The 70,421-nt window shown below is 33.5% G+C and overlaps 4 protein-coding genes across 5 annotated transcripts; all 4 read left to right on the forward strand.

Annotated features, from left to right (window-relative positions):
- Positions 1–11,943: 11,943 nt before the first annotated feature.
- LOC141483918 (uncharacterized) lies at positions 11,944–40,740 on the forward strand. Its single transcript, XM_074178984.1, has 3 exons — positions 11,944–13,112; positions 39,193–40,206; positions 40,485–40,740. The coding sequence occupies exons 2-3, from the start codon at positions 39,281–39,283 to the stop codon at positions 40,738–40,740; spliced, it is 1,182 nt and encodes a 393-aa protein (XP_074035085.1). The 5' UTR covers positions 11,944–13,112; positions 39,193–39,280.
- On the forward strand, positions 21,816–24,943 carry LOC141483914 (uncharacterized). The gene is made up of 2 exons (XM_074178962.1): positions 21,816–23,516; positions 23,944–24,943. Exons 1-2 carry the CDS (start codon positions 22,654–22,656, stop codon positions 24,941–24,943), a joined length of 1,863 nt encoding a protein of 620 aa, XP_074035063.1. The 5' UTR covers positions 21,816–22,653.
- Positions 24,963–28,509, forward strand: LOC141483920 (uncharacterized). 2 transcript variants are annotated; one of them, XM_074178994.1, is made up of 3 exons: positions 24,963–25,725; positions 26,122–26,331; positions 27,456–28,509. In XM_074178994.1, the coding sequence occupies exons 1-3, from the start codon at positions 25,083–25,085 to the stop codon at positions 27,662–27,664; spliced, it is 1,062 nt and encodes a 353-aa protein (XP_074035095.1). In that variant the 5' UTR covers positions 24,963–25,082; the 3' UTR covers positions 27,665–28,509. The 2 variants fall into 2 exon arrangements, with proteins under 2 accessions (XP_074035095.1, XP_074035102.1); XM_074179001.1 differs by lacking the exon at positions 26,122–26,331.
- Positions 40,741–42,023: 1,283 nt separating the features above from the next.
- LOC141483935 (uncharacterized) lies at positions 42,024–45,026 on the forward strand. The gene is made up of 3 exons (XM_074179028.1): positions 42,024–42,250; positions 42,646–42,855; positions 43,966–45,026. Exons 1-3 carry the CDS (start codon positions 42,028–42,030, stop codon positions 44,172–44,174), a joined length of 642 nt encoding a protein of 213 aa, XP_074035129.1. The 5' UTR covers positions 42,024–42,027; the 3' UTR covers positions 44,175–45,026.
- Positions 45,027–70,421: the final 25,395 nt, after the last annotated feature.

Here is a 70,421-nt window from a genome sequence, read left to right on the forward strand (position 1 = left end):
TGATAACTTACTCAAAATTGGCTTGTTTTAGACTGTAGAAGACTGCTGTAGTAGACTGCTGTTGTAGTAGACTGCTGTAGCTGGACTGCACTCGATGAGAAGACTTGTCGTACTGAATGCCGATAAGTGCGCTCCTCGGGGTGTAGGCAGAAGTGGGAGTGAGGTGGGGGCGCGCATGCGCAATGGTGGGGTGAGGCGAAGCTAAAAGTGGAGGAGAGTGGGCGGGGACTACAGTGTGTTGTTAATTTTTTTTTTAATGAAACATAAAATTAAAAATTTTTATTCATAGAACCGGCATTGGTCATTTATAGTTATAGAACCGGCATGGGTCATCTACTTAAATGGTGACTGGAGAAAAAAAATCTTTATTTTTTGTAAATCTATATTATTAAAATCAATAATGGGGGTATTTAATAATCAGTGTGTATTTAGAATCGATATTTTTTGAGAAAAGAGTGGTGGAATCTCATTATTATAATATTGAATTTATTACACTTATTTTCAATTTTACACAAAAAATAGTAATGACAAAAGTTGTAGAGAATTCAATTTCCAACAAATTTGATCTCTATTAATTTTTTGGTAGGATTGATATTTTTCGTATAGACATGTAAAAAAAATAGTTTTTTGAAATTAAATTTTTTTTTCAAATTTACAATTTTTTTTTGTCAAATTTAAATTTTTTTTTTCAAATTTCAGCATTTGGGAAAATTTCAAGTCAGAATTCAAGTAGATCACTAATGCCGGTTCTGGGACATTGAAATATATATATATATATATATATATATATATATATATATATATATATATATATATATATAATAATAGTTGTTGATAAGTTTCATTTTTAATTTTTCAAATACACATTTTTTTTTACCTAACCTAACCTAATCAGGCCCTGCCCAGGCAGGCTATTCCACTTCACAATTCACCATGTAGGTTCAATCAATACGTCATCTGTTGGTTTTGGTTCTAATACTCTGACATTTGGGTTTATGTCCATTCCTGGATACCACAGTAACGGACCATGTGCACTACTTGAACTACCTGAATTAATTTTATGTTTTTTCTCCAGAACTACAAGCCTCTGCTCCAAATGATCATATTTTTTCACTGTAGATGCCGTAGATGTTGTTATATCGGAAATTTTCATTTCTACATCACTTTTAAGACTATCGTATTTACGGCTCAAAGTTACCCGAGCCTCTGCAATTTTGTCGTCGAATGCTTGACGTGCATCGCGAGCAACATTACCTATTGTGGATTGTATTGCAGCTTGTAGGGCCTGAAGTATGACTTCCTTTGTTGCATTAATTTCTCCCTCAAGATATGATACAGTTACACAATCACACTTTTCAATTGGTTCGCTTGTATTTTTCAATATTTTTTTTGCATGTCATAATGACCATCTTTTGTTAATTTGAATCCATTACCGGGTGGGCCTCGAATGACATTACCTCCCCATTTTCTTTTTCTGACAAATTTATCAATTGTTTTAGACATTGTGCACCCACGATGATTCTTTTCAAACTGATATTTCTTTCATTTACATTATACTATATACGTTAGTTGATTAGGAAAATAGAAATAAAACAAATAAAATTTTCATCATTTTATATTCATTAAAGAAATACATATACAATAATAATACAATAATATCACATTACATAAACATCAATATTGAATTTTCCGGTTTTGAAGATATTGAATTTTTCCGATTTTAATGATATTGAATGGTATTTCAGTCATTGATATCGGCAGACAATAAATTAATCAATTGATCCAGTGGACTCTCCTGAGATTGTGATTGTTGAATAATATTACTTATCCAACGAATGTTCTCATTTGGATCGTTTTCATAAAATTCAATATCATTATGACCCCAAGGAAGAGTCTGGGTAGTATTCGGAATGATAAATCGTTTATCGTCGAGGTATGATAATGCAACTTTATTTTTCAATTCAGTATACATATCATGCAACACGCTTCTAAATGAATTCATCTTTCTGAATATCATACCACCTTGTTCGACGATTTTTTGATAATCTTCGCATGTCAATTCATTCTTTATTACCGATCGTTTAACCCCTTTGGCTTTCTTAAATTCACCATCAACAGATTTCACATAATATGCTTTAGCACCTGTACCATAAAAACTAATGATTGGATCATTTGGAAATTCATCTTTGAAGTTACCCAAGACTGAACTTGTTACTGGAATATTAAATTGGTTAACTATACTGTAATTGGATGTATCAAATCTACTTATGTTAGTTTTCATGAATTCATAAAAATTTTCTGTGTTTACTTTAAGAATGAGCGAGTCGGTATCTGTGTAAAGTAAAGAGACATTTTCATCAAAGTGTTGTTTGATGCATCCATAGAAAAAGTCATACATGACTGTTTTAGATAATTCTAATATGGAAAATCCCAAATATAATGGTTTATCGTAATGAACCTTAACTCTACCCAATTGAATGGCAACGAAATTATCAGTGAAAATTGAACAATTTTTGAAATTTGGTTTGGCTATGAGAGTGCTGGCACCCATATTTTTCTTTATATTTTCCCAATGTGTAACGAGTCTAACATCAATTCGATTATCTACATTCTCCATTGTCTTTCCATATACCGCATTATTCATTAGTTTATAGAAATCTTTAACAGATTTGTTGTTAGACCTATTACGCATTTCAGTATTAAGATCTATATAGGGTTTCATCCAGCATGATTGTTTGAATTTCAATACTCTATGTGTATTCATTACAATCAATCCATTTTTGACAGCTTGCTGTAGATTCCTAAAATGAACAATATATTTTCTTTTATCATTCAAATTTGGAATTAATTTGGGAATTTTCGATTGTGTACGAGGTGGTATTATTTTTTCGACTAAAATTAGAAGATCAGAGTGTTTATCATGCAACTCTTGTGGATAATGAATGTCCACTTCAAACACATACCCATACGGACTATCAGTACTCACATCCATCACATCAAGATTAAGAATTTCATTTGGTGTCAACCATGTAAATTCACTTCTTGGTAGAGGTTGTGACATACTGTGACCGTATAGATTTGTTGCATCTAAATATGTAATGAATGTGGAAGGTTCATTGGGATTATAATTCGGTAAAAATCTATTATTTGCTATGTTTCCTCTCGCTACATTGACTAATTCCACCTCGTATACCTTTTTGAAAAAAGTGAATCATATCAATGTCAGTTAGTAATTCCAATTCAACATTAGTGAACTTCAACATGGCATCCCATGATAATCCAGGTGCAGTGTAATATTGGGCCGGATCTAAGTTATATATCTTTAAACTTGTGGTGCGGAAGTTTTCAAAAATATCACATAGTAGCAATACATCCGACTTCAAATACAAATCAGAGTATTCCCCCAAATTCTGACACTCGAATAAATTCCAAACATTTCTAGCCCTATCATAATCAGTTTCCGATATATGTTCACAATTGAGTGTGTCATAAAACTGATTTTTTGTCGGAAGTAATGGATAATTGAATTTGTCGATGTCATCAACAAAACTATATGGAAATACACCTTTCTGTCTCATCAAATTGAATTTCTCAATTTGTGGGAAATGTTTGTGCATCTCCAAACATTGATCGGAGGTCAAGTTTGCACCCAACTTCTCCAACTAATTAGTCATAAATTTATAACTATCGATAAATCTCATTTTGAGATAATTCTTCCTAACCACACCATCTTTATCGGTATAGCTGTGTGTAAAAAGATGTTTCGTGAAAGATATATATTTCTCTTTAGTTTGCGGGATAACATCAACTTTCTCTTTATTCCTATACAATTCTTTTATGAATAAATGACAATCATAACCACTTGAATTATGAAAAATGATAGGTATGAAGTTTGGTATTTTGAAATTTAAATTACATTTCGAGTGAGCGGCATGTGATCTTTTCTTTCCTGTGACATGACAATGATCCCAACTTTGACTTCACCATCAATAAATGCCTTATTACATATACCACAAGTTCTGGCTGCAGCAAACTGTTCTTCTTCTTCGACAGTTTGTGTATCCATTGGTTTAGGGTATCTGAGATGATTTTCATGTATCTCTTTCAAATCATCTTCAATGCTACTCACAAATTTCTGAGCAGCATCTACACCCCTATATGTAACAAATTTTGACAAATCATCATTTAATGAACACTTTATCAAATAAGCAAATGAATATGGGGCATGTTTGAATGTTTTAATCGTGTATGAACTTTCAGGATTTGGCTCATTCACATGAATCGGTTTAAGCACTGATTCAAAATCAGCATACACTACAAATGGCACCCTCATTTGTCTCTCAAAGTTTTCAAACATTAGTTTATTTTCCGCAACCATTCTACCCTATTTATTGATCTTTAAATTAGTAGTTGGTGTTGAGGTACTAATGTGATTACAATCATACATATTATGACGTAAAAGCAATCTCTCATCAGAAAAATATATCAAACATCCGTCACAAAAATATTTGTTCAGTTCTATGAGCTGATAGTTGATTAGAAACTAATCTTGAAAGATCTTTGATCCAACAATAGTGACCATTACCGGAGTCATCAGTTATAAGCAACAAATTGACATGTCTCCGGAGTCTTCTCTGTGAGTATCGCAATGAACCAATCACTTCATACTTCATTTTACCCTTCTCAAATGTACTCTCTAAACCGTAAACATTAATTGAAATATCATTCCTATCTTCGAATCTTTCAATACTCTTATTATTTACTTTAACCGGAAAATCCATACCTGTGACATCTAAAACAGTGGAAAAATGTGGATATGACGTAAGTTCGGACACTCTCGACTATCTGCAGGATATAATGCTGATGTTATAGCCCAAGCAAAACAATATTGATCTTCATTACGAACATTCACAACAGCTTTCTTCCATTGAATACATTCAGGCAGCTTCACATATGAACGTCCTTCCAGTGGACTGTATTTATTAATGTTGACCTCGGGAAACAATATTTTTTCACAAGTCCAACCTGAATTATAAAAAAAAATATTACTATTCATTCTTATTGAAATTTTTAAAAAATAAATACCTGAGTCACGTTCCTGGAATTCAGTCGTTTGAGCCACAATTACATCACGGAATCCATCAAAAACGTCATTCAAATCGGAAGATTGGTCCACTATTTTATTTTGGGAATTAAATGACTTCGTGTCCCTCATATCTTGAGTCTGAAGAATATAATTCCCAAAAACTTCCATATTCACCTTGATGCTTTTATGGATCCTGATGGCCGATTCCAGTAATTCAACGACCTTCTGTCTAATCTCATTGAAAAATGATATGTAGTCAGTGGCTACAATCGAACTCTTCACCATGTATGTAGCAATGCGGCAATTGAATGCATTCATTATAATTTGAACACCGTCAGACAATTGAACACATGCATTATTTTTATGACTCATGGTTCTTCGATGAGAATTCACTTGGGTCATAGGAATTGTCACATTACAACAATTGCACGTATACATAGGTGTTGCATTATCCACTCTCACCCGTCTCACTGGAAGCTCTCCTTGGCAACTCTGGAGCTGATGTCGACGAAGATTATCACTACGAGTGAATGATTTATCACAATCACAGGAATACATTTTCTATGATACGTTCTCACTAACTCACTTGATGTAAACTAACATAACCTACACTGGTCCGCTTCTTAAATACACTCTGATCGTATCCGTCAAGACGACATAGCCATCCCCACCTCTCAGTTACATGCACCAACTCAATCTCTTAGTTGGACACATTAACGGATGCCGATACGAACAGACAGCGTTGCGTACAGGACAGATGTCGACTTAGTCCTCACAGCCTGCATGTCAACATCGACAGCGAGGGTAGAGCGATTACGTCCCAGCCGTCGCCGCATCGAGACAGAGGTGAGGACATACCGATGAATACGCATTACTCAGCCGTACGCCGTGGAGTGCACATCTCGCTCTCCTACTGCTGAACGGTTGCAGCTGTCACACCACTAACTTGGTGGGCTCACACCGATGGAACATTCATTACTTGGAGGATTTTTGAAGTATGCAGACGTATGTTTGTATACAGACATGCACATGATAAACCCTGTACCTTGCCTGCTGTGACGTCACACCGCTTGGTGGACTCACACCGATGGAACATTCATTACCTGGATGATCTTTGAAATATGCCCCAACAACCAAATACAATTACGTCATTACGTCACACACACACAAAATCTCGAAAAAATTCTGAATGTCCATGCACCAGACACTTCAAGATCACATCACCTTGATTTCACTAAACCAACAAAAATAAGCAATTAATACGTCATAGTGGTGGGGGGAGGCCAGAATCAGCTGTAAACATCTACTTTAGTAGTACTTATGAAGTATTCATAATGCTGATGCTAATTATGCAATATTACTGTCTTCTATCCAACTATTACGTTTATTATCGTATCCTAACCATTTAACGAAAACTTTACCATTTTTCTTTTGAGTACCTTTTCTACAAGATACACATCAGGATATTAAACTTTTTGTAATTGGTCTTTGTAAAAACCTCCTGAAATATCCCGTTCTTCATCATCCTTCAGTAAATAATAATAATAATAAATCGTCTTTATTCATCTTTGAACACATATGTAAAGTGTCACCCGTGTGTGTTTTCCAACTTAACCATGGAAATACAATATTAATTTACAAATTTTCTTAATTATCTTAGCTATAGGATGAGTATAATTATATTACATTGTAGAATATTTTTGTGTCTGAGATCTGTCAAATCTCATTGATTTGACAGATACCTTAAATTCATAAAGTGATTGAGTGGTCATTATCCGTTTGTTAATCATATATATATATATATATATATATATATATATAATAAGTATATAATAAGTATTTTATATTTTCACTATTTTTCCGCATTCCTGCTTTTTCTACTTATCAAAATTTAAGCACACCTGTACTAAATCATTTATTTTAACTAAACTCGTCACCGAATTTCTTTTTTTGTAATATAATAATATTTTAAGAGCCTCTTTGATGTTAAAAACAAATTTTGAAAAATAAAAGTTGTCAAACTTGATGCAAAGTTCATCTAGTTTCAACGGGGCTTTCCAAACTATACAGTACTTGAGTTTTTTAATGAGCAAATGGCCTCACAATATGAATTAGAACAAAACGGAACATTAGGAAACAATATCTTAGAGTGTTTATTGTTTTTTTAACGAAAAATACAGTGGAATTTAATCTTAATTAAAAGGAACTGAAAATAAACATGTACCTATACCTACTAGCAAAAAAACAGATAGCGCCCTGGGTTATATTTTGGATATTAACGTGAAACGTTCAATGATCATTTGGAAAGTATTTTTTCCTGTCGAGTGGGATCATTGTGAATAACAATTTTAAACATATTCAAGAAATGAGAATTTTGATAAATACCGATTGAAAAGAAGTAATATCGAAATTAGGATATATAGAAGTGAGAAAATAAAACTGAAAGATTGCCTTTTGTGGGACTGTTGGTAAAAGTGAGAGGAATGTTAGGAATTATGAACACTTTTTTCATAAATCCGCTGAAATCATGTTTTTCTTGAAATTATTTGAAGGTAATACCATCATGCATCCAATTTTTCAAGATACAACTTTAATCTCTGATAGAACAATATTACAAATGTATATTACAAACTTATCGAAGAAAATACATTTTTTACAAAATTGTTATTGCCTCTGTTTGGGACAAGTGATACGGAAAAAACCTTTCGAGGTCAGTTTTAACGAAGAATCAATGAACACATTTTCACAGATGTAGGAATTCTTCAAAATTGATTTCTTCATCTTCCATTGAACACCATACTTCAGAACCTAAATGAAACCGTAAATATGAATATGATTCATTTTCGTTTTCATGATTTCCATGCACAAATGTGAGTACGGTTTTACTTTCGTTGCATCAGTAGGTCGTATTGCGTCACAGTCGTATTGAGTGTTGCATAATGCTGGGAAAGTTGCGGTAACCTATATCAGAACATCGATAATTTCGATTGAAGTCTTTGGAATTCGAACGCTGTGGAGTCCAGTAAATGATCACCTACCTATAGGTATACATAATGGATTGATTTCATTTCTTCTTGTTCTTGTCATGACTATATAGAAAAATGTATGCAATGGGACACAATCAACATCTTGATATTATTAAATGATTTGGTTGAAATGAGAAATTATAGAATACTGTTTTTGGGGATATCGCTGGAGGTTTTATTTTTAAATGGAAATTGCTTAATACAGTTCATTGAATGGTTCGGAAACAATATATGTAGGTACCTTATTCTCATTTCGGGTTATGCAAATGCCATTGGTTTCGTTTCAAATGATGGATTATTCCATTAACGAACTGATGAGGATGAAAGTCTAGAATGAAAAATGTTACTGTCGTGGCATTGAGAGTTGCATATTAAGTACAGGTATGAGTAAAGTGAAGCAAATCATATCGTAACGTCGAACGATCAAGGTCATTCCGAATCTTGGAAAAATAAACACTGCAGGGGCATGTCAAATATTTCAATATTCCACCATAATCACCCTAACTGTTCATAAACTGGATTGATTGCCAATAATCTATCGCACCTTTCTATTATTATTTTCTTTAGAACTAATCGGTGAGCTTTGGAAATAATATAATAGTACCTAACTACAGAAAGTCAAATAAAAAAACTTTCCTGGAGAATACATTTGAAATTCAGGTTTGCCTAAGCTCTTCTGTTAGAAAGAGAATAATTACCAAGAACTTGCAGGTAGTTAATTACCGAGAAATTCCATATTGGACTTCAGGTATACAACCTCAGGTAACAAATTTTAGTAAATAAGGACTAACCAGACTAGACTAGGTATCAGTTTTCTTCTCCTGAGGATGCTAGATTTGTTGGCGAAACGCGCGTCGAGTGCAAAAATATTAGTTTGGTGGGCAATTGATCTCGAAAAAAGTTCATCATCCATCAAGGTGTTTTAACTTCTAAATATTTGTAATATAAATTTATTGAAAGAAGTAACGCCTTGTTCAAAGCACAAATATGTGGCTTCAAAAATTATAATATTTTCTATTTGATAGTCAGAAGAACTGTAGTGGCCGAGAACAGGCATTCTTAAAACTGGTTATCTGTCGCATGGATCTTCAAAAAATATGTGCTAGTCGTCATCTGGCTCACAATAAAATTATTCTCGGCCATATAATAAACAAGCTATTATAATTTTTCAATATACATTTATAGTACTGTAATGAATCTGAAGCCGGCCCTGACCGACGCATGACGGAATACCGCGAAAGAGCGGGAAGGATGCGGATGAGTCCCGAAATCCGCAGAGGGATCCGGAACGTTCGTTGACAATATAAAAACGTCGCTCTCCGTCCCGAAGAGTAGTCTGTACCAAGAAAGCGAATCGAGCGGTTAACAAACGGTGAAGATAAATTAAGCGTTAGTTACTGAGTGGTGTAAATAAATTAGTTGTGATAGTGAAGTATTGTTAAAATAAATTTGTTTAAGACAGTCAATTCTTTAATTCGTTACAGTACCTTCAAAAAGAACAGAACGAGGAGTATTCACATTATTCGATTTTGGAGATGAAGTATCACGAATAGACAGGTTATTATTTCAGTTCTCGGCCATCATGGCCGACAAATGAAAATTTGTTGTTAGTGATATTGAAGGATAATAAATTGGCATCACACCACACGACTCCTTGATATTACATTGTGTAAAACATTTGAGTTTTGTTGTTCTACAGTATCGTCGTATCATCATCAAAAAGAGTGATTTTTCCAGATGTGTCCTAAAACTGATCCTTGTGGCACAGTTCCAAACAATTTACATCAAAAAGAAGTCTTATAATAAAACGTAGTTTTATTAGAATGTAATAATGTTTCAGAATGTAAACCATTTTGCCTGAAAACAGAAATTTTTTACAGCAGAAGTTGCAAAAAAGGACAGCTATCTGTACACTTTTTACGATAAGAATTAAAAATTGAGCATTTACCAAACATAACTTTACTACCATCTACGCTTTACTATCAGACTACTTTTTGATGTAAATTGTATGGAGCTAATGCCTTTTTTTACCCCTAATAGAGAATTGGAACGGTACCACCTAATATTCTTATCAGTTCTGGTCAAACCATGCCATCTCATAATAGGCGTTCTAATAATTAATTCTGTTCGTTTATTTTGGAATCAGAATTGAACGCCAATCAAAATGATGTGTCACTTGACTCCCCTTCCCATTTAAAATTCTAAGGGTAACATCTACCCCTACTAGGGGGTTGAACCATGAGGGCTACAGATAGTTCTTGAAAGTGTCCCTCTTGACAATAAAATAAAACCATTTTTTCGATTCCTCATATCGTTTACTGAAAGGAAGATATTAAGGGTGAGAAGTTTTCAAATTGATACCCTGTATGTTATTTCGTCGGAAAGCATGGAAAATAATTGAAACAGCACATTCCAGTCAATACCTATCCGGAAATTAGGAAGGTACCTAATTACCAACCTACTTGTGTATTGAAATGAAATTTCATAATCAGTAGGTAATCGTAATCCGCCGAAAATCAAAAGAGAAACAAATTTACTGATTTCTTAGAAAAGATTTCTGCAGCTGCATTGCTTCGCCTTATTTAAGTCGTAAAATACTAATCGGGTGATCCGTAACCATAGTAACCCGCTTTTTTAGTTTCGACTGAAATTCTTGCAGTTTCGAGGTCTGACACGGTTGCCAATTTTCCGACTCATAAAGCATATGAGTTCTGTTAAGTATTGAATGTTTGGAAGTTTGTTGTAGAGGAATCGATAAATATATATATGGAGGATGAGACAGATATGAAGACATACATTTGTACTTTTTTATTCTCCAATACCTATCTACCTAGGTGGGTACCTATTGGTATCTAAATTTTTAGCTCTGTAGAAAGTTGAAAATTCAATACAAAAAAAAACATTGACAAATACCTATTGTGTTAGAACTGATACCTACAGCGCTAGCCGTAGGTATCAGTTCTAACTGATGTAGTCGGAGCCTCTGATGCGAATAGTTTTTCTGCTTCTTCCTGATTTTTCGAAGTCTTAATACACCATCAACCAGTACTTGATGTGCTCTAAACTCAAGTACTACTGTTTTTCTGCCAGTGTCATAAAATTCATTGAATCATATTTTTCAAATCGAACACAGAGAGTAGTGATCGATGGGAGTGTATCAACCTCCAGAAATATTATGTCCGGTGTACCGCAAGGGTCTATCTTAGAGTCATTTCTCTTCATAATGTACGCTGTCGATTTACTGAATAGAATAGAACATGCTTCTGTATGAATCTTTGCTGATGATACTCAACTGATGCATTGTTTTCCACCATACGAATACAAGATTGATTCATATCTGAAAACAATATGATCATTGTCTGACAAAAAGAATCTGGTGTTAAATGCTATGAAGTCTATATTTACACTTCTTCGTTATAAAAAGTCTAGACAACTTCACGGTCAATTCTTGTACATTCTTTCTTCATTTACATCTATATTTAGAAAGGGTTTTTCGTTTCGCGTGGTAGATTTATACGGTTCTTCATAAGCTAAACATTTATTTAATTTCACTAGTTCGGACTTCCATTGTCTACCATATAAAATGATTTGAAATCCCTGAAACAACTAAAAAAGAAGAATTGAAAATGATTAGCTGAAAATAACAATTATATTAACCAAAATAAACCTGAAATGAAATAATAGTGAAATAAAATACAAGTAAAAATAGAACAATTGAATAAATAAAAATAAAGAAATGAAAAAAGAAAATGAAAATGAAAAGTGGAGAGATTCCAAGTCACGTTAGTTCACGACGTTTCGATTGTTAGTATCTACAATCGTATCGAGTCATCACCCGAAGACGATTGTAGATACTAACAATCGAAACGTCGTGAACTAACGTGACTTGGAATCTCTCCACTTTTTATTTTTATTTTCTTTTTTCATTTCTTTATTTTTATTTGTTCAATTGTTCTATTTTTACTTGTATTTTATTTCACTATTATTTCATTTCAGGTTTATTTTGGTTAATATAATTGTTATTTTCAGCTAATCATTTTCAATTCTTCTTTTTTAGTTGTTTCAGGGATTTCAAATCATGTTTATATAGTAGACAATGGAAGTCCGAACTAGTGAAATTCATCATGAAACATTGTCAATCACCTTCAAACAAACTAAACATTTATTGATTGAACTAGGGTATGATCGTGATGCACTCTTCGGTCAACAGCAGCCAAGAATGCTCAGGGCCTTCTTTACCCGGGAGTTCAAGGAGTGCAGCAGTACCCGGGCGTGGGGTCCTAGGGGGCGCGGCGTCAAGAACTAGAAATTGGAAATTCTATTCAGGTACCTTTAGTCTCATTCAATGCCAACGTCATTGCATGCACATAAACAAAATGTGTTCCATTAATCTTTCTCTTGAAAATGATCACTTGGTGATCGTTGGGATAAAACTCTAGTAATATTCATTACTGCAGCAAAGGCTCCAAACAATGCATCACAAATAGCAAATATGCTGAACTTCACCTCCATCTACTTATATTTGTCATATCATTTCATATAGATGCATAAAGACGAATATTATTATTATAAATTCAATGTGCCTGAGGTGCAGTAGTTATTTTCTAACCGATATTTGACTCATTGAACAAAAAAATGCTTATCTCTGAATAACAAATATTTTCAAACTATCATTCAATTTTAATAAACACCTACAGTTTTGTTGTCGAAAGGACGTCTTGGTATTCAATTAATACATCGAGAAAGTAAGCTGGCAACAGCGCTTAAAACTCTTCATAGTTTCGGTAGCGATGGTGAAACGGCTTATATTATTAGGGGGGGGGGAGGTGGAGGGCATTGTTAGGTTTTGTCGTGAAGATGTTCATTTCACTTCGAAAGACGGTTGGAGTGTTACTTTTGTGAGTCTGTTATATGTAGTAGATTTTCCGATTTAGTTTTTGAGGTGTGCGTTGTAATCCAATTAGAAAACGATATCACATCAAGTGCTTGTTTGGGAATAGGTAAGATTTGTTATATCTCAATGTTGAGAAATCATTGACCAAACGAAAACAGTATCATTCAAAATAGCAACCTACAATAAGATGGGAATTTATTTCTAATATTTAAATAATGATGCATTATCAATTTTCAAAATAGCTGGAATATTTTACTGCATTGGTCATGGATTTATCAAATAATTTCTATCGATGAATCGATTGTGAGTGAATCGTTACACAAATTGGCGGTGCCATCCTACATAACCTCATTCATTGTCACAGCAAAACAAGTTGTTAAATTCGGTAGTGTGTTCATAACAAATATTGAAAAGATGAAATATGATTTGAGTATTCAAAAAATTCAGTAGTATACTTTGAATAATTCAAATATCGATTATTATCTTGTATACTATATAGAATCACCAATGTGAAATTGGCTGCCAAAATTTCCGATATTCCTGATCAACAAGTGGCGTTTCTCCCCCTTTTTGGGTTATTGGATTGAAGTAAGCAGTCAGCTGCCACGGCAACGCGATACGCAATGATATTATATCATGAAGACGAAATATTCGACAAAAATTTTTCTCGAATCCTGGAAAAACAATATTTTCCCTCTATTAGGATCGAATGGATATCTTTCGTTGATATGATGATTTCTTGTGCTATCGCGTAGCCGTGGCTACTTGCCACGCTTACTTCAATCCAATAACTCAAAAAGGAGGAAACATGCCCGCCAATGGTCAGGAATGTTCAAAAATTTTGGCAGCCAGCTCTGGACGGCCAGCAATCTTGTGTTTTTTTGTGAAGATTCGATCTTTTTTTTAGAACACAACATTGAAAGTATGGCAAGGTCAGATGATAATAAAGGCGAGATTTGGAAAGAAGGAGACCTCGATGCTGAAGATTGGTATTGTACAGCATATGGCAAAAAATTGTAATGTTTTGATTTAATTTTCTTTAACCCTACAATGCTCAATCTTCTGAATTTATATGAAAAAAATACGGGATTGCTCAGAAAATTCTCAAGAATTCCCTAACAATACTCAAAAAAAACCTATATACAGTGTGGTACCTTTAACTGGAATAAATTCAGTAGAATTGTAGCAGAATGTTTCTTGCAAAATTCCTGAGACAGGTCGATTTTGTTTTCAAGAGAGATACATTTCTACATTCTAATGAACCAAATTACATGCATCCCTTACATAGGGTAGCTACCCCCTAAATTTTTTTAAATAACAATAAGGTTTGATTTTTATTAAATTTTAAAGACATATTATTCCTCTAAACAGCAGTGCTCGATTTTTAAAATTTCGTCGATTAGTTTCCGAGATACTATCAATTTAATAATTTGCATAAAAAATTAGCATTTTTCAAATTATCCTCATGTCTTATGAAAAATGCGCAGCTTTGAAGAAAATGTTTAAACAGGTCGATTTTGCCTTCAAGGGAGAAACATTTTAACAATGTAATAAATCAAATTACGTACACTCCTAAGCAGGGTAGCTACCCCTAGAAAATTATTAAATAGCAATAAAGGTTGGGTTGTAATGTGATTTAGAAACAATTTATTTCCCTTAACAACAGTAATCGATTTTTAAAATTTGATGAAGGAGATTATAGTGAACTATCTAGTTTTACAATAAACATAAGGGTAACGGTTAAAAAAAAAAGGTTCAAATAAGATTTAATTTAATAGATGTGTTCACCAAGTACATGCTGGCATAGTCCAAGCCGATGGTAAAATTAATTTCTTACATTTTTCAAAATGTCTGGAGATATTTGACGGATTTCATGCCTAATGCGTTCTTGGAGTTCATGTATGGTTTCTGGTTTCGTTACATAAATTTTGGTTATGAGGTATCCCCATAAGAAAAAGTCTAGCGGTGTAAGGTCAGGAGAGCGTGCCGGCCACTCAATTGCACCTCTTCTGCCAATCCATCTACAGCATGTACATGGTGAACACTTTGAGCATCTATTAAATTAAATCTTATTTGTACCATTTTTTTCAACCGTTACCCTTATGTTTATTGTAAAACTAGATAGTTCACTATAATCTCCTTGATCAAATTTTAAAAATCGATTACTGTTGTTAAGGGAAATAAATTGTTTCTAAAGCACGTTACAACCCAACCTTTATTGCTATTCAATAATTTTCTAGGGGTAGCTACCCTGCTTAGGAGTGAACGTAATTTGATTTATTACATTATTAAACTGTTTCTCCCTTGAAGGCAAAATCGACCTGTTTAAACATTTTCTTCAAAGCTGCGCATTTTTCATAAGACATGAGGATAATTTGAAAAATGCTAATTTTTTATGCAAATTATTAAATTGATAGTATCTCGGAAACTAATCGACGAAATTTTAAAAATCGAGCACTGCTGTTTAGAGGAATAATATGTCTTTAAAATTTAATAAAAATCAACCCTTATTGTTATTTGAAAAAATTTAGGGGGTAGCTACCCTATGTACGGGATGCATGTAATTTGGTTCATTAGAATGTAGAAATGTATCTCTCTTGAAAACAAAATCGACCTGTCTCAGGAATTTTGCAAGAAACATTCTGCTACAATTCTACTGAATTTATTCCAGTTAAAGGTACCACACTGTATTTATATATATATTTCAAATTTGAATAAAAATATGTTGTCTTGAATTTGAGACAAAATGCGTTTATTAGGTGAAAACATTATGTGAAATCAACTGGTATGAAACTGCATAAAACAATTGTTGTTCTTGTTCAAACACAAGTAAACCCCGCATTTGCTACACTTTATTTGGGAACAACATTTACAGGTGGGAAACTTGCACCTTTGTCTAGTGTCGGTATAAAGGGGCCAATGGGACAGACCATCCATTCTCACGTCCTTTGGTGGAATATAGGAGGTGGTCGCAGAGCGTTTTTTCTTCTGCTCAATCTTTGCCTCTACGTCAGATGGTTTTCCCCTTTTTGCTATTCGCTCAGTTCCAATTCTGCAGAGGCAGTCAGCAATTTCTGCTCTGAACTCTGCCAATTTCAAAATTTTTGTTTCATTTTTTTGAGCCGCACATCTCTTATAGAGAAGCCAAGAATTTACTAGAGCCATATCTACTAAATGGTAAAATAGTCTCATGTACCATTTCTTACTTCTCATTATTATTTTATAACGGCCAATCAAGCTATCTAGGAGATCCACACCTCCCATGTGTCTGTTATATTCGAGCACAAGATTTGGGCATTGGAGTTTGACTGTTCCTTTCGGCAATTCTCCCATTTTTTAATTTTTTCTCTGAAGGCAACTTGCAATTATTGGGAACCCGATTTCTTCTCACACTTCCTAGAGCAAATATACCTCTACTAGCCAGAAATGACATGAGCGGAAGTGATGTATAATAATTATCAAAGTAGACCACATGATTCAAATTTGTTGGAACCACTCTGGATAAACGTATGACAGTATTTGAAGCTGCCCCCAAATCTGGTTCATCTGGTAGTCTGAATTTTGGCTGATTTTCGGCACCACTATAAATTTCGAAATTATAGGAGAAGCCACTAGCTCCACAAAGAACGAACAGCTTATAACCCCACTTATGAGGTTTTGCTGGCATATATTGTTTCAAATGATGCCTTGCCTTCGTGGCACATAACTGTTCGTCCACTGATAGGCTTTTTTCCAATGGGACACTCTGAAATTTCAACGACAGGGCCTTTTTAATCGGTCTCAATTTATGAAGCCTATCATGAGTTTCGTCTTCTCTGGGTAGCATGTTCACATTATCATTGAAATGAATAACTCTTCTTATAGCTTCAAATCGATTTTGACTCATAGTCTCTTTTACCTGTCTCAATCCTAATCTACTACTCCAAAATGATCTGACATTGGGCATATGAACGATGGACATATATATATATATATATATATATATATATATATATATATATATATATATATATATATATATATATATATATATATATACATATACATATGCCTAAATATTTTTGTAAATCAGCAACGGTTATTGTCGTTGTCTTATTTGGATCTTTTTGAACCATGTAGAGATTTGATTCATCAACTATATTCTGCAATAGTTCATTGTCAAAAAAATATTTGAAAAAAGCAAATGGTGTTTCCAATTCCATGAATCTATTACCAAGTGTTTCACTACCTTTGAAAGTTTTGGGATCTTCGTCTAAAACTAAATTTCTTTTTCTCCATGTGACTTCAGGTTTTTTCTTTTTATATTTATTGGTTTCCATCTGAGTTTTAGTAGTTTCAGCACCATCCTGAATATCAGTTTCGACATTCTCATCCATCTCATTATTCTGCCCAATTTCATTCACCTCAGATTCCTCATTGGACTCTAATAAATATCCATCATCGAATTCAATTGGCAGGTTTTGTATTTCGAATTCCTCTAAAGCCTCATTTATCGTAATTTCCTCTTCATCTCTCTCGCCAGCAGAACAATCGAAATCATCTTCACTATCCGATAAATGTGCAATACATTCCTCTAACTCTGCATCTGTAAGGTATTTTTTCGCCCAAGCCATCCTGAATGAAAAGCACTATGTCTCAAATTCGATACATCCAAATATATAGACGAGTCTGTGATGGAAAAAGGAAAAGTAATGAATGATTTTCATCTTATAACATCGACCTTACCTTTATAATAATTTGGAATAATTGTTAACAGAAAAATCACACAAATTTGATAAATTGTTTATAACGTGTTTGCTTCAAGCATATAGCGACCGATAGCGGGCTTTTGAAAACTCATAAACAGTAACTGACCACGCGCATCGGAAATTGGATCTTAACTAACGCATTCATAAAGCTGTTCTAAATATGCGACAAAACGTTTTGGGCACCTACTCGAGATTTATTAGCTTTCAAATGAGGAATATAATTTGATGTCCTGAATTTAATACATTGAGCACTGTAGGGTTAAGGTGTCTAGACTATCAATTAGAAAGTTGTTTGGTGGATAACTGTCCTAAAATTCATTTCTATGAATACTGCAAGGAGTATATGAATACTTTGATCTCTAAACACTACGATGATATCGTCAATTATTTTATCCATAAGTTCAATGAGTGGAACAGAGAAATTTTTTGTGGTAGGTCAATAAATTCTCCCTCGCACTCATTGAGCTCATGGACACAATAATTGGCGATATCTATGTAGTCTTTGGAGATAACAGCCTCAAACCTGGTAGGTTTCGCTGGATTCCTTGTGATCATCCCTAACCGAACATGTGCATGATGATATACAGATAGATAGATTATTTTTTATTCATCCATGAAGCTTTACACAGTACAGCATAGTATTAAAACTTATCAGACCAGTCGATTACATATAACAACAGGGTGTCTCATTTAAAAATGGAATGTTGGTATTACTTCCGGCGAAACCAGAAGAGAAAAAAATAATTTTTAGGTTAAAAAGTGCCAATTTTATTATGTATATGGGATATCCCAAATGTCAATCAACTACCTTTAAAAATAAAGAAGATATAATTTATCAAGTTTAGATAAGGCAATCTGTGAATGAAGTTGAGGTAAACTGAAAAATTGTTTTTCAGTGTCAAACACTTGTCATAAATAATTCTAGTAGAAATCAACTTATCTTAGTATCATGAGAGTTACATTGTATTTGCTGTTTCACCATTTGGAGCCACACTTCGAAATTATCAGTGTAATTCTGATAAACACGTTGACATTCACAAATTAACCGGGTGTATGTTATTTTATTGCTGAAATTATTGGTCAATTCTGCGAGATGATTCTGTACAATTGATTGCAAATTTCCAACCGAATAAATAAACATCATTTATACATTATTTTTATAAAATTCCTGTTTTGTGATCAATCCTTGATATGTGTGTCAACTTTTAGATTATTCGGACTACTGGAAGTGGGCTAAAATCATATTCAAATTCAGATCATTATTATCATTTTTGCATTTCTTCATTTCATATATTTTTTATATTTGTGGCAAATTTCGAATTTTTTGTTAGAACGGAAACAGAAGGCTACATTTGCATTAGTGCTTTATTCAGAATTCATGACCCTTAGATGCACTGTCTGGAGGTGAAAATTGCACCGCGGCCAAATTGATCATGCGCATTGGTTTTTATCCTTCACCCTCCCGCCCCAGTTCCATCATAGAATTCAGTAATTCAGTATCGTTTGAAGATCATTTGTAAACAGTGCTCAGTGCTTGTTACACGTGTTCCATGAAACCCTCAGTTTGTCCGATTCGGAGGACTGTGATAAAAAATTGCGGTAAGCCATTGAAATGGTGAAAGTCTAGTAAACATAGTTTTCAGAATGTTATGAATCGTTTGATTTGGAAATGCTTTCAAACATTTTTGTATGATATTTTGTAAATCTCTCCATATATTTTAATCAGAGAAAATGATAATAAAACTGAAATCCAATAATTTGAATAATTCCGGTAATAATTTCATTTTTTTATCATTCATATCTAGTAAAGTCAAAAATTGTTTTATACAGGGTAAGTCTAAGTATGGTACCGTCCATATTTAGGTACCGATTATGAATTTCGAGCTGAAAAAATCGAAAGAAAGTCGATGGTTTACTCTGCATATTATTGTAAATTTAAAAGTTAGTGTATACAGGGTGAGTCTGAATATGGTACCGCCCATATTGTTCAGGTACCCATTATGAATTTTGAGGTGAAAGGTTCGGAAGAAAGTCGATGGTTTACTCTGCATATTATTGTAAATTTAAAAAATAGTGTATACAGGGTGAGTCTGAATATGGTACCGCCCATATCCTTCAGGTACCCAATATGAATTTCGAGATGAAAGGTTCGGAAGGAAGTCGATGGTTTACTCTGCATATTATTGTAAATTTAAAAGTTAGTGTATACAGGGTGAGTCTGAATATGGTACCGCCCATATTGTTCAGGTACCCATTATGAATTTTGAGGTGAAAGGTTCGGAAGAAAGTCGATGATTTACTCTGCATATTATTGTAAATTTAAAAGTTAGTGTATACAGGGTAAGTCTGAATATGGTACCGCCCATATCCTTCAGGTACCCAATATGAATTTCGAGATGAAAGGTTCGGAAGGAAGTCGATGGTTTACTCTGCATATTATTGTAAATTTAAAAGTTAGTGTATACAGGGTGAGTCTGAATATGGTACCGCCCATATTGTTCAGGTACCCATTATGAATTTTGAGGTGAAAGGTTCGGAAGAAAGTCGATGGTTTACTCTGCATATTATTATAAATTTAAAAGTTAGTGTATACAGGGTGAGTCTGAATATGGTACCGCCCATATCCTTCAGGTACCCAATATGAATTTCGAGATGAAAGGTTCGGAAGGAAGTCGATGGTTTACTCTGCATATTATTGTAAATTTAAAAGTTAGTGTATACAGGGTGAGTCTGAATATGGTACCGCCCATATTGTTCAGGTACCCATTATGAATTTTGAGGTGAAAGGTTCGGAAGAAAGTCGATGGTTTACTCTGCATATTATTGTAAATTTAAAAAATAGTGTATACAGGGTGAGTCTGAATATGGTACCGCCCATATCCTTCAGGTACCCAATATGAATTTCGAGATGAAAGGTTCGGAAGGAAGTCGATGGTTTACTCTGCATATTATTGTAAATTTAAAAGTTAGTGTATACAGGGTGAGTCTGAATATGGTTACCGCCCATATTGTTCAGGTACCCATTATGAATTTTGAGGTGAAAGGTTCGGAAGAAAGTCGATGGTTTACTCTGCATATTATTGTAAATTTAAAAGTTAGTGTATACAGGGTAAGTCTGAATATGGTACCGCCCATATCCTTCAGGTACCCAATATGAATTTCGAGATGAAAGGTTCGGAAGGAAGCCGATGGTTTACTCTGCATATTATTGTAAATTTAAAAGTTAGTGTATACAGAGTGAGTCTGAATATGGTACCGCCCATATTGTTCAGGTACCCATTATGAATTTTGAGGTGAAAGGTTCGGAAGAAAGTCGATGGTTTACTCTGCATATTATTGTAAATTTAAAAGTTAGTGTATACAGGGTAAGTCTGAATATGGTACCGCCCATATCCTTCAGGTACCCAATATGAATTTCGAGATGAAAGGTTCGGAAGGAAGCCGATGGTTTACTCTGCATATTATTGTAAATTTAAAAGTTAGTGTATACAGGGTGAGTCTGAATATGGTACCGCCCATATTGTTCAGGTACCCATTATGAATTTTGAGGTGAAAGGTTCGGAAGAAAGTCGATGGTTTACTCTGCATATTATTGTAAATTTAAAAGTTAGTGTATACAGGGTGAGTCTGAATATGGTACCGCCCATATCCTTCAGGTACCCAATATGAATTTCGAGATGAAAGGTTCGGAAGGAAGTCGATGGTTTACTCTGCATATTATTGTAAATTTAAAAGTTAGTGTATACAGGGTGAGTCTGAATATGGTACCGCCCATATTGTTCAGGTACCCATTATGAATTTTGAGGTGAAAGGTTCGGAAGAAAGTCGATGGTTTACTCTGCATATTATTGTAAATTTAAAAGTTAGTGTATACAGGGTAAGTCTGAATATGGTACCGCCCATATCCTTCAGGTACCCAATATGAATTTCGAGATGAAAGGTTCGGAAGGAAGCCGATGGTTTACTCTGCATATTATTGTAAATTTAAAAGTTAGTGTATACAGAGTGAGTCTGAATATGGTACCGCCCATATTGTTCAGGTACCCAATATGAATTTTGAGATGAAAGGTTCGGAAGGAAGTCGATGGTTTACTCTGCATATTATTGTAAATTTAAAAGTTAATGTATACAGGGTGAGTCTGAATATGGTACCGCCCATATTGTTCAGGTACCCAATATGAATTTCGAGATGAAAGGTTCGGAAGGAAGTTGATGGTTTACTCTGCATATATTTGTGAATTCAAATATTCTTTAATTTGGCCATTGGTAGAGATTGAAGTGAAATTATCCACGATTTTTTCGCCATGAAAGAGTTGCATGTTGGTCAATTGAATTAATTGCTTTGATAGTAACTCAATTATCTTATAGTATATATAGATTCATCCTCAGCTAAATATTTGAAATTCTACAATCAAAGTATGAAAATTAAAATAGTTAATGCCTTAAACAATGAAATACCTACATGGAGAAAACAATTTTTGCAAATGGCCGAAGTCACATGTTAGCTTGAAAATTGTCAAATTGTCAATTATGTTATTTTAGACGAATTAAATATTGAAAAATATTTTCCATTTTTCGCATCACTTGCTATTTTTTTATGTTTTTGAACATACATACAATACATCTCCCTGCTTTGTGTAATTTTTAAAGATAAAAATTAATAGATTTAAAGTTGCTAGGGTAGAAAAAAATAAATAAATCACTGTCTATTGAACGTTGTGAAAAATAGTCATTTTTTCTTTTTTTTTCAGGGTTCAGGAGTATACTTTTGGGTTGTTTTTGGCTTCGTCGTTTATTTTTTGCGTCGTTGTTTTTTTTACGTCGTTTTTTTCCATCGTTTGTTTTTGACTAAATGTTGTCATTGTTGTATTCACTTATACATCAAGAGTGATCCGCGTCATGGCAGCTTTTGCACTTGTAACTACTGACAATGGCATGCAGACGGTCATTCCCAGGTCAGAAATAATATCACAGGATAATAAGGTGGAGTGTTTCATATTGGGGAAACGTTACAAAATCGTCATAAATGGATTCAACGAAGATTTTCTTTCCTTATATAATTTTGCTGTGGGACATAACACACGCAGACTTAAGGTTGTCTTGGAGAAAAATTTGAACATTGACAACCCAAATAAAGCAAAGTTGGAAACTCCAAAGGGTAGAAAAAAAACAAAACGGATTACTGATTCGTTAGAGGGCAGGTCTGTACAGAAGAAAATGAAACCCAGACGTATTTTTCAAAATGTACCTATTGAGGTGGAATGCGTAGAGGGGATCAGTCGTATTCATCATTCCAGTTTCATTTCAAGTACTGTTTCACCAATTCTTTTCAAGTCCAATGATTTGCCCTCCGTGTGCAATTGCTTGTCTGCAGTATGTAACTGTTTGTCTTCTGCATCTGACAGTCTGTCTCCTATGCATGAAAGTCTGCCTCCTATGCCTGACAGTCTGCCTCCCACAATCGAGAGCCTGGCTCCCTCAATCGACTGTTCTCTTCCCAAAGTTGACTGTTCTCTTCCCTCAGTTGACTGCCCGCCTCCCACAAATGACAGATCACCTCCCACAATTGACAGCCTGCCTGCTACAAATAACATTTTTCTTTCAACGTCCTTCAACAGTCTGCCATCCAAAGCCATGGGTCTGCCTTCTTCATCAAGCAGTCAGTCATCTATATCCATCCTTTCAACAATTGCTGAAGAATCCGTATCAGAAATGATTGATGATAATCCCACTTTAGTGAATGAAGCTGCTTATAAGCGAAGGTGAGTAACGACAAAAATCGAATCTATTACTTTTCACACAATTGAACAATGTCCTCATGGAAGTTTACAGTACTAAAGCAATATTCCTTACCACAACAGTGCATCACGAGTTCATTTATGTTCAATGGAAACCCTTATTATTTTATAAAAGCAGAACTTTGTTTTATGAGGAAATAATCTGTTGGTTGTCAAAAATTTTATTTGGTTTGTTTTCTAGACGAGTTATTAAGGAATTAGTGAAGTATTCAATATATAAATTTTGTTCATTTTCTCTAGTATTTTTATCATTTTGTTCCTGATACTTTTTTATGGTTAATTCGATATATGCTTATAAGCCTTTAATAGATACCTTGTAAAATTCAACAAAGAAATAGCAACAGTGTTAATATGAATTTGAGACCCTGAATGTAGATATATTTTGTTACAGAATCTGCAACAAACCTAATATCTGCAAATTCTGCAAGCAGTCCAAGACCAATGTTAAACGACACATCTTGTCCATGCACAGAAATGAACCTGAGGTTAAGGAGTACATTGCAATGGCTGATGAAAACCCTAACAAAAAAGAAAAACTTTCACAAATCAGAAGAGACGGTAATTTCTCTGCTTTCAAAGAAGGTGAAAATATTGTCCCTGCTAGAGTCTCTAAATATTTTGATAAACCTGATAAATCTCAGTACATAGCATGTACTTGCTGCAAAATAATCGTCAAAAAAGATTCATTAAGGAAACATTTACAAAAAAATTGTAGGAAAAACCCTTCCAACTCGAGCAAAGGCATGTTGTTCAAATCTAGAGCTAATTCAGAAAATATTCATAGAAGGGCCAACGAAGTTGTTAAATATTTCTTATTCCCTGCTTTTAGAGATGGTCCTATTAAAGAGATCATACGATTTGACAACCTCATTATTCTTTATGGTAATGAAATGGCTTGTAAGTACAGATCACAGCATCATTATCCTATGATACGAAATCGTATGATAAGAATGGCAAGGGTTTTGTCAATGATTAAAGAAAAAAATTCTTCTGTGCGTCATTTCGAAGATATTTTGAAGCCCCAGATGTTTGACTATATTATTGAAGTTATTAACACCTTGGGAGATTATGATGAAAACACAGGGAATTATAATAAACCCTCTTTACCAACCGAAGTTGGTACATCTCTAAAATATATGATCCAATTACATATTTCGGAATGTATCAAAAATGGGGACATGGAAGGAAAGAAGGATTCCAAAAATTTGTTACATCTGTTGAAAACAGCGCTTCCGGCACACGTCAATAAAACTGCATCTGAGAGTTTGTTAAAACATAAGAGGAAAAAATTATCTATTTTGCCCTCAATGGGGGATATCAAGAAGTTGAACTCTTATGTAATGACAAAGAGAAATCATTACTATGAGGCTTTGATGAAAAGTTCAATGTAAATACTTGGAGGAACTTGGCTAATTTTACTTTGATTAACATATTGATTTTTAATCGAAGCCGGCGACCTGGAGAACTCTAACGAAGTATCATTTCTGATTTAGATTGGCAAAAGGAGTTCTGGTTCTCTTACATAATTCAATGCATGAATGTGTTAAATTATTATTGAAATACCGAAAAGAGGCCGGAATTGATGATAAAAATCCTTACATATTTGCCTTGCCTCACCGTAGTGTTTCAAATGGAAAAGTTGTCTACATACATGTATCTGCTACATCATTGATGAGGCAGTATTCAGAGGAATGCGGAGCAACCAGTTCAAAGTCACTTCGAGCTACCATACTTCGAAAACATGTTGCCACTAAGTCCATGTCACTCAAGTTGGACAATGAAGACTTACACCTTCTGCAAGGATACTTGGGTCATGCGGAAAAGATCCACAGAGAATATTATAGGCAACCTGTTTTAGAACGTGATATAATCAGCGTTAGCAAAGTTTTATTAGCCGCTCAATGTTCTCCTACTTCTGGTAATGATTCAGATGGCTGTCGCAGCACTCCTATGTCATTACCTACAGCTCCTGTCCCAGGTACTTCTACAATATCGAGCACTCCAACTACACCGCTGTACTACTCTCCTACCTCTGGACCATCCAAAATGACCAGAATAACCACTATGGAAAAGGAAAGTGGGCCTGAATGTAACTCAAGCTGTGATGGTAGTAACTTCAGTGATGATTCAGATTCAGGAAAGGTACCAGATGGCAAACGACGAAGATTAATAGGTATAGTGATTACTGAAGTCCACTCTATTCATAATATTATATTCATTTTCTTCACACAAGCTATCACCATTACAGTTTATAATACAAAATAATTTTCATTAATAATATAGCTTTGTTAATAAGTTCAGAAAACTGACAAAATCGATTCTGTACTCGATTTGTTCCCAATAAAAATTTGGTGAACTTCTGTTTCATATTTACGTTTCAACATAGTATCTGAACCTGATGTAAAAAGTTGAATGAAATACCCTAGAAACAATAATATATTCGTAATTAATAGCTCTTTTTTTATTTATAGATAATAGTAACTGTACTTTCATTACAATTAGCTTATTTTCAACCATTTAAATTTTTATTGTTTCAAATTTATGTTTTATTTTTGACAATTTGTTGCAGCCTTCTCCCCTGGTCAAGCTGCTGTTAAGAGAACGTGGAATACACCAGAGAGACAAGCTGCAAGGAAACATTTCTCTCGTCATTTATTAGAAGGGACACTGCCATCAAATTATGAGATTTTAGCTGGTGTCAGTAAATGTGAAGATTTGAGGAAGCGAACTGTGCCACAGATCAAAATGTGGATCTCCAACAACATGAAGACGAAAACTAGTATGTACAAGTGATTTCAACATTTTACCATTGAACATTGAAATCGAAATAAAATTGTGAAAAATCTTGGAAAAAAAAAAGGAAATTTACACTACAATTTATTTCTATATTCTCATTTTCTTTTTATCTTATTAATAGTTATTCAGGTTACCACTTTATATCACTAGAGCACAGAGTAAAATAAAATTAGATTTCAAATTTCTTAATCATTGTTATGTAGTCTGTCTTAAATTCTGTTCTGTCAGGGTAACGAATGTCAATAATTTCAAGAAGGAAAAAGCATATGACGTAAATTTCTGGCTCATATAAGAAAGTATATTCAACCAAATCTGTCACATACTTGTGCAATGATTCTCAAACACATGCCAGGATGTTATAATTTAGATGATCTTTTGCTTGACCTGGATGAAGTGACCACCTGTCAGACTAGTTTTGAGGTGCTTTCCTCTCATGAGTGACAATATAGGCCTGACAGCTTTGCACCCGTAAGTCACGACCATCTCAACTTCAAAGGCTTATGATGCAGTGTTTGGAATCTTTGGTGTAGAAATAAATATTACTGGAGTTTTTTCCCAACACCCAACCATTATTTTTAACTCCCGGACATGTCTTTCAATAACCAAGTGATCATCTTCAAAAGGAAGGGATTAAAAGTTCTTCCTCTTGAAGATGATCACTTGGTAATTGAAACACGTGTCGAGGTGTTAAAAGAACGGTTTGGTGTTGGGAAAGAACTCCACTTATATTCAAAGGCTTAACTTAAACTCTAAATAGTGACTGAGCTCCAAAGCTAGTTTGCCTAACACTTCTGATGAGACCAAAGAATCCCCAAACAATTCTGCCAGGTAATCATCCAACCAGGTCGAGAAATTGGGCGACATTATGGCATGAGCTTGAGGGACGTTGCACAGGTTTTAAACAGGTGTTTTTTTTCTGTCTGTATTTCGACTTTGTCGAAGTCTTCTCTCTGATAGACTTTTGAGAGTGATAAATAGTTTACTCACTTCTCTCAATGGCGAATGATACTTTTTCGATGAAAATATCTGCTTGATTGGAATGTGGAAAAAATCCACTTCTGAAAGGGAAAAAATAGTATATACATTTCTTCAATTTATTTTTTACAGAGAGAACTTGGTATACACCAACCAGGCATTTAGTTAGGACGCTTTTCAAAGAATTCATTCAAGGTGAAACTTCTATCTATCCGTCTCAGACATATATACAAGAAGTTATCAACACTAATGAAGACCTGAGACATTTGACCCCCAGGAGAGTTCGAAGTCAGATTCAACAGCAGAAGAAGAAATACTATTTATCAAGAAACAATAAGTAGTTGGAGTACTTACAATCAGTTTTTTATATTGTCCTCATTCAATTTGGTAGTAGTCATTTCATCAATGCCTTGTAGTTTTTTTGTTGTTGTAGATTTCACTTTGTTGTAGTCAATTTATCCAGATTATAAGCCTTAATTTTCTCTCCACTGATGAAATATGTATTTACCTTTCATGGTTTCTCAAAAATCACTGCTAGTTCTGTTTTATTGATGCACATTGTGTTTTCTGTTTTCTTGTAATTTCAATAAGTTTTTGCCCTCGAAAAGGAAATAGCTTATTTCTGGAATATAAAATTAGAATTTTCCAGAACCCGAACCTAACACTTTCACTATAAAATTTTTTATCTTTCATGTTTTCCTTTCAAAAATGAATGCACATCTTTTTTTATTGTAGATATTTGTGAGACACGCTCGAACAGGTGTTTTTCACAAATATCTCACAATAAAGAAAGATGTGCTCGATTGTCCATTCATTCTTGAAGGCGAAAATTTTTCAAAGCGAAAAGAAAATGAAGGGTTCATATTGTGGAAAAATTCCAACTCTTATTGGCTAGTAAGTGCATTTTTTCCCATAATCGAGTTGAAATGGTATTATATTGGATTTACTCACAGATATTCAGAAAACCAATATTGGCATGCTCCAGTATTTATAGCAATTATGTTAAATAAAGATGCATGGGGTGGTGCATAATTTATATTTATCATTAGTCCAAAACTTTTCTTATTGAGTATCCAAAATTACCAGGTACTTTTTATTACATATTTATTTATTGTTGTGCATGTAGTTACACTGCTTATCTTAAGACATGTGAATCTTTGGTAAAATAAAGTATATTTGATTTAAACGAGTTTTTCATTTCATAAATTATTTTTGTGGGTATTTGATTTTGACTTATTTTTATAAAATCTCTGTAGAAAAATTTTTTTGTTCCAAAAAACGAATTTCCGTTGCTTTTTATTATAAAACAATTTTTACAAGTCTTCCATTATGAATGAAAATGATGCTCCCGTCTATGAAAAAGATTTTTTTTCAGCATCGACTAATGTTTTAAAAAGTAAGATAATTTATGTATGTCATCAATTATATCTAATATCAAAAACTAATTTCAAACCAATACAAAATTCAAGCATGATCAATGCATGTAGGCCATTATACCAAATGCCGGTCAGAAAAATACTACTCTTGGCTAATACCGCGGCGGGCATTGAATTATCTAATAGATACTTGTGTAATCATCATTGCAGAGGATACAATTGCAAGTGCTTCCTCAAACTAAATAGCAGCCGCTCCACCTGGCGGGCAGAACAAGTAGCACTCAAATCCTCTTGTTGAGATATTTAGTATCATATCTGGACAGCTCGAGAGTTCTTTTGAGATATCGTTGATAACAACATATTCCTGTAAGAAAATAGCTATTTCCTGGCTAATACTGTGACGGGTTTTGAATCTTCCAACATATACTTGTGGAATGTTCCTCATTGCATTTGTTAGTGCTTCCTGTAACACGTCTGCAATGAGGACCATTGCAAGTATCTGATGTATTGAGTACGAATGCTGCGACTATTGTTGTTAACGGTCTCTCAAAACAACTCTTTGTGTTTTGATATCTGAATTCTAGAATAATTCACTGAAACAGCGATCAAAACGTCTTGGGCTATCGTTACATTTTAAAACAATTGTTTGATTTTTTTCTGTTCACCAACTTTTGTGCCCCTACGAAAATCCTCAGAAGTAGAGAACTGACGTCTTATCTTTTAACGTGCGATTCCTAAAATGTGTTGCATACATATAAGTAACTGTCAAGCAGGATTCTATGGTTTATTTCCTAAAGAAGCTAAGAAAGGCAATTTCTTCGGAGAATTAACTCTGTCATTAGGGAAATGATAAATATTTTTTCTCGAAAATTTCAGCAACAATGTTTCTCAAACTTGGATGTTACCCATTTACAGAATCCATTCAACTAGAGACAGCCATGCATTTCCATGTGTCTGGAGACATAAGCAATTTTCAATGAGGACATAATCTCTAAATTTGAAAAGTACACTTTTTGAACATTTCAGCAGACCGTGCCAAAATAGTAGTCAACTTTTCAAATAGTACCCTGTTTTCATAGTCTGTTGATATACCTTCAATATTTTCGAAATGATCGAACTCAACGACATTCGGTTACTGGTTAATGACATACATTTTCAAGTAACCCACAGAATCAAGCATCTGTATGAAAAGGTCAAATTTGGGTTTTAAAACGAATGGAAAATTGATTTCTGTGAGTGTATACACATTTGAAAAATATGTGGTGAGTTTTTCAATAACATATTTCTGTTGAACTGATGGAGGTATTGTTCCATTCAATTCAAATGAATAATTATAAATTTTATCATGAAAAAATTGAATTGTTGTCTTGACAGGTGCTTTTGTTTGGTCAATGTATCGATATAATATAATGTCTGTTTTTGAAATAATTTTAATGCTATTAGACACAGAAAAATAACGTTCAAACTCTGATAGAAATTCAAATTAAATTCAAATCGTTAAATTTAAAAAACACCAGTTTTCCTTAGATTTTCTGAAGCAAATTCTTGATCATCAATCTCAATATTATTTCTGAACATCGATAGGTAAATGATGGGAATTATGTTTTTATAGAAGAAATATATTCAAATCCAATAGTGAGTAGGTACCTACACAATTATTGTTAACATTTGGAAAAATAAATCAATTCGTTCTGAGTCACTCTTTTTTTCACCATCGCATAGCTGGATAAAATGTCTCCCCAGAACAGCAATATTTTCATGTTCTATCACTGTTCAAGTAGGCAATGAAAATTTGATATCCTATCACCTTCGACTATCGGATCATAATAAGCAGCTGGAAAAAAATATAATCAATCTTCTGACCAACTAGTATTCTGAAGCTGTTTCTTCACCTATGAAGTTGGGTTGGCTATGAAAACTTTATTACATATCAGCATCAACTTGCCATTTACATTCTAACCATAAAAAACGTCCTGGAAAATGTAAATCACTCCAACAAAATTTGGAACTGAAAGCTCATATGTTGATAATAATAACGCATTACTTTGTCAGTAATGAAAAGAGCAGAATGTTGATAGTTAACTTTTTGTAATGTACGTGGCTCTAAATGGCAACATATCTACAAAACCCTGAAGAGCATATCTTTTACCTAGAATGTCGTCACGTAATGTTGTTATCACTATGTTCTCAAAGTACCCAAATTCAATATTTTGGCGTGTAACTTTTTAATTCAGAAGTTTACCCTGGGATTACGTATTCGAACACCATCAGCCAGTCATCACTCGAAGACGATTATGGATACTAACAATCGAAACGTTGTGAAGTAACCTGGCTTGAAATCTTTATTTTCATTCATTTCTTTTTAGTTTGATTCATTTATTTTATAGCTTACCTTTATATTCATACATTTTCTTTATATTTTACTGTGTGGTCATATTCAATTTCCTTTTTAGATTTTATAAGGTCTTTATCGTATTATCATTTCACGCTTTATTGTTTTATGTAATTAATATTTTAACTATTATATATATTTAAACCAATATTGATTCAATTTCATTTTTCATGATACAATAATTTTGTTCATTCTTACAATATAAGTAATTCTCATAATTTTTTGTAAAACTTGTTTCGCTCTAAGTCATTTGTTTATTTCATAGATTTCAAATCAGTTATCAACATATTAGACAATGGAAGTCCAAACCACCAACATTCATAAATAAATCATAGTCGAAACTGAATACGTGCGCCATCTCACAGCGAATACCCCGTACTATCAATGAGCAAGTGAACACACCATTTTAGTTGAATACAGAACCACAGTAGCTGAGAACAGATCCAGCTAGAGCGTGCAAGTAAAAGACAAGTATTATGTACTTACGTTTTTCCGAAGACACACGAGCACTCGTGCAAGCAATGATCTACACTAATGTATATATATATATATATATATATATATATATATATATATATATATATATATATATATATACATATGCCTAAATATTTTTGTAAATCAGCAACGGTTATTGTCGTTGTCTTATTTGGATCTTTTTGAACCATGTAGAGATTTGATTCATCAACTATATATTCTGCAATAGTTCATCGTCAAAAAAATATTTGAAAAAAGCAAATGGTGTTTCCAATTCCATGAATCTATTACCAAGTGTTTCACTTCCTTTGAAAGTTTTGGGATCTTCGTCTAAAACTAAATTTCTTTTTCTCCATGTGATTTCAGGTTTTTTCTTTTTATATTTATTGGTTTCCATCTGAGTTTTAGTAGTTTCAGCGCCATCCTGAATATCAGTTTCGACATTCTCATCCATCTCGTTATTCTGCCCAATTTCATTCACCTCAGATTCCTCATTGGACTCTAATAAATATCCATCATCGAATTCAATTGGCAGGTTTTGTATTTTGAATTCCTCTAAAGCCTCATTTATCGGAATTTCCTCTTCATCTCTCTCGCCATCAGAACAATCGAAATCATCTTCACTATCCGATAAATGTGCAATACATTCCTCTAATCGGCATCTGTAAGGTATTTTTTCGCCCAAGCCATCCTGAATGAAAAGCGCTATGTCTCAAATTCGATACATCCAAATATATAGACGAGCCTGTGATGGAAAAAGGAAAAGAATGAATGATTTTCATCTTATAACATCGACCTTACCTTTATGAACAAGATACATTTGGAATAATTGTTCACAGAAAAATCACACAAATTTGATAAATCGCTTATCACGTGTTTGCTGCAAGCATATAGCGACCGATAGCGGGCTTTTGAAAACTCATAAACAGTAACTGACCATTCATAAAGCTGTTCTAAATATGCGACAAAACGTTTTGGGCACCTACTCGAGATTTATTAGCTTTCAAATGAGGAATATAATGTGATGTCCTGAATGTAATACATTGAGCACTGTAGGGTTAAGGTGTCTAGACCAGGGGTCGGCAACCTTTTGAGACGGAAGAGCCAAAAGTTACAAATTACAAAATTTCCCAGTTTTCAAAGAGCCACTAACATTTTTGTTTCAATATTATGGTATTTGATTAGGATTAGGTAGATAAATTTGATTTTTTATTTAAAATAAATAGCTTTAAATATGAAATAATATTTATTCACATAAAAACATACAAATGAATCGCACAAAACATTTATATAACTATTGTACATAACTATAACCATTGTATAACATTTACAAGTTTTTCATCAATGGGAGCATTGGCCTTGCATGCCTTTTGAAAGTTTTGGTAAATCTGGCTCATAGCTTGTTGTTTTTAGTTTCAAGCACGCCTCTAAATTTTTATTTGTTAGCTGGCTTCTTGTTTTACTTTTTATTATATTCATGCAAGAGAACGCTTGCTCGCACGAATATGTTGACCCGAAGATTATCAGCACGCCAAATGCCAACTTCTTCACCTCACTGAAGCATTCTGGGAGACTATTCCATGCATCAAATACGAGTGCCTCAACTCGCGGCATTTCTTTTAGAGCTGTCCACTTGTGCTGCGTAATGTGCATGCTTTTCTGGACCTCCAACTCTTCTAATTTGCTCTTGAGTTCTGTGAACTTTCCACTCCACAAATGTTTGGTTTTCAAATCCAACAATTGCATTTGAAACGAACCAGCATCAATCCCAAATGGCTCAATATTGATCTCCTTTAAATTTGTCGTGAGAGGATTTACTATGAACGCCAGAGTAATTGCGTTGGTTTTAAATTGCTCAAATCTCTCAGCGAATCCATCCTTCATTTTATTTATAGTAATGCTGAAGTAATTTGTGTCAATAGTTGCATTGTTTTCATCGCGATATTGCTTCAGATTTTCGAAATGAAGTAATTTTCCACTCTCCATGTCTTCGATGAAAAGAAGTAATTTATTTTCAAAGCAAACCACTTCTTCAAGCAAGGCATAGGCTGGGTTTCCCTTTCCTTGCAGTTTGACATTTAGCTCGTTTAGTTTCATTGTGATATCCACCATGAAGTAGAATTTTTGCAGCCATTTGTCTTCTTTCAATTCGGGATGGACAATGCCTTTTTCATCGAAGAAAATTTTTATTTCAGTCAAGCAAGAAGCAAAACGTTTCAATACGTTACCCTTGGAAAGCCATCGCACTTTATTGTGCAGAAGTAGATCAGAATACTGGCTTTCTATTTCTTCAAGAAATTCCTGAAACTGGCGATGGTAGAGTGCTTTTGCCAAAATGCTGTTAACGATCTTAATAACCAAGTTCATGACCTCAACCATTTCAGTCGGGAATGTTTGGGCACAAAGCGCCTCTTGATGAATTATGCAGTGAAACGTTAAAATTTCGTGCTTTATTTTTTGCCGAAGAATCGTTGTTACCCCTCTATGTATTCCTGTCATACTTCTGGCTCCGTCAGTTGCTATGGAAACGATTTTATTTATATCGATTTCATAGTCTTCCAGGCATTTTTGCACAGCATTTGCTATATCTTCTCCACGAGTTTGCCGTGAGAGCGGCAGCAATCCTAGCAGTTCTTCTTTTGGACCTTGGGACGACATATACCTGACGAAAAGGGTAACTTGTGCCGTGTCTTTTATGTTGCAAGACTCATCAATAGCAATTGATAAAGCAGAAGCCAGTTGAATGTCTTCCACTTGCATGTGTGATATATTTGAAGACATTTTTGAAGTTCTATCTTGTACTGTTTTAGCAGATAATAGCATATCTTTAATTTTCTTCATGATTTCGGTTTTGTTTTTGAAATCACGAAACAGTTCTTCAGCTCCACGTATGAAACAATCTTTGACGTACTCACCATCTGTGAATGGTTTCCCTCTTTTTGCAATTTGTAGTGATATTGCGAAGCTTGCCAGGTTTACATTATTTGAAGATTGCGCCCAGTTACTTAGCATAGAACTCGACTGCTGTTTTTGTTTTTGAAGCTCTTTAACAGCTTTTTTTCGTGTGTCACCGGATGGATATTTGGCAGCGAATTGGGTATGTTTTGTAGTGAAGTGTCTCTCCAAATTTGACTTCTTATTGTGTGCAAGTTTTTCTTGGCAAATCAGACAAGTCGGAAGGCCATCTGTGTTGCATATGAACGCAAACTGCTCTGTCCAATCCTGATTAAAGGCTCTATTTTCTTCTTCAGTTCGTCTCTTCTTTTTATCAGATGCCATTCTGATGGCGGAGCTGAAATAAAGATTTTAAAATTTTTTCAGCTATCTAAAATGGGGTTAATAAACCTTTAATTAAATAGTTAATTTCGTTAATTGCTAATGTGTAAAGAAGTGAACTTTGTTAAACGTTAAAGCGTATGCACAAGTAGTGTACCTCCAGACAAATTCATTTTTTTAAATTAACCATAGAAGTATATTTGCTTCCTCGGTACCGAAAGCTCAACACATATAAATCATATTCATATACAGTAAAGCGTCTTTATAACGCTTCTCTTGGCGAATAGAGAACACGCGTTTTAACCGTGAAAGTGTTATAAACGGGAAATTTTATATTTGACAATATACATCATCGATAAACACGTTGCATAGTGCACAAATTGTGAATCTGATATTCACAGAAATAATTCTCAAGCCACAGAACAAAAATCACGGTGATTTGTGTGTTAAAAATGAATGGTTTGAAACAGATAAAATTATTCTGTTTGAACAAAAGTAATTAACATCATTTTACAAAATGGACAATTTATAAAAGATTTAAAAAATAAATCATTTTCAATGATTGGCGCAAAATCATTTTAATTTAAAATCATGCTATTGTAATCGTAGATGATTTTCATTTTTTCTTTAACTGTATGATTTTCGCGTTGTTGAAGCCACCGCGAAAACAGGTTCAAAATTTAAAACTCTCGAACGGTTTTCACGTTGAAAAATGTTTTACGTGTGTTAACTCTTAAGAAACAACAACAGGAAACGAAACCAATACATAAGAAAATTAAGTGATGAAAACTAGAGCAAAAAAAACCGGAAAGCTTTCCCCGTTTAATGGGTTCTGAGAAAAAAAGGACCTCTGAAAATCACGTTACATCCATTGAATTAGTTAAGTTGTCGAACATTGAAAGGAATTTGTAAAGAAAAACAAACTTGAAGAACTGCATAATTATTACAGTATAAAATTGGAAATAAAATTAATAAGAGAATGTTTAGCGATGAATTACAATATATTGTTGCTAAACCAAGTTCCATTTTAGCAAGCAAAGTGTAATAACGAAAAAATTGTCAATGAAATTTAATAGAAATGATTTTGGGATAAAGAAAAACAGCACTATATCCGGGAAAGCGTTATAAACGGGGGGGGGGGTTATATAGAAGTTTTACTGTATAATACGTATCATACCAACATGAAACAAACAGAACACAATAGTACTATAACTATGAAAATATTTACCTATTGATTCTGAGAGAGTTCTGACTCTGACAGCGAGCGTTGAAGTACACAGTTTCTTTTCTCTTTTAACAAACCGCAGCGCCTTACCGTTTCACTCTCTTATCTAATATTCAAGTTGTATTTAAACAGCGCACCAATCAAAGTTAAAAAATCTTTCATTTAAATATGTCTCTTTCTTGTCTCACATAAAGAGAAGAAGATAATTCTTGAAATGGTTTCTTGTCTCACATAGTTCTTCTCACCCCCACTTATTCACACTGTCTTGTTCTCTGTTGAGTGTTTTAACCTACTAAACAAACAGAACAGAACAGTGTTGCCAAAGCGGGCAATCAACCGTCCGTAAACTCTCTACCCCACTTATTCTCACTGTTCTCTGGTGACTGTTTTTATCCTATTTAAAACTTTAAATAGAATAAATTTAATTAAAATTTAAAACTTTTTTTTTTCAGTATAATATTTTTATGAGTTTTAAAAATAAAATAATATAATTATTAATATTTGCGCATTAAATTGAAGAGCCACAACTTGGCATCAAAAGAGCCGCATGTGGCTCGCGAGCCGCAGGTTGCCGACCCCTGGTCTAGACTATCAATTGGAAAGGTGTTTTGTGGATAAGTGTCCTAAAATTCATTCCTATGAATACTGCAAGGAGTATATGAATACTTTAATCTCTAAACACTACGATGATATCGTCAATTATTTTATCCATAAGTTCAATGAGTGGAACAGAGAAATTTTTTGTGGCAGGTCAATATATTCTCCCTCGCACTCATTGAGCTCATGGACACAATAATTGGCGATATCTATGTAGTCTTTGGAGATAACAGCCTCAAACCTGGTAGGTTTCGCTGGATTCCTTGTGATCATCCCTAACCGAACATGTAATGATATACAGATAGATAGATTATTTTTTATTCATCCATGAAGCTTTACACAGTACAGCATAATATTAAAACTTATCAGACCAGTCGATTACATATAACAACAGGGTGTCTCATTTAAAAATGGAAAGTTGGTATTACTTCCGGCGAAACCAGAAGAGAAAAAAAAATAATTTTTAGGTTAAAAAGTGCCAATTATTATGTATATGGGATATCCCAAATGTCAATCAACTACCTTTAAAAATAAAGGAGATGTATATAATTTATCAAGTTTATATAAGGCAATCTGTGAATGAAGTTGAGGTAAACTGAAAAATTGTTTTTCAGTGTCAAACACTTGTCTTAAATAATTCTAGTAGAAATCAACTTATCTTAGTATCATGAGAGTTACATTGTATTTGCTGTTTCACCATTTGGAGCCACACTTCGAAATTATCAGTGTAATTCTGATAAACACGTTGACATTCACAAATTAACCGGTTGTATGTTATTTTATTGCTGAAATTATTGGTCAATTCTGCGAGATGATTCTGTACAATTGATTGCAAATTTCCAACCGAATAAATAAACATCATTTATACATTATTTTTATAAAATTCCTGTTTTGTGATCAATCCTTGATATGTGTGTCAACTTTTAGATTATTCGGACTACTGGAAGTGGGCTAAAATCATATTCAAATTCAGATCATTATTATCATTTTTGCATTTCTTCATTTCATATATTTTTTATATTTGTGGCAAATTTCGAATTTTTTGTTAGAACGGAAACAGAAGGCTACATTTGCATTAGTGCTTTATTCAGAATTCATGACCCTTAGATGCACTGTCTGGAGGTGAAAATTGCACCGCGGCCAAATTGATCATGCGCATTGGTTTTTATCCTTCACCCTCCCGCCCCAGTTCCATCATAGAATTCAGTAATTCAGTATCGTTTTAAAATCATTTGTAAACAGTGCTTAGTGCTTGTTACACGTGTTCCATGAAACCCTCAGTTTGTCCGATTCGGAGGACTGTGATAAAAAATTGCGGTAAGCCATTGAAATGGTGAAAGTCTAGTAAACATAGTTTTCAGAATGTTATGGATCGTTTGATTTGGAAATGCTTTCAAACATTTTTGTATGATATTTTGTAAATCTCTCCATATATTTTAATCAGAGAAAATGATAATAAAACTGAAATCCAATAATTTGAATAATTCCGGTAATAATTTCATTTTTTTATCATTCATATCTAGTAAAGTCAAAAATTGTTTTATACAGGGTAAGTCTAAGTATGATGCCGTCCACATTTAGGTACCGATTATGAATTTCGAGCTGAAAAGTTCGAAAGAAAGTCGATGATTTACTCTGCATATTTTTGTGAATTCAAAAGTTAGTTAGTGAGTCTGAATATGGTACCGTCCATATTGTTCAGGTACCCATTATGAATTTTGAGGTGAAAGGTTCGGAATAAAGTCGATGGTTTACTCTGCATATTGTTGTAAATTTAAAAGTTAGTGTATACAGGGTAAGGCTGAATATGGTACCGCCCATATTGTTCAGGTACCCATTATGAATTTTCAGGTGAAAGGTTCGGAAGAAAGTCGATGATTTACTCTGCATATTATTGTAAATTTAAAAGTTAGTGTATACAGGGTAAGTCTGAATATGGTACCGCCCATATCCTTCAGGTACCCAATATGAATTTCGAGATGAAAGGTTCGGAAGGAAGTCGATGGTTTGCTCTGCATATATTTGTGAATTCAAATATTCTTTAATTTGGCCATTGGTAGAGATTGAAGTGAAATTATCCACGGTTTTTTCGCCAGGAAAGAGTTGGATGTTGGTCAATTGAATTGATTGCTTTGATAGTAACTCAATTATCTTATGGTATATATATATATAGATTCATCCTCAGCTAAATATTTAAAATTCCACAATCAAAGTATGAAAATTAAAATAGTTAATGCTTTGAACAATGAAATACCTACATGGAGAAAACAATTTTTGCAAATGGCAAAAGTCATATGTTAGCTTGAAAATTGTCAAATTGTCAATTATGTTATTTTAGACGAATTAATAAATATTGAAAAATATTTTCCATTTTTCGCATCACTTTTCATTTCAATATATTTTCCTGCTTTGTGTAATTTTTAAAGATAAATATTAATAGATTTAAAGTTGCTGGGGCAGAAAAAAATAAATAAATCACTGTCTATTGAACGTTGTGAAAAATAGTAATTTTTTCTTTTTTTTCAGGGTTGGTTGATGAAGTATACTTTTGGGTTGTTTTTGGCTAAATGTTGTCATTGTTGTATTCACTTATACATCAAGAGTGATCCGCGTCATGGCAGCTTTTGCACTTGTAACTACTGACAATGGCATGCAGACGGTCATTCCCAGCTCAGAAATAATATCACAGGATAATAAGGTGGAGTGTTTCATATTGGGAAAACGTTACAAAATCGTCATAAATGGATTCAACGAAGATTTTCTTTCCTTATATAATTTTGCTGTGGGACATAACACACGCAGACTTAAGGTTGTCTTGGAGAAAAATTTGAACATTGGCAACCCAAATGAAGCAAAGTTGGAAACTCCAAAGGGTAGAAAAAAAACAGAACGGATTACTGATTCGTTAGAGGGCAGGTCTGTACAGAAGAAAATGAAACCCAGACGTATTTTTCAAAATGTACCTATTGAGGTGGAAGGCGTAGAGGGGATCAGTCGTATTCTTCATTCCAGTTTCATTACAAGTACTGTTTCACCAATTCTTTTCAAGTCCAATGATTTGCCCTCCGTGTACAATTGCTTGTCTGCAGTATGTAACTGTTTGTCTTCTGCATCTGACAGTCTGTCTCCTATGCATGAAAGTCTGCCTTCTATGCCTGAAAGTCTGCCTCCTATGCCTGACAGTCTGCCTCCCACAATCGAGAGCCTGGCTCCCTCAATTGACTGTTCTCTTCCCACAGTTGACTGTTCTCTTCCCACAGTTGACTGTTCTCTTCCCTCAGTTGACTGTTCTCTTCCCTCAGTTGACTGCCCGCCTCCCACAAATGACAGATCACCTCCCACAATTGACAGCCTGCCTGCTACAAATAACATTCTTCTTTCAACGTCCTCCAACAGTCTGCCCTCCAAAGCCATGGGTCTGCCTTCTTCATTAAGGAGTCAGTCATCTATATCCATCCTTTCAACAATAGCTGAAGAATCAGTATCAGAAATGATTGATGATAATCCCACTTTAGTGAATGAAGCTGCTTATAAGCGAATGTGAGTAACGACAAAAATCGAATCTATTACTTTTCACACAATTGAACAATGTCCTCATGGAAGTTTACAGTAACATGATAAACATTTTTTTAATGTTATTGATGTAATGTTTGTTTAATCTTCCTAGTATTTTTATCATTTTGTTCCTGATACTTTTTTATGGTTAATTCGATATATGCTTATAAGCCTTTAATAGATACCTTGTAAAATTCAACAAAGAAATAGCAATAATGTTAATATGAATTTGAGACCCTGAATGTAGTTATATTTTGTTACAGAATCTGCAACAAACCTAATATCTGCAAATTCTGCAAGCAGTCCAAGACTAATGTTAAACGACACATCTTGTCCATGCACAGAAATGAACCTGAGGTTAAGGAGTACATTGCAATGGCTGATGAAAACCCTAAAAAAAAGAAAAACTTTCACAAATCAGAAGAGACGGTAATTTCTCTGCTTTCAAAGAAGGTGAAAATATTGTCCCTGCTAGAGTCTCTAAATATTTTGATAAACCTGATAAATCTCAGTACATAGCATGTACTTGCTGCAAAATAATCGTCAAAAAAGATTCATTGAGGAAACATTTACAAAAAAATTGTACGAAAAACCCTTCCAACTAGAGCAAAGGCATGTTGTTCAAATCTAGAGCTATTTCAGAAAATATTCATAGAAGGGCCAACGAAGTTGTTAAATATTTCTTATTCCCTGCTTTTAGAGATGGTCCTATTAAAGAGATCATACGATTTGACAACCTCATTATTCTTTATGGTAATGAATTGGCTTATAAGTACAGATCACAGCATCATTATCCTATGATACGAAATCGTATGATAAGAATGGCAAGAGTTTTGTCAATGATTAAAGAAAAAAATTCTTCTGTGCGTCATTTCGAAGATATTTTGAAGCCCCAGATATTTGACTATATTATTGAAGTTATTAACACCTTGGGGGATTATGATGAAAACACAGGGAATTATAATAAACCCTCTTTACCAACCGAAGTTGGTACATCTCTAAAATATATGATCCATTTACATATTTCGGAATGTATCAAAAATGGGGACATGGAAGGAAAGAAGGATTCCAAAAATTTGTTACATCTGTTGAAAACAGCTCTTCCGGCACACGTCAATAAAACTGCATCTGAGAGTTTGTTAAAACATAAGAGGAAAAAATTATCTATTTTCCCCTCAATGGAGGATATCAAGAAGTTGAAAACTCTTATGTAATGACAAAGAGAAATTATTACTATGAGGCTTTGATGAAAAGTTCAATGTAAATACTTGGAGGAACTTGACTAATTTTAATTTGATTAACATATTGATTTTTAATCGAAGGCGACCTGGAGAACTCGAACGAAGTATCTTTTCTGATTTAGACAGCTTGGCAAGAATTGAGGAAAATACGGATACATATAAAAAATTGTCTGGAAACGACAAGATATATGTGAGGGGATATGTAAGATTTTTCGTCAGGGGAAAATTGGCAAGAGGAGTTCCGGTTCTCTTACATAATTCAATGCATGAATGTGTTAAATTATTATTGATATACCGAAAAGAGGCCGGAATTGATGATAAAAATCCTTGCATATTTGCCTTGCCTCACCGTAGTGTTTCAAATGTAAAAGTTGTCTACAGGCATGTATCTGCTGAAGACTTACACCTTCTGCAAGGATACTTGGGTCATGTGGAAAAGATCCACAGAGAATATTATAGGCAACCTGTTTAAGAACGTGATATAATCAGCGTTAGCAAAGTTTTATTAGCCGCTCAATGTTCTCCTACTTCTAGTAATGATTCAGATGGCTGTCGTAGCACTCCTATGTCATTACCTACAGCTCCTGTCCCAGGTACTTCTGCAATATCGAGCACTCCAACTACACCGCTGTACTACTCTCCTACCCCTGGACCATCCAAAATTACCAGAATAACCACTATGGAAAAGGAAAGTGGGCCTGAATGTAACTCAAGCTGTGATGGTAGTAACTTCAGTGATGATTCAGATTCAGGAAAGGTACCAGATGGCAAACGACGAAGATTAATAGGTATAGTGATTACTGAAGTCCACTCTATTCATAATATTATATTCATTTTCTTCACACAAGCTATCACCATTACAGTTTATAATACAAAATAATTTTCATTAATAATATAGCTTTGTTAATAAGTTCAGAAAACTGACAAAATCGATTTTGTACTCGATTTGTTCCCAATAAAAATTTGGTGAACTTCTGTTTCATATTTACGTTTCAACATAGTATCTGAACCTGATGTAAAAAGTTGAATGAAATACCCTAGAAACAATAATATATTCGTAATTAATAGCTCTTTTTTATTTATAGATAATAGTAACTGTACTTTCATTACAATTAGCTTATTTTCAACCATTTAAATTTTTATTGTTTCAAATTTATGTTTTATTTTTGACAATTTGTTGCAGCCTTCTCCCCTGGTCAAGCTGCTGTTAAGAGAACGTGGAATACACCAGAGAGACAAGCTGCAAGGAAACATTTCTCTCGTCATTTATTAGAAGGGACACTGCCATCAAATTATGAGATTTTAGCTGGTGTCAGTAAATGTGAAGATTTGAGGAAGCGAACTGTGCCACAGATCAAAATGTGGATCTCCAACAACATGAAGACGAAAACTAGTATGTACAAGTGATTTCAACATTTTACCATTGAACATTGAAATCGAAATAAAATTGTGAAAAATCTTGGAAAAAAAAAAGGAAATTTACACTACAATTTATTTCTATATTCTCATTTTCTTTTTATCTTATTAATAGTTATTCAGGTTACCACTTTATATCACTAGAGCACAGAGTAAAATAAAATTAGATTTCAAATTTCTTAATCATTGTTATGTAGTCTGTCTTAAATTCTGTTCTGTCAGGGTAACGAATGTCAATAATTTCAAGAAGGAAAAAGCATATGACGTAAATTTCTGGCTCATATAAGAAAGTATATTCAACCAAATCTGTCACATACTTGTGCAATGATTCTCAAACACATGCCAGGATGTTATAATTTAGATGATCTTTTGCTTGACCTGGATGAAGTGACCACCTGTCAGACTAGTTTTGAGGTGCTTTCCTCTCATGAGTGACAATATAGGCCTGACAGCTTTGCACCCGTAAGTCACGACCATCTCAACTTCAAAGGCTTATGATGCAGTGTTTGGAATCTTTGGTGTAGAAATAAATATTACTGGAGTTTTTTCCCAACACCCAACCATTATTTTTAACTCCCGGACATGTCTTTCAATAACCAAGTGATCATCTTCAAAAGGAAGGGATTAAAAGTTCTTCCTCTTGAAGATTGAAACACGTATCGAGGTGTTAAAAGAACGGTTTGGTGTTGGGAAAGAACTCCACTTATATTCAAAGGCTCAACTTAAACTCTAAATAGTGACTGAGCTCCAAAGCTAGTTTGCCTAACATGTCTGATAAGACCAAAGAATCCCCAAACAATTCTGCCAGGTAATCATCCAACCAGGTCGAGAAATTGGGCGACATTATGGCATGAGCTTGAGGGACGTTGCACAGGTTTTAAACAGGTGTTTTTTTTCTGTCTGTATTTCGACTTTGTCGAAGTCTTCTCTCTGATAGACTTTTGAGAGTGATAAATAGTTTACTCACTTCTCTCAATGGCGAATGATACTTTTTCGATGAAAATATCTGCTTGATTGGAATGTGGAAAAAATCCACTTCTGAAAGGGAAAAAATAGTATATACATTTCTTCAATTTATTTTTTACAGAGAGAACTTGGTATACACCAACCAGGCATTTAGTTAGGACGCTTTTCAAAGAATTCATTCAAGGTGAAACTTCTATCTATCCGTCTCAGACATATATACAAGAAGTTATCAACACTAATGAAGACCTGAGACATTTGACCCCCAGGAGAGTTCGAAGTCAGATTCAACAGCAGAAGAAGAAATACTATTTATCAAGAAACAATAAGTAGTTGGAGTACTTACAATCAGTTTTTCATATTGTCCTCATTCAATTTCCTAGTAGTCATTTCATTAATGCGTTGTAGTTTTTTTGTTGTAGATTTCACTTTGTTGTAGTCAATTTGTAGTCAATTTGTCCAGATTATAAACCTTAATTTTCTCTCCATTGATGAACTATATATTTACCTTTCATGGTTTCTCAAAAATCACTGCTAGTTCTGTTTTATTGATGCACATTGTGTTTTCTGTTTTCTTGTAATTTCAATAAGTTTTTGCCCTCGAAATGAAAATAGCTTATTTCTGGAATATAAAATTAGAATTTTCCAGAACCCGAACCTAACACTTTCACTATAAAATTTTTTATCTTTCATGTTTTCCTTTCAAAAAAGAATGCACATCTTTTTTATTGTAGATATTTGTGAGGCACGCTCCAACAGGTGTTTTTCACAAATATCTCACAATAAAGAAAGATGTGCTCGATTGTCCATTCATTCTTGAAGGCGAAAATTTTTCAAAGCGAAAAGAAAATGAAGGGTTCATATTGTGGAAAAATTCCAACTCTTATTGGCTAGTAAGTGCATTTTTTCCCATAATCGAGTTGAAATGGTATTATATTGGATTTACTCACAGATATTAGAAAACCAATATTGGCATGCTCCAGTATTTATAACAATTATGTTAAATAAAGATGCATTGGGGTGGTGCATAATTTATATTTATCATTAGTCCAAAACTTTTCTTATTGAGTATCCAAAATCACCAGGTACTTTTTATTACATATTTATTTATTGTTGTGCATGTAGTTACACTGCTTATCTTAAGACATGTGAATCTTTGGTAAAATAAAGTATATTTGATTTAAACGAGTTTTTCATTTTATAAATTATTTTTGTTGGTATTTGATTTTGACTTATTTTTATAAAATCTCTGTTTTGTTCCAAAAAACGAATTTCCGTTGCTTTTTTTATAAAACAATTTTTACAAGTCTTCCATTATGAATGAAAATAATGCTCCCGTCTATGAAAAAGTTTTTTTTTCAGCATAGACTAATGTTGTAAAAAGTAAGACAATTTATGTATGTGTCATCAATTATATCTAATATCAAAAACTAATTTCAAACCAATACAAAATTCAAGCATGATCAATGCATGTAGGCCATTATGCCAAATGCCGGTCAGAAAAATACTACTCTTGGCTAATACCGCGGCGGGCATTGAATTATCTAATGGATACTTGTGTAATCATCATTGCAGAGGATACAATTGCAAGTGCTTCCTCTAACTAAATAGCAGCCGCTCCACCTGGCGGGCAGAACAAGTAGCACTCAAATCCTCTGGTTGAGATATTTAGTATCATATCTGAACAGACAGTTCGAGAGTTCTTTTGAGATATCGTTGATAACAACATATTCCTGTAAGAAAATAGCTATTTCCTGGCTAATACTGTGACGGGTTTTGAATCATCCAACATATACATGTGGAATGTTCCTCATTGCATTTGTTAGAGCTTCCTGTAACACCTCTGCAATGAGGACCATTGCAAGTATCTGATGTATTGAGTACGATGGCTACGACTATTGTTGTTAACGGTCTCTCAAAACAACTCTGAGCTTTGTGTTCTGATATCTGAATTCTAGAATAATTTACTGAAACAGCGATCAAAACGTCTTGGGCTATCGTTACATTTTAAAACAATTGTTTGATTTTTTTCTGTTCACCAACTTTTGTCCCCCTACGAAAATCCTCAGAAGTAGAGAACTAACGACGTCTTGTCTTTTAACGTGCGATTCCTAAAATGTATTGCATACATATAAGTAACTGTCAAGCAGGATTTTATGGTTTATTTCCTAAAGAAGCTAAGAAAGGCAATTTCTTCGGAGAATTAACTCTGTCATTAGGGAAATGATAAATAAATATTTTTTCTCGAAAATTTCAGCAACAATGTTTTTCAAACTTGGATGTTACCCATTTACAGAATCCATTCAACTAGAGACAGCCATGCATTTCCATGTGTCTGAAGAGCATATCTCTTCAGTGTTTTGTACATATGTTGCCATTTAGAGCCACGTACATTACAAAAAGTTAACTATCAACATTATGCTCTTTTCATTACTGACAAAGTAATGCGTTATTATTATAAACATATGAGCTTTCAGTTCCAAATTTTGTTGGAGTGATTTACATTTTTCAGGACGTTTTTTATGGTTAGAATGTAAATGGCAAGTCGATGCTGATATGTAATGAAGTTTTCATAGCCAACCCAACTTTATAGGTGAAGAAACAGCTTCAGAATACTAGTTGGTCAGAAGATTGATTATATTTTTTTCCAGCTGCTTATTATGATCCGTTAGTCGAAGGTGATAGGATATCAAATTTTCATTGCCTACTCGAACAGTGATAGAACATGAAAATATTGCTGTTCTGGGAAGACATTTTATCCAGCTATGCGATGGTGAAAAAAAGAGAACGAATTGATTTATTTTTCCAAATGTTAACAATAATTGTGTAGGTACTCACTATTGGATTTGAATATATTTCTTCTATAAAAACATAATTCCCATCAGTTACCTATCGATGTTCAGAAATAATATTGAGATTGATGATCAAGAATTTGCTTCAGAAAATCTAAGGAAAACTGGTGTTTTTTAAATTTAACGATTCGAATTTAATTTAAATTTCTATCAGAGTTTGAACGTTATTTTTCTGTGTCTAATAGCATTAAAATTATTTCAAAAACAGACATTATATTATATCGATACATTGACCAAACAAAAGCACCTGTCAAGACAACAATTCAATTTTTTCATGATAAAATTTATAATTATTCATTTGAATTGAATGGAACAATACCTCCATCAGTTCAACAGAAATATGTTATTGAAAAACTCACCACATATTTTTCAAATGTGTATACACTCACAGAAATCAATTTTCCATTCGTTTTAAAACCCAAATTTGACTTTTTCATACAGATGCTTGATTCTGTGGGTTACTTGAAAATGTATGTCATTAACCACCCAGGTAGTGTTGGATGTAACGCTAAAAACTCCCTAAGTACAAAATAGATAACTGGCAACGCTGGTGATAGTTAGTTATAAGATAGAAATGTAACGGAGAGGTTGTATACAAAAGGTTAAGAATAAATATTCATAAGTATAATCCAAGTGAATCCTTTTATTGAAATATAGATGTTACAAAAGAGGAATCAGTAAATTATTCATAAAACATGAAAGGTTATGGGCCCAGTATTGCGGATGCACGAAAGATAGAAGTATTCAAAAACCAAGCTTACAAGAGGTTCGGAAAGAAGCATGGCACAAGGAGGAAAATTTTATAATATTGAGATACTATCCAATGACAACTACCTAAATTGGAAGTTTAGAATGGAAATGATACTGGGGGAAAACGGGGTAAAGGATTGTGTTGAGAAAGAAACTGACATAACTACATTAAGTACCTATGTGAAGTTGGCTGCTAGACCCAGCTGCTAAATTTTCCGAACTCTACCGAACGACCAGTGGCGTGTATCCGTATTAACAGCGAAATGAATATTGTAATATAGGAATATATAAAAACTCATAATTGATATTTGTTACAGAAAATCGACTTGTACAGTAATTGAAATATAAAACTGCTTCATTATGCATGAAATTGTGGAATAACTTTGTTATGTTAGTGACCCAATCTAACACTTCCGTGAAAATAATTCCTTGCTTACGACGCGTTTGGGTCTTACACTGCGAAAAAGAAATTAAAAAAAAAATTTTTTATAACTTTTGCAAACGACTGCTCGGACGAAATATAGCAGAAAGTGTTTATAGTGACCCAATCTAACCCTCCACGTGAAAATTATTCCTTGTGAAATTATTCTACTGGGTCTTACACTGCGAGAAAGGAATTTTTTAAAAAAAATTTTTTGATAACTTTTGCAAAAAACTGCTCGGATGCAATATAGTAGAAAGTGTTTATAGTGACCCCATCTAACCCTCCACGTGAAAATTATTCCTTGTGAAATTATTCTACTGGGTCTTACACTGCGAAAAAGGAATTTTATAAATAAATTTTTTTGATAACTTTTGCAAAAAACTGCTCGGATGCAATATAGTAGAAAGTGTTTATAGTGACCCAATCTAACCCTCCACGTGAAAATTATTCCTTGTGAAATTATTCTACTGGGTCTTACACTGCGAGAAAGGAATTTTCTAAAAAAATTTTTTTCATAACTTTTGCAAAAAACTGCTCTGACAAAATATAGTAGAAAGTGTTTATAGTGACCCCATCTAACCCTCCACGTGAAAATTATTCCTTGTGAAATTATTCTACTGGGTCTTACACTGCGAGAAAGAAATTTTCTAAAAAAATTTTTTTCATAACTTTTGCAAAAAACTGCTCGGATGCAATATAGTAGAAAGTGTTTATAGTGACCCAATCTAACCCTCCACGTGAAAATTATTCCTTGTGAAATTATTCTACTGGGTCTTACACTGCGAGAAAGGAATTTTTTAAAAAAATTTTTTTGATAACTTTTGCAAAAAACTGCTCGGATGCAATATAGTAGAAAGTGTTTATAGTGACCCCATCTAACCCTCCACGTGAAAATTATTCCTTGTGAAATTATTCTACTGGGTCTTACACTGCGAAAAAGGAATTTTATAAATAAATTTTTTTGATAACTTTTGCAAAAAACTGCTCGGATGCAATATAGTAGAAAGTGTTTATAGTGACCCAATCTAACCCTCCACGTGAAAATTATTCCTTGTGAAATTATTCTACTGGGTCTTACACTGCGAAAAAGGAATTTTCTAAAAAAATTTTTTTGATAACTTTTGCAAAAAACTGCTCGGATGCAATATAGTAGAAAGTGTTTATAGTGACCCAATCTAACCCTCCACGTGAAAATTATTCCTTGTGAAATTATTCTACTGGGTCTTACACTGCGAAAAATAAATTTTTTAAAAAAATTTTTTTCATAACTTTTGCAAAAAACTGCTCTGACGAAATATAGTAGAAAGTGTTTATAGTGACCCAATCTAACCCTCCACGTGAAAATTATTCCTTGTGAAATTATTCTACTGGGTCTTACACTGCGAAAAAGGAATTTTCTAAAAAAATTTTTTTGATAACTTTTGCAAAAAACTGCTCGGATGCAATATAGTAGAAAGTGTTTATAGTGACCCAATCTAACCCTCCACGTGAAAATTATTCCTTGTGAAATTATTCTACTGGGTCTTACACTGCGAAAAAGGAATTTTCTAAATAAATAAAATAAGCGTGTGGGTTTGCATAAATCTAGTATTTTTTATATTCATTTCAATAACTTATCCGAACAAATTAACAGAAATCATAACTTTTCTGCGTTTGAAGGACCAGTTAATACATATAGTAGCAAACAATTTTTTAATATTCTTTTATTGAAATACATGCCCTTTTGTCCACTTTGGACGGCTATTATATTGAGACAAAGGAGATCTGAGCAACATGTGAGCAATTCGTACATTGAAAATTATTTTGGTCACTTGAAAAAAAAAATTTTGGAAAGTAACAGAAATCTTAAATGTTCCAGATATTTACGGAAAAGTAGGGAAAATGTTCTTGCATTGTATAAAGAATTCATTTGCAATATTCCGAAAGAGCGGTTAACCAAACAACGTACGAAAAATGTTGATCCTTTCAATGAACACTTATCGCAAGAAATGTGGAATAGAAAAATAAAGAGTGCACCGAGTACTCATTTTTCAGGAAATTATTTGAAAAAAATTTGTTCAGTGGAAAAAGCAGTACAAAAAAACTCAAATAATACTTTTGAAGAAACCGAAAATCTTCCAAATAATAAATCGTTGCATACTTCGTTAGCTGATGAAACATCATTAGAAAAATGTTTATATTGCGGTCACGGGCGTCTTAATACTACAACCGAATGGGTAGCTTGTGATATTTGTATTCGTTGGATACACATGACGTGTGATCCTTCTTTCGGTGAAAAAACCTATAGCGGTACCTTTATTTGTGATTATTGTTCAGCCGATAAGCAGTCGAATAGTGAAATAAATTTGAATAAGTGTTTGTATTGCGGTTTAGGGGAACTAGATGCTACTGTATCGTGGGTAGCTTGTGACAATTGCAATCGATGGATCCACCAAATATGCGATAATCAAAATCAATCTTATAGCGGAAATTTTTATTGTGAAAACTGTTCTAATAGTTTGAAAGTGAAATGTGAACGCGCGTTACAAAAACTGATGGAAGAAAGTAAACAACGGGATTTAATTGAAGAAATAACTAGAGATCAGCGCGATTCTTCTGCATGGTTCGAGGAAAGAAGAAAAAGATTAACTGCGTCAAATTTTGGGGCTATTTGCAAGGCGCGGAATCATAAGTCGAAACTTAACTTAACACATTCAATTCAGTCTAATCAATTATTTTCTAATGAAGCAATTAAACACGGCATTAATTGCGAAAAAATTGCACTTCAACAATTTCTTTGCCAAACTAATTTTTCTTATAAAAAGTGCGGTCTTGTAATCCATAAAATATATTCATTTTTAGGGGGGTCTCCAGACGGGCTTCTAAATGACGACGGAATAATAGAAATAAAATGTCCCTTCAAAGTGCGCAACTGCGATCGTACAGAAACTTTAAAAAAACTCGAGTATATTGATAATGACGAAAAATTAAAAATTAATTCAAATTACTACTTTCAAATTCAAGGTTTGCTTGAAATTACTAATAGACCGTGGTGCGAATTCGTTATTTTCAATTTTAAAGGTATTCAATTGACACAAAGAATAGAGAGAAGAGAAAAATTTTTCAAAAATAAAATGTTGCCCATGCTACAAGAATTCTTTTATTACTATTATTTACCTAACTTATTAGATATTCGGAATATCGATGAAACTACACGTAAATGGAGACCAATTAAAAATTTAAATATTTTATCAAATGGACTAATTAATGATATTAATTACTATAAAAATAATAGTAGGGATTACGTTGTAGCAGTTTTTAAAAATTTCGATTGTTTACATGAAATTAATATTTCTGATTTTGTTTCCCTAGATAATCAAACATGGATAAGTAATTTCGTTTTGGACATTGCCTTAAATTTATTGAATGTTAATAATAAATATCAAATAATTCGTCAAGAATTAGTGAGTGCTATTTTCAATTCGGAAGAAATAAGTAAATCATTAATAGAAAGAATTAATTTTGTAAAAGATTATCTGGCTTTAAAAATATTTATAAATGGCAACCATCATTGCCTTATCATTATTGATTTTGTGACATCGACGTTTTGTTTTATGGATCCAATGAGTTGTAATATACAGCAAGACAAATATCTAAACTCTTTTAAAAAATTTTTACGGATGTATAATACAATAAAATCTGAAAATATTAATGAAGAATTATCAGTAAAGGTTTATAATCATGTTGAACAAAGAGACAACTTCAACTGTGGTCTGTTTTGTATTAGATTTTTTGAGTGCATTGTTAGTAATCATGATATGTTGGAACGTATAGATATGTTAAAATATAGGCAAGGAATAAAAACATTAATAATCAATAAATCTGATGATATGGTAAAATCCTGCTTGATATGTTCAAGAATTTGTGATGCCACAACAGTAAAAAAGTGGGCTTTTTGTAAAAGACTTATTCATATTGAATGCAATTTATTTCGGGACGAATATTTTATCAATAACGGCATTTGTCAATTGTGCGCCCAGTATTAAAATTAATAATTCATCACTAATATGGTGTTCGTTTTGTGTGGATTGGGTAAGGCTGAAAGGGGAGGTTGGAGGCCTTTTGCAGAAATGCAAAGTATTGCATTTCTGTTTCCGGTATCAATTATGCGCCCGGTATTAAAATGTATATTTAATCACTTATTAAGTTTTCGTTTTGTGAGGATTGGGTAAGGCTGAAAGGGGAGGTTGGAGGCCTTTTGCAGAAATGCAAAGTATTGCATTTCTGTTTCCGGTATCAATTATGCGCCCGGTATTAAAATGTATATTTAATCACTTATTAAGTTTTCGTTTTGTGAGGATTGGGTAAGGCTGGAAGGGGAGGTTGCAGGCCTTTTGCAGAAATGGAAAGTATTGCATTTCTGTTTCCGGTATCAATTATGCGCCCGGTATTAAAATGTATATTTAATCACTTATTAAGTTTTCGTTTTGTGAGGATTGGGTAAGGCTGAAAGGGGAGGTTGGAGGCCTTTTGCAGAAATGCAAAGTATTGCATTTCTGTTTCCGGTATCAATTATGCGCCCGGTATTAAAATGTATATTTAATCACTTATTAAGTTTTCGTTTTGTGAGGATTGGGTAAGGCTGGAAGGGGAGGTTGCAGGCCTTTTGCAGAAATGGAAAGTATTGCATTTCTGTTTGCAGTTCCTTTGTGTGGACTGAAAAAGGATGAGAGGGAGGTTGGAGACCTTTCGCAATAACGGATTGTATCCCATTTCTGTTTTGGCGGTTCGTATCGGGAGTTTTTGAGGAGATTGACGTGAATATGAAAATGAGATGAAATCCATTTCCTTCACTACAGGCAGTGGTTATAATATGACTCTTGGCGAACCTTCCACGGAAACAAAAAGGTAACGCACCCAATGGCAATACCTCCTGGGTGGGTGTGGAAATTTGCCACATCTATATATTCACTGGAATTCACTCGAAGAATTCCATAATGAATAATTTTCACTTGAAAGGTTAGATTGGGTCACTAAAAACACTTTCTACTATATTGCATCCGAGCAGTTTTTTGCAAAAGTTATGAAAAAATTTTTTTTAGAAAATTCCTTTCTCGCAGTGTAAGACCCAGTAGAATAATTTCACAAGGAATAATTTTCACGTGGAGGGTTAGATTGGGTCACTATGAACACTTTCTACTATATTGCATCCGAGCAGTTTTTTGCAAAAGTTATCAAAAAAATTTTTTTAGAAAATTCCTTTCTCGCAGTGTAAGATCCAGTAGAATAATTTCACAAGGAATAATTTTCACGTGGAGGGTTAGATTGGGTCACTATAAACACTTTCTACTATATTTCGTCCGAGCAGTTTTTTGCAAAAGTTATGAAAAAAATTTTTTTAGAAAATTCCTTTCTCGCAGTGTAAGACCCAGTAGAATAATTTCACAAGGAATAATTTTCACGTGGAGGGTTAGATTGGGTCACTATAAACACTTTCTACTATATTGCATCCGAGCAGTTTTTTGCAAAAGTTATCAAAAAAATTTTTTTAGAAAATTCCTTTCTCGCAGTGTAAGACCCAGTAGAATAATTTCACAAGGAATAATTTTCACGTGGAGGGTTAGATTGGGTCACTATAAACACTTTCTACTATATTTCGTCCGAGCAGTTTTTTGCAAAAGTTATCAAAAAAATTTTTTTAGAAAATTCCTTTCTCGCAGTGTAAGACCCGGTAGAATAATTTCACAAGGAATAATTTTCACGTGGAGGGTTAGATTGGGTCACTATAAACACTTTCTACTATATTTCGTCAGAGCAGTTTTTTGCAAAAGTTATGAAAAAAATTTTTTTAGAAAATTCCTTTTTCGCAGTGTAAGACCCAGTAGAATAATTTCACAAGGAATAATTTTCACGTGGAGGGTTAGATTGGGTCACTATAAACACTTTCTACTATATTGCATCCGAGCAGTTTTTTGCAAAAGTTATCAAAAAAATTTTTTTAGAAAATTCCTTTCTCGCAGTGTAAGACCCAGTAGAATAATTTCACAAGGAATAATTTTCACGTGTAGGGTTAGATTGGGTCACTATAAACACTTTCTACTATATTTCGTCCGAGCATTTTTTTGCAAAAGTTATGAAAAAAATTTTTTAAAAAAATTTATTTTTCGCAGTGTAAGACCCAGTAGAATAATTTCACAAGGAATAATTTTCACGTGGAGGGTTAGATTGGGTCACTATAAACACTTTCTACTATATTTCGTCCGAGCAGTTTTTTGCAAAAGTTATGAAAAAAATTTTTTTAGAAAATTCCTTTCTCGCAGTGTAAGACCCAGTAGAATAATTTCACAAGGAATAATTTTCACGTGGAGGGTTAGATTGGGTCACTATAAACACTTTCTACTATATTTCGTCAGAGCAGTTTTTTGCAAAAGTTATGAAAAAAATTTTTTTAAAAAATTTATTTTTCGCAGTGTAAGACCCAGTAGAATAATTTCACAAGGAATAATTTTCACGTGGAGGGTTAGATTGGGTCACTATAAACACTTTCTACTATATTTCGTCCGAGCAGTTTTTTGCAAAAGTTATGAAAAAAATTTTTTTAGAAAATTCCTTTTTTGCAGTGTAAGACCCAGTAGAATAATTTCACAAGGAATAATTTTCACGTGGAGGGTTAGATTGGGTCACTATAAACACTTTCTACTATATTTCGTCCGAGCAGTTTTTTGCAAAAGTTATGAAAAAAATTTTTTTAAAAAATTTATTTTTCGCAGTGTAAGACCCAGTAGAATAATTTCACAAGGAATAATTTTCACGTGGAGGGTTAGATTGGGTCACTATGAACACTTTCTACTATATTGCATCCGAGCAGTTTTTTGCAAAAGTTATCAAAAAAATTTTTTTAGAAAATTCCTTTTTCGCAGTGTAAGACCCAGTAGAATAATTTCACAAGGAATAATTTTCACGTGGAGGGTTAGATTGGGTCACTATAAACACTTTCTACTATATTTCGTCCGAGCAGTTTTTTGCAAAAGTTATGAAAAAAATTTTTTAAAAAAATTTATTTTTCGCAGTGTAAGACCCAGAGAATAATTTCACAAGGAATAATTTTCACGTGGAGGGTTAGATTGGGTCACTATAAACACTTTCTACTATATTTCGTCCGAGCAGTTTTTTGCAAAAGTTATGAAAAAAATTTTTTTAGAAAATTCCTTTCTCGCAGTGTAAGACCCAGTAGAATAATTTCACAAGGAATAATTTTCACGTGGAGGGTTAGATTGGGTCACTATAAACACTTTCTACTATATTGCATCCGAGCAGTTTTTTGCAAAAGTTATCAAAACAATTTTTTTAGAAAATTCCTTTCTCGCAGTGTAAGACCCAGTAGAATAATTTCACAAGGAATAATTTTCACGTGGAGGGTTAGACTGGGTCACTATAAACACTTTCTACTATATTTCGTCAGAGCAGTTTTTTGCAAAAGTTATGAAAAAAATTTTTTTAGAAAATTCCTTTTTCGCAGTGTAAGACCCAGTAGAATAATTTCACAAGGAATAATTTTCACGTGGAGGGTTAGATTGGGTCACTATAAACACTTTCTACTATATTTCGTCAGAGCAGTTTTTTGCAAAAGTTATGAAAAAAATTTTTTTAAAAAATTTATTTTTCGCAGTGTAAGACCCAGTAGAATAACTTCACAAGGAATAATTTTCACGTGGAGGGTTAGATTGGGTCACTATAAACACTTTCTACTATATTGCATCCGAGCAGTTTTTTGCAAAAGTTATCAAAAAATTTTTTTAGAAAATTCCTTTCTCGCAGTGTAAGACCCAGTAGAATAATTTCACAAGGAATAATTTTCACGTGGAGGGTTAGATTGGGTCACTATAAACACTTTCTACTATATTTCGTCCGAGCAGTTTTTTGCAAAAGTTATGAAAAAAATTTTTTTAGAAAATTCCTTTCTCGCAGTGTAAGACCCAGTAGAATAATTTCACAAGGAATAATTTTCACGTGGAGGGTTAGATTGGGTCACTATAAACACTTTCTACTATATTGCATCCGAGCAGTTTTTTGCAAAAGTTATCAAAACAATTTTTTTAGAAAATTCCTTTCTCGCAGTGTAAGACCCAGTAGAATAATTTCACAAGGAATAATTTTCACGTGGAGGGTTAGATTGGGTCACTATAAACACTTTCTACTATATTTCGTCAGAGCAGTTTTTTGCAAAAGTTATGAAAAAAATTTTTTTAGAAAATTCCTTTTTCGCAGTGTAAGACCCAGTAGAATAATTTCACAAGGAATAATTTTCACGTGGAGGATTAGATTGGGTCACTATAAACACTTTCTACTATATTTCGTCAGAGCAGTTTTTTGCAAAAGTTATGAAAAAAATTATTTTTCGCAGTGTAAGACCCAGTAGAATAACTTCACAAGGAATAATTTTCACGTGGAGGGTTAGATTGGGTCACTATAAACACTTTCTACTATATTGCATCCGAGCAGTTTTTTGCAAAAGTTATCAAAAAAATTTTTTTAGAAAATTCCTTTCTCGCAGTGTAAGATCCAGTAGAATAATTTCACAAGGAATAATTTTCACGTGGAGGGTTAGATTGGGTCACTATTAACACTTTCTACTATATTTCGTCCGAGCAGTTTTTTGCAAAAGTTATGAAAAAAATTTTTTTAGAAAATTCCTTTCTCGCAGTGTAAGACCCAGTAGAATAATTTCACAAGGAATAATTTTCACGTGGAGGGTTAGATTGGGTCACTATAAACACTTTCTACTATATTGCATCCGAGCAGTTTTTTGCAAAAGTTATCAAAAAAATTTTTTTAAAAAATTCCTTTCTCGCAGTGTAAGACCCAGTAGAATAATTTCACAAGGAATAATTTTCACGTGGAGGGTTAGATTGGGTCACTATTAACACTTTCTACTATATTTCGTCAGAGCAGTTTTTTGCAAAAGTTATGAAAAAAATTTTTTTAGAAAATTCCTTTTTCGCAGTGTAAGACCCAGTAGAATAATTTCACAAGGAATAATTTTCACGTGGAGGGTTAGATTGGGTCACTATAAACACTTTCTACTATATTTCGTCCGAGCAGTTTTTTGCAAAAGTTATGAAAAAAATTTTTTTAAAAAATTTATTTTTTGCAGTGTAAGACCCAAACGCGTCGTAAGCAAGGAATTATTCTCACGGAAGGGTGACTATGATAACAGAGTTATTCCACAATTCCATGCATAATGAAGCAGTTTTATATTTCAATTACTGTACAAGTCGATTTTCTGCAACAAATATCAATTATGAGTTTTTATATATTTCTATACGACAATATTCATTTCGCTGATAATACGGATACACGCCACTGGTCGTTCGGTAGAGTTCGGAAAATTTAGCAGCTGGGTCTGGCAGCCAACTTCACATAGGTACATTAAGTGAAGCAGAAAAAAAAACTTTCAGGAAAGATGACAACAGAGCAAAATCGTTAATTGTTCAGTGCGTCTCAGATGCACACTTGAAAACCTTGAGAGACAAAAATACTGCTTTTCTCATGTGGAAAGTCCTTGAGGACAAATTTCAGCAGAAAGGTTTACCAGGGCAGTTGTATTTAAAGAAAAAAATGCTCGCAATGAAATTAAAAGAAGGTGAATCATTACAAACTTTCCTAATCAGTTTTGAGGAGACCTTAAGACAACTAAAAGGGACAGGAGTGGAGGTTGATGAGAAAGATTTAATATGTAATCTATTGATGGCACTTCCCAAGTCATACGAGACAATGGTAACTGTAATTGAAAATCTTTCAACTGATGAACTTAAGTATGAGAATATCAAAAGGAAATTATTAGGTGAAGAAGAGAAAAAACAACTGGGGAGAAGGAACCCTGAAACAATTATAAACCAAGCAGCTTTCAATTTGGAAAGAGGATGTTACAGATGTGGGAAACAAGGACATTTCAAACGGGAATGTAGAGCTAGAGGATCATTCCAAAATAGAGGTTATCAAGGAAACCGAGGCTATCAGAGTTCTCAGGGGCACCAGAATGCTTCTTGGAGAGGCATAGGCAGAGATCACTTTTCGAGAGGGGATAATAAGGGGGGAAGAGGCCAAGGAAGAAATTTTACAGGAAGCAGAAGTAACTATTCGGAACAGCAGCAGCAACCATCCAATGATAGGGCCGTTGAAGTATGTGATGAATCATCGAATGTCTCTTTTCTTGATGAGACAAATGAAGTATCGTATACAGCTTGTAAACACAATTGTATTACATTTTTTATAGACTCTGGGTGTACTGATCATTTAGTGAATGATAAAAATGTATTTTCTGATATTTTAATGTGATAAGTAACGTAGGAGAAAAGAAAATTAACTGTACAATAAAAAACGCATTTTATGTTCCCAATTTGAGAAAAAACTTATTAAGTGTTAAAAGAATGGAAATGTCAGGAATAAAGATAGTTTTTGAAGATGGAAAGGTAAAATTTATAAATAATACAGGTGTTATAGGAGTAGGAGAAAGAAACAGTTTATATGGAATACATTTTGATCTTGTCAAACGTGAATGTCAGAACACTAGTTTAGAAAATGATAATTTTTTACAATGGCATAAAAGGTTTGCGCATTTAAATTTTTCTAGTCTCAAAAATCTAATTAGAGGAAAATTGGTAGAAGGCATAGAAAATGTTCAAGTTTCAGACATTGAGTTTTGCGAGCCATGTACAGAAGGAAAAATGTCTAGACATCCATTCGGAACGCAGTGTAAAAGTAGACGGCTTCTTGAGATTGTTCATACTGATATTTGTGGACCCATCTCACCTTTAGCTCATGATGGAAGTAAGTACTTCATCACGTTTATTGATGATTTTTCAAATTTTACTGTTGTGTATTTGCTTAAAGAAAAAGGAGAAGCATTTAACAAATTCAAAGAATATTTTTTGATGACTAAGTCGATGTTTGGTTTAACAGTATCAAAGTTAAGGTGTGATAATGGGGGAGAGTACATTTCTGGATACATAAGGAACTTTTGTTTAGAAAACGGAGTCACTATAGATTATACAGTCCCATACACGCCTCAACAAAATGGCAAAGCAGTATTGTCGATTTCTTTCTTTTGGGTAAAAGAATTATTAAGCAACACTTTGCAGAGCACTATTTTATTTTATAAGAACCAAAAAAATTACAATACTTTTAACATGAGACAAAATCAACGACTAACTTTCTATTATTTTCAACAACCTTGACGTTTGACAACAGACTACTTAATGAAATAGTTTCATTGACATTTCAACACCCTCCCTCAATGAAATTATTTCATCCTATTCTCATACAAATATAACTAAGTACTTAAACCTAAACCCTTTTTAAAGTTCAAAAATTTTATTGTTGATAAAGGTTTCGTTAAACCATCAGCCAGCTGGTCTTGACTTTTTATATAAACTATTTTAACTAAACCTTCATCTATTTTTTCTTTAATAAAGCAGTATTTTATATCTATGTGTTTTAATCTTCTATTGTTTTCAGGATTTTGTGCAATTTTGATTGCAGACTGATTATCTTCAAAAATTGTTGTTGAAATGTCAATGAAACTATTTCATTAAGTAGTCAGTTGTCAAACGTCAAGGTTGTTGAAAATAATATCTTCTTATCTTCAAAAATTGTTGTTGGTATGTTCAATGAAAATAAAGAAAAATCTGACACTACTTTACGTAACCAACAAGCTTCACTTATAGCTAACGTAAGAGCACACAATTCAGATTCTGTGGAAGATATGGCTACAGTTTGTTGTTTTTTACTAGCCCACATTATTGTACGACCATTAAGTTTGAAAATATAGCCTGTAGTAGACTTTCTATCAAATACATCCCCTCCCCAATCTGAATCAACATATCCACACAAAATATCAGATGTACAATCAGTATTGAAAACTAATTTCAAATCAAGAGTCTTCTTAACATAACGAAGTACTCTTTTCAAAGCTTTATACACATTTTCATTAGCTTTATCTTGAAATCTACTCAACATTGTTACACTTTCACATAAATTGGGTCGTGTACCCATAACAGCATACATAAGACTACCTATTATTTGTCGGCATTTTTTAACCAAATTTTCATTGAGTGTGCCGTCTTTCAAAGTTTTAAAATCGAAATTTGAATCTATCGGTGTTGACATAGGTTTACAGTTTAACATGCCATATTTTTCTAATACTTGTTTTAAATAAACAGTTTGATCCAATTCTGTACAACCCAGCTTTAAATTCTGTTTTACATTGATTCCTAAATATTGTGAAATTTGACCTAAATCGCTCATAGAAAAAGTTTTGGATAAAATATTTTTTGCATTAACAACCTCTACCAAATCTGTTCTTAACAATAATACATCATCTACATAAAGTAAAATATATGTTTTACTCTCACTCAAAATCTTGGAATATAAGCAAAAATCGTTTTCTGATCTAACAAATCCTTCCTTTTTCATTAGATTATCAAATTTTATATTCCAACATTTTGGTGATTTTTTAAGGCCATATATAGATTTGTTCAACTTACAAACAGTATCTGAATTATTTTAATTTTTCCAGGAAGAGACATATATACCTCGTCAGTTATTTCTCCATATAAAAATGCACTCTGTACATCCATTTGGTATACGGGTAGTTTTAAATGATTTGCTAGTACCAATAAAATTCTAAAGGTGCATAATTTTGCCACTGGGGCATAAATATCATATAGATCATCACTGACTTCTTGCTGAAAGCCTCTGGCTACAAGTCTTGCTTTATATTGTCCATCATTTTTAATCTTCAACACCCACTTACTGTCTATCACCTTTTTGTCATCTGGCCATGGTACTTCAGTCCATGTGTTGTTCTTTTTCAACACATTCAACTCTTTTTCCATTGCTTCTTTCCAAAAAATGGAATTTTCTTCTGTTACTATATCCTCTTTGTTTATTTTTTCTTCTTGTACACTGTAAAAGCATGTTTCATAATCATCTAGCCATGTAGGTCTTTTAATTGACCTTCCTCTTCTATCTTGTAGTGTGAATTCATTTTCTGGGATCGTACTTCTTGTTTCATTGTGTTCCATTGTTTCTGTGCTTTCATTTTCATCACTTTCTTGGTTCTCACAAATTTCATTATAACTAATTTCTTGCATATTTACTATCTGAGTATTTTCCTGTTCATTTTCTTCCAATTCTTTTCCTACTTCTTCAGTACCATGTAGGTCTTCATTATTTTCCAACTGATTTTCACAGTCAAGGGTTATTAGTTTTTCATATTTCTTTTGTACTTCTTGTTCTTCTGCCAGTATTACAATATCCCTGTGTATTTCCACTTTGTTTATGTACGGAAAATATATTCTATATCCTTTTACTTCATCGCTATATCCGACTAAGATCCCTCTTTTACTTTTAGGATCTAGTTTTTGACGTTTTTCTTTAGGAATATGTACAGATACCCGAGATCCAAACTCCATTAGAAATGAAATATCACAATCTTTTCCATTCCATAAATTAAATGGAGTTTTACCACTGTGTTTACTAATAGCAACTCTGTTCAATACAAAAACTGCTGTGTTTATGGCTTCAGCCCAATACTTTTTTCCAAGTTTTTTGCTATATATCATGGTACGTGCGGCTTCCACCAATGTCCTGTTTTCGCGTTCTGCTCTGCCGTTTTGCTCCGGTGTGTAAGTACAGGTTTTTTCATGTTTTATTCCATACTTTTCTGTCAATCCCTGTACCTCTTTGTTTATGAATTCCAGACCATTATCTGTCCTTAAAACTTTCAATTTGTTTCCTGTCTGAGTTTCTACCATCTTTATTAGATGTTCTAATTTTTTTGATGTTTCTGATTTATGTTTCAGGAAGTATATTATTCTGTAACTTGAGTAATCGTCCTTTACAAGTAAAAAATACTTTGATCCTCCTATAGATTCAGTTTCGAAAGGGCCACATAAATCTGCATGCATTAATTGGCCTATTTCCGTTGCCCTCGATTCACTCTTGGTGAAAGATAGTCTATGCTGTTTACCGAGTAAACAATCTTCACAAAAAGGCTTCTTTCGCTTTTCATTGTAACTTATTTGATTTTTCCTTAAAATATCTTTTACTTGTTCAAAATTCAAATGTGACAGTCTTGAGTGCCAATCATTTAGGTTTATAGCAACGTTGCTTTGTGAAATGTTGTTTTCTTTCTGATATCTAAACATCATTTTGAAAAACTTCCCTTGTCTCAGTGCAATGGCTCGTACTTTGCCCTCTCGGTCTATAATTTCACTCTTTTCTTTATTGGATTTCAAAGTGAAACCTTTATCTAATACTTTTCCGACAGAGAACAGGTTTATTTTAAATTCTGGAACGAATAATACATTGTTGAGCTCAGTTTTTACCCAATATTCTCCGTTCCATGCTTCAACTTCTACTTTTCCGACTCCAATTGCCTTCACTGTAGAGCCATCACCCATTTCTATCGATTTTTTTATTGTATTGTTCAAAGTTACAAATTTTTCAGGGTCAAAACATATATGGTCACTCGCACCGCTGTCCATACACCAGTCTTGGTTTGAGAAGTTAGATACACCTATTAACGCTAGAGATTTAGCATCCTCACTCGATTCACTTGAAACGATGAACGTATTTGAATTATCGTTGGTATTTTTTTGTTGTGTACTTTCATTGTCTTTCTTTTTCTTGAACCAACATTCTCCAATCAGGTGTCCTTTTTTCTTACAATAATGACATTCTTTCATTCTTCTTCCTTCTTTTCGTTCAGGGCAATGCTTTTTGATATGTCCAGTCTTATTACAACTATAGCATTTCACCTTGTTTTTGACTAATACCTCAGTTCTCTTTCCTGCTGATAAAGCAGTCGCTTGCTCTACCTGTTTTGTTCTTTCCTCTTCAACCAGAAGTCTCGATGTCAGTTCTTTGAGGGTTTGCTTGTCAGCTGCTGTGGACTCCCATGCAGACACGAAATGTTTAAGATTGTCCGGAAGTGACATCAAGATTTTGGTTATCAACATTTTGTCGCTGAGTTCTTCACCTAACTGTTTCAGATTTCCTTTTATTTCTTCTAACTGCGAAACAAAATCGGCTATTTCTCCCTTGTAGTCTAATCCGAAGAACCTTTGTTGTAGTAAATGCACACTGACCTGCGATTTATGTTCATAAATTGATTGCAGTTTTTCCCACATCTGAGCAGCTGTTTGGCAGCTTAAAATGTGTGTGAGGGGCCTCTCGTCAATCCTTGCAGCGATTATTTCTTGCGCTCTGGCATCTTTTCTGTCCCACTCAGTGTTATTAGGTTCGGTCATTGACCTTTGGCATGTTCCCATGGCTATGTCATATAGGCCCTTGGATTTCAGCATAATAATTGTCTGGAACTTCCATGTGGTCCAATTGTCTCCTGAGAACCTGATACTTGCAGCTCCAGTTTCTTTGTCCATTTTTTAATCGACTTCAATAAGTTTTTTTTCCTTTACGTGTCACGTTCCCGCCAACTTCTGGAGGTTATATTGAAAAAAAAAACTTTTTTTTTTTTTACCCAAAATATTTGATTACAGCCTGACTGGGCCCATAACCTATTGTCGATTTCTTTCTTTTGGGTAAAAGAATTATTAAGCAACACTTTGCGGAGCACTATTTTATTTTATAAGAACCAAAAAAATTACAATACTTTTTAACATGAGACTAAATCAACGACTAACTTTCCATTATTTTCAACAACCTTGACGTTTGACAACTGACTACTTAATGAAATAGTTTCATTGACATTTCAACAAGTGGAATCTCCCCAAGAACTAGATTTAACAACAGAAATAAGTAAAACCAAAGACGTTTTAGGTTTAACTGATGAACAAGGTGTGGAAAATCTGTCTATTTTAAACCTCATTGACGAAGGTGATATGGATTTTACTGCAGAAGATTTAGACATAAATATATTTTCCAACGATCAGTTGCTGGAAAGTAACCTCTCTGCTAATGACACTTCCAATAATTGTTATGAAACGAAAAGTAAACAGTCAGGACCGTATGAAAATATACAAGAAATATCACAGCCACTGATTGAGATAACCAACGAAACGATCCAGGGTGTCCAGGAAGACGCTAACCTTTCAGAAATTAGACATAAGAGTCCTTCTTCGGAGTCAAGAGATCACTCATCTAAGTACGCTATCGAAACATTTCATAAATCACCCGAAAATATTAAAGAAAACCTTTTCAGTGTCCCAACACCATTTAAAAAAGTTCTATTTTGGAAACCACCACCCGAAGAGCAAAAAAAAGTAACCAAAAAACTAAAAGAGAAAGTACCGGCAGTTGTTGTATCAGACGACTGGCGGGAATATGAAAATCGGAAATTGGAAAAAAAGAATAAAGCTTTGCAGGAGAAGGAGCAAAGAAAACAATTGCGACTGGAGAAAGAACAGCAAAAAAAATATGACAAAGCTAAAAATATCTGCAAAAAACAAAAAAGGAAAATACAGATCAAAATACAGAGACAATGTTGGATAGCGATACTGAAAACGATTTTGATATTAGTATAGGAGATCATGTTATCGTTAAATATGATGAAGCTTATTTTCCAGGATGTGTTATTGGTATAGAAAAGGAAGACCAAGAATATACCGTGAAAGCAATGGAACCCAGTGGCCCAAACTGGAAATGGCCTATTAAAGATGATATATTAAACTACCAAAGAGACCATGTGATATCGAAAATTAAAAAGCCTGTAGTAATTAATAAAAGAGGTTTTTATTTTATAGAGGAATTAAAGAATTTTAAGTTGAATTAAGATTAGTCTTGTTTTTTATTTCTCTTGTTTTTGAGAAGAATATTTAAGTTTGTATTTTTTTATCTGTTGTGTACTTCTATAAATGTTTTTCTATGAATGTTTTGCTTAAAAAATGTGATTGTTTAATATATGAATTGCACTTGTCCGATAATTGGGACATTTCTAGTCCAGTAACCAGGACTTCGACATTTTTAGGTGTCCGATATCTGGGAATTCCTGCTTTACTAAACGTTTTTAATTATATTGAATAACTAAAAAATATATCATCATATCATAAGAATTCTCTTTATAGGTAATGAAATTTAGAAAAAATTGACATATTCTACAACATTGTTCATGTTTATGTATATATTTTTCAGATGGTCAAACATGAACTTTGCTCTTAAGTGTCCGATAACTGGGACGTTTACCTCACATTATGTAGATTTGAAAGGGAAATATTTTTAGGAGTGATTAATTAATTAATTAATCACTCCTAAAAATATATCCCTTTCAAATCAATTAAGATTCCTCATGGCTGGGATCAAATCAAATAGGTGAATGAATGTCATTACGATGTCATCGATGACATAAGCAGATCAAGCTTATTCCGTGACATTCAAAATCGTAATTCATGAATGAAGTGTGTGTATTTTCTTTAATGTTATCCAATTTGGTACTGAAGAGCCTTAGGGCAAGTGTCTTAAGGCGAAACACGTGTATACCAGTTAGGGTGACAGTGTTCCATGTGAGTACAATTTATTACCATTCATTCAAAGTAGAACTCATCTGAATGATATCTGATTCTTATTCCTCAACAAATGTTCGATATACAAACTGAATAGAGAAAAGTATCTTCTGTATAATTCAGTGTTCATATAGAAGTATTTGTTTCGAAAGAATTTTTTTTCTTTCGTGTAATTCAATGTTTATATGAAAGTAGCTGTTTCAGGAGGACTTTCTTTCAGTTTGTGTCTGAAAGTTACTTCTTTGCATGATCTACACATCTATGTATAGAGTTATTTATTTTTAAATTGATTACTTCCTTCCTTTCTTTGGAAGATTCTCTCATCCATTTTTTTGTATCAGATGGAGTAGTAGAAAGCCAAAATACATTATGTACTTTCTAAGTAAGTTCTCAATACTGGATGACCATATAGTGAAAACTATCCGATAAAAGGAAAATATAAAAATTGAATCACATTTTGAATATAGAAGTTACAGATATTGACTGGTTTGAATTAATTTTATTACCTCACACGATTATTATCTGTTCATGAAAATGTCCCTCTGCTTTTCTGAAAATATATCTGTTATTCTTGAGTTCATCTTCAAGCTATTGAATGAATCAAAATAAATATTGTTATATTGTATTTTCGGAAACGGCAATTCAACAATATACGTGAACAATAATTCAATATCGTAACCTCACCAAAAAATGTATTTATATTCACAGATTACAAGGACATAGATTATGCAAAGAAGGATATCTGTGCTTAATTCGTAAAAGAGGATTACAATAACTGTATAATTTATTATTCAATTGTTGGACACTTCTACATAGTCTCCCATATTCATTGTTCCAACCACAAGATTCTCTAGATTTTTACAACCTCTACGGGAAAACTCTCCCCTTATCAACTTGTCGTTTGTTGAATTCACATGACCGAAATTGCGTGAAATCGAGCTTCTCGGATGGAGACTGGGCTTCCTTATTTTAACTTTTGGTAGGTACCAGTCCTCTCGTTTGGCACATCCAGGAAGATAGTGTTGTTATCTGTCTAACTATTTTAATAAATAATTGATTGAGTAATTCTAGGTTAAACTTAAGAACACCTTCCAGGGCCGCTTCACCATTTCACATTATAAAATATCGTCTTGTCGACAAGATTAAAGCCGAATTACCAAAACTTAGTATTTTTTTAAGTTAGAAAAACCACTCTTTTGATTACAGCATATCAATTGTGAACATAAACAATATGACATTTACGCCGCAAATCTAAAAAGACAAGACAGCATAACGAAGAGATATCATGCAAGTTATTATTACATCAAATGTAATTTTATTCTTGAGGCCCTCTTTAATTTTCGATGAAGATCAATGTTTCAGATAAAAATCTACTATCGCTTTACTGTATTTTCTAGAATGACAATTAAACAATATCAGTGAGAAATATATAATGATCATGACCTGACCAAAAGATTACTCATAATATTACCTACAGAAGAATTTCTGTGCACGATTCGTCGAAGATAATTACAAACACCGTAGTTACTAACAATTTAATTTATTATCCAAAAGCATCGAAAAATAACGAATTGTCACTAGTTCTTTTTCAATAAATATTGTTACAACCACTTCTACGAAAAAATCTCCCTCTATTGACATATCGTTGATTATTGAAAGAATTCAGTTGACCGAAGGTGTGAGGAATCGGGTTTCTTGGTTGGAAACATGGCTTCATATTACCAACTTTTGGCATCGCACGTGGAAGTCCTCTCGTTTGAAACATCCAGGAAGACCTTGGTGGGTAGCATGGCAGTGGTTTGTTATTGAAATTTGCCTGAATATGAGACAAATCTAATGACATCAAGGGAAGCGGAGTAGATACTTTAGGTTCTGGCAAAGGGTAGGTCGGCAGTGGTTTGTTACTGAAATTTGACTGGACATTAGACAAATCCAAAGACATCAATGGAACTGGAGTAAATCCTTTAGGTTCTGCCCAAGGGGTGGATGTTAAGTCATAAGTAGGGCTATCCGGATTCTCCAGCGGTATGAGAATGTATTTGTTTCCAAATCCACCTCTTCAGTACAACTCTTTTCTTGAGAAAGCGTGTGACGCTTCCCCACCCCCCTAGATTTTTCAGGTGTCATAGAAGTATTCAATAATATATTTGGGAACTTTTTTTCGACGGGAAATATATGTTTTGGCAGCTCTGGCCCAATTTTAGGTTCGTATAATTTTTCTTTTGGTGGTATATGTTGATATACTAGGTTGAATTTGCTCGGTGCTGCCTTTTTCACTATATCTACTTTAATTTTTTTGGTAGGTGGCTCCAATACGCTTCTATGTTTCGTAAGGAGTCTCTTTCTATCTGGTTTCATTTCATGCGCCAGAGCTCCCATGACTCCTAATGAAAATGCTATTCGTATTGCTGTCAACGTTTTAGCTCCATCAAATTCTTCTACGCTCTTTTTCGGTATCCTTTCCAGTCCGCTCGTAGAAACACCTTGTTTCTTGACACCAACAACATCAAATCTCTCCGGGATGATTGTTTTGGCATTGACTTCAGTTTCAATTTCAGTAGCCCTTTTTTCCCCAGATTTGGTTTCTTCATTTGTATTGTTAGCTTCTTCAGGAAGTTTTTCGGGATTTTCCAGTGTCTATCTGTTTTCGGATTCTACTTGAATACGAACTAATTTTACGAATAGCTCTTTTTTGCCGGTAATTACTACTTCCCCTCCAAAATATTGTTCCTCTTGTTGATTTTTTATATTTGTGGCCGTCTCACTTTTCGTCGGCTTGTTGAATGGAGAATTATCTTTTTTGCTGTGAAGGTCTGATTTCCTTCCATGATGAAGAGTACTATAATTCGTCAGATTTCTCTTTCTGAAACTATATTCGTGATTTACAAACATTTTTGTTTAATTTATATATTTTAAAGGATGAAATATACTCGTAGCTCCCAACTACCTCTGCAACTATTGAAAAGTTTTCGATAATAAATTATTTCATTTATGACAACCTCATATATAGTTTCGAATACTGAGAGAAGTACCTACAGACAGGTAAATTCATGAAATGATTCCTTCCAATCAAAAGGCAAATGAATGGTTTTATTGGCAATTTCAGACCTCTTTACCTGACTAGTGCAAGACTATTAGAAAGTACATTATGATAATTCTAATCGTCAATATACATACACTAAGTTTTTCAGTAATGTATGAAAAATAGCAAACAAAAGTATAATTTGCATTCTGAAAATATTTCACTGATTTAGAAAATAGTTTCAGTGAGGATCGTTTCAGTTTGTTGAAGGTGTACATTAATTTTAATAGCCACAGAAATGTATAGGTTTGATATAATTTCCAAGTAGAGCACTTTTGAATTCATAAGAATTAATAATAATATTTTGTGAAATATTCAATTGAAATGTACATGAAAAAACTTTAATGTGGCTTCAATAAACTGGTAAACTCAAGAATCAGTAAGTCATTGTAGTATATTACTGAAGATCTTGTATTATACTTATCAAAAATAAATGTTTTAATATAAATTCCACCATCATTAAAATTTTAATTAATAGTTTTTTGATGTTCCTGGTAATAACAAATGAGAAAAGCTTTCGTGCGCCCCTCGCTATCAGCTGATTTTGAAACGTATTCTTCAAGCAAGTGTTTTAGTGCAATATTTTTCATAAGAACGAAATTAAAATATATAATGGTCAATTTATAGTATATTATGCAACGATCATGTAATGATGGTTATTAAGACACGAGCATTAACCGAGATACGAAACGAGCCGAAGGCGAGTTTTGTATGGTATATGCGAGTGTATTAATAACCATTACATGAGAGTTGCATACGCTATTTTTTCTAAACCCGATAAATAATGAAAAACTATAAATATTATATTTGTATTGAACACATTTACAGTAATTAACTCATATTTTTAAAAAAAAAAACACAAACTTAATGGTATTATCATGGATATATGAAAACTATAAAGATTCTAATTATATTTATATTGAATATAACAACTGTAATTAATCTGATCTTTTAAAAATATTGGAGTCGATGGTATTCCTTCTATATCGCTGTTTTCAGACATTTTGATAATATAGGTAGGTAATATGAAAACTGATTTTGACAAATAAAGCAATTAGTTACTTAGGTTAGAATCTAGGACAAACAAAGGAACAGGATTCTTGATTGAAAAATTATGGGTTTCTATTGGTTGATAATCTGTATCGTTATGAAAAATCTGTATCATAATGGATATCATTATGAAACGGATTATGGTCATATAAGTGTATTGTTAGAGTACGGCTGTAGAAAAAAAATATTATATGCTATGAACGTTAGGTAAATTTTAATAAGAGAGTAGAAGGTACGTACGACATTGAAGAGAAAATCATGGTTAAGCCATCAGAGGGGTGTACATAGTGTGTATAGTCTTGGTGAAAGTTGTAACGAATTCAGAGAGCATTGGGTATACATGGGTGTGTATGTTAGACTCTGCGTTGATTGTTTTCCGAAAGCTTAAACGGTTTTGAACATCAACACAAGTAGTGGAAGTACCTATTGGTAGTAGTTCAAGGAGATACTACTACTTCATAGTGATATAGGGAAAAATAAGAGGTATGGAGAATGCAAGTCGTTGACGTGGTAGTCTTTGTCCTATGTTTTCGAGAGCAACGTGAACTGCTGATGGCGTAGTTGTCGTATACTGAGATTCCACAATGTGTTTTAGAGGGCCGTTGATTTCGTGTGATACATGATTTTAGGACAGACTCTCATGTTTTCAATGGTATTTCATTTATGATTTTGCTCATTCTAGTATGGATTTATGCTGACAGATATACGGGTGGGATCATCAAGTCGAAATATTGGTTAGGTCATACAGAATTGGATACAGGGGTGGGGGAGTTCATGAAGTTGTGACACCATACAGAATTTATTTTGAAATAATAACAGTTATATGGATCATTTCGGGAAATGTGTTTTGTTTACAATTTTTAATTGCTATCTAGAGATGGTGGACCATTGGTTGTGCCATATATATGTTTGAAAAAAATA

Source organism: Leptinotarsa decemlineata, unplaced genomic scaffold, assembly GCF_025532065.1.
Source record: "Leptinotarsa decemlineata unplaced genomic scaffold, Ldec_3_MD MMD2_P_RNA_scaffold_14, whole genome shotgun sequence".
NCBI classification, from domain to species: Eukaryota; Metazoa; Arthropoda; class Insecta; order Coleoptera; family Chrysomelidae; genus Leptinotarsa; species Leptinotarsa decemlineata.

What these genes read in the sequence shown, in the direction of transcription:
- LOC141483914 (XM_074178962.1), top strand. Translation starts at nt 22,654, where the DNA reads ATGGCAGCTTTTGCACTTGTAACTACTGACAATGGCATGCAGACGGTC. An exon ending in GAAGCTGCTTATAAGCGAAG is followed by an intron (nt 23,517 to 23,943) that starts GTGAGTAACGAC and finishes ATTTTGTTACAG; the next exon opens with AATCTGCAACAAACCTAATA.
- LOC141483920 (XM_074178994.1), top strand. Translation starts at nt 25,083, where the DNA reads ATGCATGAATGTGTTAAATTATTATTGAAATACCGAAAAGAGGCCGGA. An exon ending in CAAACGACGAAGATTAATAG is followed by an intron (nt 25,726 to 26,121) that starts GTATAGTGATTA and finishes AATTTGTTGCAG; the next exon opens with CCTTCTCCCCTGGTCAAGCT. An exon ending in CAACATGAAGACGAAAACTA is followed by an intron (nt 26,332 to 27,455) that starts GTATGTACAAGT and finishes TATTTTTTACAG; the next exon opens with AGAGAACTTGGTATACACCA.
- LOC141483918 (XM_074178984.1), top strand. Translation starts at nt 39,281, where the DNA reads ATGGCAGCTTTTGCACTTGTAACTACTGACAATGGCATGCAGACGGTC. An exon ending in GAAGCTGCTTATAAGCGAAT is followed by an intron (nt 40,207 to 40,484) that starts GTGAGTAACGAC and finishes ATTTTGTTACAG; the next exon opens with AATCTGCAACAAACCTAATA.
- LOC141483935 (XM_074179028.1), top strand. Translation starts at nt 42,028, where the DNA reads ATGTCATTACCTACAGCTCCTGTCCCAGGTACTTCTGCAATATCGAGC. An exon ending in CAAACGACGAAGATTAATAG is followed by an intron (nt 42,251 to 42,645) that starts GTATAGTGATTA and finishes AATTTGTTGCAG; the next exon opens with CCTTCTCCCCTGGTCAAGCT. An exon ending in CAACATGAAGACGAAAACTA is followed by an intron (nt 42,856 to 43,965) that starts GTATGTACAAGT and finishes TATTTTTTACAG; the next exon opens with AGAGAACTTGGTATACACCA.